Source organism: Leptodactylus fuscus, chromosome 4 (genome assembly GCF_031893055.1).
Source record: "Leptodactylus fuscus isolate aLepFus1 chromosome 4, aLepFus1.hap2, whole genome shotgun sequence".
NCBI lineage: Eukaryota > Metazoa > Chordata > Amphibia > Anura > Leptodactylidae > Leptodactylus > Leptodactylus fuscus.
In genome coordinates, this window is record NC_134268.1 from 112,681 (window position 1) to 173,628 (window position 60,948).

Below are 60,948 nucleotides of genomic sequence, written 5' to 3' on the forward strand. Positions count from 1 at the left end.
AATACAATCTATTACTATCTGTTATCAGCCATGTCAGGAGAGGAGAAGCCGACTGTAGGACAGGGGAATACAATCTATTACTATCTGTTATCAGCCATGTCAGGAGAGGAGAGGCCGACTGTGGGACAGGAGAATACAATCTATTACTATCTGTTATCAGCCATGTCAGGAGGGGAGAAGCCGACTGTAGGACAGGGGAATACAATCTATTACTATCTGTTATCAGCCATGTCAGGAGAGGAGAGGCCGACTGTAGGACAGGGGAATACAATCTATTACTATCTGTTATCAGCCATGTCAGGAGGGGAGAAGCCGACTGTAGGACAGGGGAATACAATCTATTACTATCTGTTATCAGCCATGTCAGGAGAGGAGAGGCCGACTGTAGGACAGGGGAATACAATCTATTACTATCTGTTATCAGCCATGTCAGGAGAGGAGAGGCCGACTGTAGGACAGGAGAATACAATCTATTACTATCTGTTATCAGCCATGTCAGGAGGGGAGAAGCCGACTGTAGGACAGGGGAATACAATCTATTACTATCTGTTATCAGCCATGTCAGGAGGGGAGAGGCCGACTGTAGGACAGGGGAATACAATCTATTACTATCTGTTATCAGCCATGTCAGGAGAGGAGAGGCCGACTGTAGGACAGGGGAATACAATCTATTACTATCTGTTATCAGCCATGTCAGGAGAGGAGAGGCCGACTGTAGGACAGGGGAATACAATCTATTATTATCTGTTATCAGCCATGTCAGGCGAGGCCGACTGTAGGACAGGGGAATACAATCTATTACTATCTGTTATCAGCCATGTCAGGAGGGGAGAGGCTGACTGTAGGACAGGGGAATACAATCTATTACTATCTGTTATCAGCCATGTCAGGAGAGGAGAGGCCGACTGTAGGACAGGAGAATACAATCTATTACTATCTGTTATCAGCCATGTCAGGAGGGGAGAGGCCGACTGTAGGACAGGGGAATACAATCTATTACTATCTGTTATCAGCCATGTCAGGAGAGGCCGACTGTAGGACAGGGGAATACAATCTATTACTATCTGTTATCAGCCATGTCAGGGGAGGAGAGGCCGACTGTAGGACAGGGGAATACAATCTATTACTATCTGTTATCAGCCATGTCAGGAGAGGAGAGGCCGACTGTAGGACAGGAGAATACAATCTATTACTATCTGTTATCAGCCATGTCAGGAGGGGAGAGGCCGACTGTAGGACAGGGGAATACAATCTATTACTATCTGTTATCAGCCATGTCAGGAGAGGAGAGGCCGACTGTAGGACAGGGGAATACAATCTATTACTATCTGTTATCAGCCATGTCAGGACAGGAGAGGCCGACTGTAGGACAGGGGAATACAATCTATTACTATCTGTTATCAGCCATGTCAGGAGAGGAGAGGCCGACTGTAGGACAGGAGAATACAATCTATTACTATCTGTTTTCAGCCATGTCAGGAGAGGAGAGGCCGGCTGTAGGACAGGGGAATACAATCTATTACTATCTGTTATCAGCCATGTCAGGAGAGGAGAGGCCGACTGTAGGACAGGGGAATACAATCTATTACTATCTGTTATCAGCCATGTCAGGAGAGGCCGACTGTAGGACAGGGGAATACAATCTATTACTATCTGTTATCAGCCATGTCAGGAGAGGAGAGGCCGACTGTAGGACAGGGGAATACAATCTATTACTATCTGTTATCAGCCATGTCAGGAGAGGAGAGGCCGGCTGTAGGACAGGGGAATACAATCTATTACTATCTGTTATCAGCCGTGTCAGTAGAGGAGAGGCCGACTGTAGGACAGGAGAATACAATCTATTACTATCTGACCGCAGCGTCCGTTACATTGTGTACATTTACATTCTATTCCGTTCATGTGTTAGATGTCGTGTTCACACTGTGCAGTATTCTGATAGATACTGGACATCACAGTGTAGTAATGCAGCTCTGGTAGTGACTGGAGAATAACTCAGGGACATGAAAGCAAAAGATTTTCTACACTTCTCTGACTTCTCGTTACATTTAGTCATTTTCACCTCCATCTTCTTCTTCTTCCTTCAGGATGAATCTTCTGTCGTCTCTGATTCTCCTGGGATCTCTGACCCTGACTCTTGGTTTTGGGTGTCGTCGCCCTGGACGTGGAGGTGAGATCAGATCTACACACAGTGCGGTAATATATCTGGTATCTCCACCAACCTGCACACACGATCTCTAGCACTATATGGTGCTATTATACAGTTCACTATATTGCCAATATATGGCGGTGTTATGCAGTCACCAGACACAGTATATATAGTGTATGTATACATAAATAATCCATCAATCCATCAGACACCTGATAGAGAGCTCTCAATAAAGAATATTATTCCAGTGTCAGATCATGAATCACAGAGCAGCACAGTGACTCATTGGTTGTTACAGTGGTTTAGAGTATAGTACGATGGCTCAGTGATTACTACAATGGCTTAGTGGATAGTACAGTGGCTCAGTGGTTAATGCGGTAGCTCAGTGTATAGTACGATGGCTCAGTGGTTAATCTGGTGGCTCATTGTATAGTATGGTGGCTCATTGTATAGTATGGTGGCTCAGTGTATAGAACAGTGGCTCAGTGGTGAATGCGGTGGCTCAGTGGTTAATGTAGTGACTCAGTGAATAGTATGATCACTCAATCCTATTAATATTATAAATGTGAAAGTTTGTGAGTTTGTGGGTTTGCATGTTCGGATGTTTGTTCCTCAATCACGGAAAAACCGCTCCACCGATTTGGCTGAAATTTTCCACAAACATAGTTAATACACTCGATTAAACAATAGGCTACTTTTCGTCACAATAGCGCACATACGTTTGTGCCAGGACCCCCACAAAACCCAAACTCACACCACCATCTCTGCAATCTCACACACTTTGGACTATAGCAAGCCACAAAATTCCTATTACCCCCTACAGCCTCGCCCCTAACCCCACACAATCTCATATACAGATACTTTACCACTTTGCCCCTCACCTTAACGATACTCCAGGAGGCGCTCTATAACGCTCCGGAGCAGCCATGTTTGCCGACCCCCACCGCTCTGACAATCCGCGACACCACCCACCCATGTCAATACCCCTAGGAAGTCTAATAAATGCAAAAAAAAAGTTTTAAAAAAGTAAAAAAAATATAAAAAAATAAAATAAAAAGAATTAAAAATTCAAATCACCCCCCCTTTCCCTAGAACACATATAAAAGTAGTTAAAAACTGTGAAACACATACATATTAGGTATCCCCACGTCCGAAATCGCCCGCTCTACAAAGCTATAAAAATATTTTTCCTGTTCGGTAAACGCCGTAGCGGGAAAAATGGTCAAAAGTGCCAAACCGCCGTTTTTTCACTGTTTTGATTCTGCTAAAAATTTGAATAAAAAGTGATCAAAGCAATAACATTTCCCGAAAATGGTAGAACTACAAAGTACACCCGTTCCTGCAAAAAAAGACGCCCTATACATCCCCGTACACGCACGTATAAAAAAGTTACGGCCGTCGGAATATGGCGACTTTTCAAAAAATAATTTTTAACACAGTTTTGGATTTTTTTTAAGGGGACAAAATGTAAATAAAACCATATAAATTTGGTATCCCCGGAATCGTAACGAAACACAGAATACAGGGGACAGGTCATTTTGGTTGCACAGTGAACGCCGTAAAACCAAAGCCCATAAGAAAGTCGCAGAAATGCATTTTTTCTTCAAATCCACCCCATTCTGAATTTTTTCCCTGCTTCCCAGTACATTATATAGAATAATTAATGGCGGCATCCTGAAGAAAAATTTGTCCCAGAAAAATTAAGACCTCATATGGCTCTGGGAGCGGAGAAATAAAAAAGTTATGGGGTTTAGAAGGAGGGGAGTCAAAAACGAAAAGCAAAAAATGCCATCGGCGGGAAAGGGTTAACTTCAAATACTTCTGTCCCAAAGTCACTATGTACAGTATATACCAACACCGTATATATAGCAGCTCAAATACAAAGTAACTGCAACACAAAAGTCTCACGGATTCTCTGAATTACAGAAAAAACAAGATACAAAGTTACATTTCATATCCCAGACCTTATACACAGTACGAAAACCTTACCCCCGCCTGTATATACCCACTGCTACAATCACCGCAGACCAAGTCGCGGGTACCAGCTAGTAGTTAATATGGTAACTCAGTGTATAGTACGTGGCTCAGTGGTTAATGCGGTGTCTCAGTGTATAGTATGGTGGCTCAGTGGTTAATGTAGTGGCTCAGTGAATAGTATGATCACTCAATAGTTAATATGGTGGCTCAGTGTATAGTATGGTGGCTCAGTGGTTAATGTAGTGGGTCAGTGAATAGTACAATGGTTCAACCAAAGACAATATCTGCCTAGAGCTTGTATATTCTCCGAGGTTTTGCATATACTCCGTTTTCCTCATACATGCCAAAAATATACTATGCTAAATTCCTTCCTATAAAAACAGCGGACCCTTGTGTTGAAGTTGAGCGCACACAATGGAGGATTATGTAGATAATCTGTTTTCCCATAGTCCAAACAGCAGCACAACAGATGGGGTATTCCTGCCCCTGCACGCAATCAGGACAGGTGGAACTTTTGCTCAATCAATAACCTCCCCTATAAGAGGTCACCAGACCTCCCCCTCCACGTGTTAATTATAAAGTATAAATTTCAAAAAAACCTTCAGAATGTCAAACCAAATAAATAGGGAGGGAGCTTTGTGCTGCTGTTTGGACTATGGGAAAACAGATTATCTACATAATCCTCCATTCCCCATACGTCCAACACAGCAGCACAACAGATGGGGAGGTAGCAAGAAAAATCCCCCTAGGGTGGGACTTCCTGACATACTGACGTCAAAACTGAGCGACCAAAGGCAGTTGCCTCCTCGCTAAACCTATCTAGTCTATAATGCCTAACAAAGGTTAGGTGAGAGCTCCAGGTTGCCGCCGCACAGATCTGGTCCAGGGAGACAGCATGTCTCTCTGCACAAGAAGCGGCAACCGCACGGGTCGAATGAGCCCTCACAAACCCAGGCGGCGATAGTCCCTGGGTACAGAACGCCAGAGAGATGGCTCCTTTGATCCATCGTGCCAAAGTTGTTTTGGATGCTCTACATCCCTTATATCTGCCTGCAAAATTTATTAGCAGGTTCTCCGCCTTCCTGAAGGACCTGGAACGTTCCAGGTAGATCTGCAAAGCCCTCTTCAGATCTAGGGTATGCCACCTCTCCTCCTCTGGGGAGGAGGGGGATGCAAAGAATGTAGGTAAAGTAATTGTATGGTTAATATTTTGACCTGAAGGGACTTTTGGTATAAACCCCGGAAGGTATCTTAACTGTACCCTGTCTGGAAAGAACAACAGATAGGGCTCCGAGGCTGCCAGCGCCTGCAATTCCCCTGTACGTTTAGCCGAAGTAACGGCTAGCAGAAACGCCACTTTGTATGTAAGAAACTTTAACCCCACCTCTTGTAGGGGTTCAAAGGGGGGCCCACAAAGCCCCTGTAGTACCGTGGCTAAGTCCCATTGTGGTACTGGGAACTGCACCGAAGGTCGGAGCCTAGTGGCCCCTTTCAGGAATTGATTTATCAACGGATTCTGAGACAATCTGACCCCCAGTACGGCTGAGAGGGCAGCTATGTGTACCTTTAGTGTTGCTGGGGTGAGACCCTTCTCCAGCCCATTCTGCATGAACTCCAATATTGACTCTATTGGTGTTAATGGGCGCTGTCTCTCCGCGCACCATTGCTGGTAAATTCTTCCAATTCTCAAATAACTTCGATTTGTGGATTCTGCCCTCGCACAGGCCATAGTTGTTCTCACGGCCTGTGACAATCCGTTATGTCCGTATAGGGTGCGGTCAACCTCCAGGCTGTCAGGTTGAACCTCTTCAGGTTCTGGCATAGCCGCTTGTTTTGGGTTACCAGGTTGTGAAGAAGTGGAAGCCTCCAGTAATTCCCTCGACTCATCTGTATGAGGTGGGTAAACCATGCCCTCTTCGGCCAGAACGGGATGATGGCAATCACCGATACCTGGTCTTGCCTGATCTTGGCCAATACCCTCGCAATCATGGGAAGTGGAGGGAAGATGTACGCCAGCCTGAACCTCCAGGGTATTGATAGGGCATCTACTGCCAAGGGGTTGTCCTCCTGGTAGAGGGAACAGAACCTCTCCACCTTGGCATTGTATTGGGTGGCCATCAGATCCACCTCGGGGAGACCCCACATCTGAGTTAGTTGCGCAAACACTTCTTGGTTGAGGGACCACTCGCCTGACACCGCTTCTCCCCTGCTGAGCTGGTCTGCCAGCACGTTCAGGTGTCCCCTTATATGCACCGCATTGAGGTGGCTTAAGTTTCTCTCTGCCCAAGCGAAGATCTGATCCGTCAGTCTGAGAAGAGAGGTGGACCTTGTCCCACCCTGTTTGTTCAAATAAAGGACTACTGTAATGTTGTCTGACCTGATCTTTACCGCCTTGCCGCGGAGCTCCTGGGCAAAGTGAAGCAGGGCTTGATACACTGCTCGCAACTCGCGCCAATTTGATGACTGGATCTTCTCTGATTGGCCCCATGTTCCTTGTGCTAGGGTCTCCCCCAGATGCGCTCCCCATCCGACCAGGGAGGCATCTGTTGTCAACAGGGTCCAGTCGGGCTGGACCGTGGACATACCGTCTTTCAGCTGGGACCACCATCGTAGTGATCGACGGGTACTGATGGTCAACTGGACTGGCTTCTTCAGCCCTGTGGGGCTGCGGCTCCAGACCTTGAGGATCTCGCTTTGTAGTGGCCTCATATGCCATAGCGCCCATGGCACTGCATCTGCAGTTGCTGACATTAGACCTAGGACCTTCATTGCGGTTCTTATTCGAACCCTCCGTGTGACCGCCAGATGCTGCACCGCCCGACAAATCTTCTCCTTCCGAGTCTGAGGAAGAGATATCTCCATCCTCTGAGAATCCACAATGAATCCCAAAAACTGGATTCTGGTGGTGGGGACAATTCTTGATTTGCTCCAATTGATCATCCAGCCTAATTCCTCTAGGAAGGTAACTGTGGTCCTTAGGTGGGCAGCGAGAACCTCTGCTGAGTGGGCCTTTAACAGCCAATCGTCTAGGTACGGTATAATAAATACCCCCTGGAGCCGAAGTGCTGCAACGACCGGAGCCACCACCTTTGTAAAGGTGTGGGGGGCCGAGGAAATCCCGAACGGGAGAGCCGTGAACTGCAGGTGACACAGCGTCCCGTTCAGCACAACCGCGATTCTCAAGAACCTCCTGTGTGGCGGAAAGATCGGGACGTGCAAATAGGCGTCCCTTAGATCCAGGGTGACAAAGCTGTCTCCCTGCTGCAGAAATGGTATCACAGACCTGATAGTTTCCATCCGGAAACGAGACTTGAGGACATGCTGGTTGAGAGATCTTAGGTCGACCACCATCCTCCATCCCCCTGATGTCTTGGGGACCAGAAACACCGGAGAATATACTCCGGTCGACCATTCTGCCAAAGGAACTGGCTCTAGAGCGCCTTTGTCCAGGTATTCCTGAACGGCGTTCTCTAGAAGGATCTGCTTCTGACCAAATAATACACGGGTACTCACAAATTTGTCGGGTGGAAGAGACACAAACTTTATTTTGTAGCCCGTCTGCACGAGCTGGAGGACCCATGGGTCCTGGATGAGACGACCCCATGCTGCTGCGAAATGGGCCAGCCGACCTCCCACCGGTAAGGGTGCTGTGTCTCCGCGGGAGGGGAGCCCAAAGGGGTTGGCGTCAGAAGGAGGGCTTCTTTTTCTCTTCCCCGCGAAAGGTGCGTTTACCTGCTCCTCTGCCCTGGGTCCCCGGGCGTCTTTGAAAGGAGCCCCTGGCTCCATATACTCTGGAGAATCCTCTCCCTCTATATGATGGACCGGGTCTACCTCTGGCACCTTGGGGGAGACTCTTCCCCTTGCTGTCAGCCATCCCCTCCATAATGACGTCCAGCTCCTTCCCAAAGAGCCTACCTGGTTCGTACGGGAGTGCACATAAATTGTACTTGGACGTATTGTCCGCTCTCCAGGGCTTAAGCCACAATGGTCGTCTTGCGGCCGTCGCCAACGCCATGGACTTTGCTGCAATTTTTACATTATAGAGCGCCGCCTCTGCTAGATAATCAACAGCCATGGATGTGGAGGTCAGAAACGTCAGAAGGTCGTCACGCGGAACGCCTGCATCAATATCTCTGCGAAGAGACGTTATGTTTCCCCGAAGAAACTGGACCACCTCCCCTGTTGAGATTCCTACTGAGGCCTGCGCTGCTGCAGTTGTATATATACGGCGCAGAGAGCCCTCTGCCCGCCTATCCATTGCGTCCTGGAGATTGGATCCGTCATCCGAAGGTAAGACTGTACGTCTTGATAATTTAGACACGGCCATGTCAACTCTCGGGGTTGGCCCCCAACGATTAAATTCCGCGTCTTCCACCGGAAAGAGTGTACGAAATTTCTTAGAAATCTGAAACGATTTCTCCGGTCTCCTCCATTCCGTCTCCATACATCTTGAGACTGAAGGTTCTACCTTAAATGCTCTTGGGGCCCTTGGGTCCCCTTCCTCGCCCCTATCTGGGCGTACCAACTTCAATAATTTCGGCATTTTTTCTAATGAGAAAGATGGACCTGAAACATCCGACTCCTCATCCGAAGAGATCTCATCCAACACCTGGAACTCCTCCCCCCTAGGGGAGGGGACAGAGGGGAGATCCAAGCGCGGTCGTTTAGCTAAGTGGGAGATAGACTCCTTCATCTCCCTCATTGAGTCTTTCGCAAACTCCTTCACCCATGACATCGCCTCCCCAATTTGCGACTCCACTGGCTGTGAAGCCCGGCATTGGCGACAGCGGGAAAAATCATAGTCATCCGGCAAGGGGGTCTTGCAATCCCTGCATGGTAAATGCCGGAGCCTAGGCGCCGACCTTCCCCCACGTCCTTCAGACACCGAGGATGAAGAAGACATCTATAAGGGAAAATAACATTTGTTTCAATATACCTTATATATACCCCCTTGCTGGAAACCATAGGGCGACTACTACCTTCAAACTTATTGCAAGGTCCTTCCAATTTCCCTCAGAATGTGTCAGCAATCACAAACCACTTCTGCACTGCATCAGGTCCCAGTGCAACTGAGTCTTAAATACCTCCCAGAGGGGAGGGAGATCAAGCCCCGCCCCACCACCAGGTGGGGAAGGATTCTGTGCATAATAATAATGATACGTAGTAATATGCCTCTTACCTGCTGCTTTGTATGAGGGGGAAACCTCCCCTCCAACACATACTCACGCTATTTCCCCCCCCCGACCCTGAATGTCAGGGACGGAGGGGACACACGGCCGGAGCAAGGGAGAGTGCACTGCGCATGCGCCTCTCCACTGCCGAACCCAGCTGACCGGAGCGCGCGCGCGCCTAGGAAATCCCCCGGCCGGACGTCCACAGAGAACCAGCGAGCGCACGGAGCGACATCCACAGGCAGAGAGGCTAACAAAGCTAAGTTCTTACTATCACAGGGGGAGAGGACACCGGCCTCCCCCCCCACCACCTGTCCCTGTCCGCAGGACAGAAAAAAACATGTGGAGGGGGAGGTCTGGTGACCTCTTATAGGGGAGGTTATTGATTGAGCAAAAGTTCCACCTGTCCTAATTGCGTGCAGGGGCAGGAATACCCCATCTGTTGTTCTGCTGTGTTGGACGTATGGGGAATGTTTCTTGCTGCTTATAATGTGTTGTAATGTTATGATATTTGAGTAGTGGGTATTGTATACTTTTTTATGGTGGAATGAGTGACACTGCGAGCAATGCCAATCCTTACTAATACAGTAATGGCTCCAAATATACTAAAAGACATTCATATCATATCTATGTGAGACTGAGGATAATAATGGAGGAGGGTAATAATGGAGGAGGGATAATAATGGAGGAGGATAATAATGGAGGAGGGATAATAATGGAGGAGGATAATAAAAGAGGAGGGATAATAATGGAGGAGGATAATAATGGAGGAGGATAATAATGGAGGAGGATAATAATGGAGGAGGATAATAATGGAGGAGGATAATAATGGAGGAGGATAATAATGGAGGAGGATAATAATGGAGGAGGATAATAATGGAGGAGGATAATAAAAGAGGAGGGATAATAATGGAGGAGGGATAATAATGGAGGAGGGATAATAATGGAGGAGGGATAATAATGGAGGAGGATAATAATGGAGGAGGATAATAATGGAGGAGGATAATAATGGAGGAGGGATAATAATGGAGGAGGGATAATAATGGAGGAGGGATAATAATGGAGGAGGGATAATAATGGAGGAGGGATAATAATGGAGGAGGGATAATAATGGAGGAGGATAATAATGGAGGAGGATAATAATGGAGGAGGGATAATAATGGAGGAGGATAATAATGGAGGAGGATAATAATGGAGGAGGGATAATAATGGAGGAGGATAATAATGGAGGAGGATAATAATGGAGGAGGATAATAATGGAGGAGGGATAATAATGGAGGAGGGATAATAATGGAGGAGGGATAATAATGGAGGAGGGATAATAATGGAGGAGGATAATAATGGAGGAGGATAATAATGGAGGAGGATAATAATGGAGGAGGATAATAATGGAGGAGGATAATAATGGAGGAGGGATAATAATGGAGGAGGGATAATAATGGAGGAGGGATAATAATGGAGGAGGATAATAATGGAGGAGGGATAATAATGGAGGAGGGATAATAATGGAGGAGGGATAATAATGGAGGAGGATAATAATGGAGGAGGATAATAATGGAGGAGGGATAATAATGGAGGAGGGTAATAATGGAGGAGGATAATAATGGAGGAGGATAATAATGGAGGAGGATAATAATGGAGGAGGATAATAATGGAGGAGGATAATAATGGAGGAGGGATAATAATGGAGGAGGATAATAATGGAGGAGGGATAATAATGGAGGAGGATAATAATGGAGGAGGATAATAATGGAGGAGGATAATAATGGAGGAGGATAATAATGGAGGAGGATAATAATGGAGGAGGATAATAATGGAGGAGGGATAATAATGGAGGAGGATAATAATGGAGGAGAGATAATAATGGAGGAGGGTAATAATGGAGGAGGGATAATAATGGAGGAGGATAATAATGGAGGAGGATAATAATGGAGGAGGATAATAATGGAGGAGGATAATAATGGAGGAGGGTAATAATGGAGGAGGATAATAATGGAGGAGGATAATAATGGAGGAGGATAATAATGGAGGAGGATAATAATGACCTCACATTTTATCTTCATATAAGTGACAGTTCTTTCTTTTCTTTTCAGCCAATAATGTAGCAAGATACGGAGAAGCCTCCCAGGTATCGAACTTTCATTTGCAACCACACATAGGAATCGCCAAATTGGCCATAGATGGTGTGAGAGTTACAGATCACATGACGGGCCTCTGCACTCACACCAGGGGAGACCTCCCTCCATGGTGGCAGGTGAACCTGAAGCAGATCTACAAGATATTCAATGTTGTTCTAACAAATCGAGGGGACTGTTGTAAGGAGCGACTGATGGGAGCCGAGGTCCGAATTGGGAACTCCCCTGACAACAATAACCCAGTGTAAGTTCTTCAGAGTCTGACATTTGTCTCCTGGGGTCCTCCAGTCCTCAGAGCCCACCCTCCATATAATACCATCAATGGTCACCTTTACCTTCTTACAGTCTGAACTGAGCTCTTGATGCTCCAGAATCGCCGTTTTCCATCTACATTGCGCAGATATGTAATAGACGGACTGTATATACTGGTTATAGCTATTACATAGGAGCTGCTACATGGTCACCTGTATTCAATGTATAAGACGTGCAAAAAGTAACAGGAGACGCGCTGAAGATAATAGTGCAAACAGAATGGGGACAGTTACTGCAAAATACAAAGTGTCATGTAGTGTGTGTAATATATATATATATGGAGAGAGAGAGAGAGAGGACTTTATCTCTCTATATATACATAGACACATTTTTGCATTTTAGAGAAGCGGAGAGTTATAGAACTGCAGAGAACATCTGGGGGCAGAAGACAGGGGAAGAGTTTCTGTGTGCAGAGGAATGGAAAGCAGCAAGAGATGGACAAAGTTCAGAATAGAGTCAAAGAGAGTGGCTTAAGAGATGATATTATTATTAATAATAAGAAGAATATGAGATGAAAAGAGAGGGAAGAGAAACTCTATGGAACAGTCAGAGAGGAAGAGAGGACAGAAGACACTGCTTGAGTGGAGGGAAGAGGACGGGAGAACAGCCGGGGGACAGAGGACAGGAGAACAGCCGGGGGACAGAGGACAGGAGAACAGCCGGGGGACAGAGGACAGGAGAACAGCCGGGGGACAGAGGACAGGAGAACAGCCGGGGGACAGAGGACAGGAGAACAGCCGGGGGACAGAGGATAGGAGAACAGCCGGGGGACAGAGGACAGGAGAACAGCCGGGGGACAGAGGATAGGAGAACAGCCGGGGGACAGAGGACAGGAGAACAGCCAGGGGACAGAGGACAGGAGAACAGCCGGGGGACAGAGGACAGGAGAACAGCCGGGGGACAGAGGACAGGAGAACAGCCGGGGGACAGAGGACAGGAGAACAGCCGGGGGACAGAGGACAGGAGAACAGCCGGGGGACAGAGGACAGGAGAACAGCCGGGGGACAGAGGACAGGAGAACAGCCGGGGGACAGAGGACAGGAGAACAGCCGGGGGACAGAGGACAGGAGAACAGCCGGGGGACAGAGGACAGGAGAACAGCCGGGGGGCAAAGGACAGGAGAACAGCCGGGGGACAGAGGACAGGAGAACAACCGGGGGGCAGAGGACAGTAGAACAGCCGGGGGACAGAGGACAGGAGAACAGCCGGGGGCAGAGGACAGGAGAACAGCCGGGGACGGAGGACAGGAGAACAGCCGGGGGACAGAGGACAGGAGAACAGCCGGGGGACAGAGGACAGGAGAACAGCCGGGGGACAGAGGACAGGAGAACAGCCGGGGGACAGAGGACAGGAGAACAGCCGGGGGCAGAGGACAGGAGAACAGCCGGGGGGGAGAGGACAGGAGAACAGCCGGGGATGGAGGACAGGAGATCAGATGGGGTGCTGACCGCTTGCGCATCTATGCAAATCTCTCTGAATATGGGGGAATGAACCGTTGATCATAATGTTTTTCTGTATTTCTCCTCCAGGTGTGGCAGGGTCACCGATGTTTCATCTCTCACCTTGTCATTCTGCTGTAACGGGATGGTGGGTCAGTACGTCAGTGTGGTCATCCCAGGACGCTGCGAATACCTGTCACTCTGCGAGGTCGAAGTTTACGGAGAACCAGTCCCTGGTGGCTGTGGTTATTATGATCCCTGCCATTACTGAGAAATAAATGGATATTAAACCTCATGTCCTAGATTATGTAACTCCATTGTTGTCTTTTCTATTTTTTCAGTTTCTGGTAAAGCTGGGTGATGACCAAAACATTTCCAGGTCCCATAGGGGTTGTCTAATGCCTTTTATCAGAGGAGGAGATCTTGAGACATTTGCTGTATGGGGGGTAAGAGGCTCCATGAGTTCTGCCCCCGCAGGGCACTTGTGTGACCCGTCTCCTCAGACATCTGCCCCGATACATCATTATAGCAGAGGATATATTAGAGACGTATAGAAGGACTACAACCCCCAACCTCCATGTCACTAGTAGTACTCCTGTATCATGGCTGACACTGACACAGAATACACAAAAAAAGAAGTTCATCCCCATAAATGTTACACTGAATCTAAGAGAGGTCACGTATAAGTTTCCTGTATATCGGAATATAATATAATATAAGGTCTGCAGCATGTTATTCTACCCAAATGCAACTCCCCATAGGCCACCTAGCAGTAGCATTCAGACAGCACAGCAGCTGGAAAGTGAGATGTGTGTCCTCTGCTGGCCTCTAGTGGTCACTGTGAGAACTACAATAAATGCTCCATCACTGCACATTAGGATAAACACTTAGAGACATCGGGGTGATGGCCGCCATATTTCTTGTCACCGCTGCCTCGCCGCACTATTAACCTTTTGTGGACAATATTACACCCCCGATACGTTTCCAGGGTCACAGTCTCCCCTAGATTTCTAATAATGATTCAGGTAATTCGGTGTATCCTGAACTCATCTTATTCCATTCTCAGCCTCAGGAATACAAGAGATGAGAGGAAAACAGCTCAGGTGAGAAGCAATGTGTCCAAAGCAAAGGGCAAAAATCTGACCCTCTGAGGGCTCCTAGGACTGTATCTAACCCCTGTCACATCTGACCCTGTAGCATACCTCCCAACTTTTGAAGAACTGAAAGAGGGACAAATTTAGCCCCGCCCACTTTTGTGTTGACTCCTCCCACTCGTTAATTTTTCATGTGCCCGCACACAGTATAATCCTCCGACAGTCACCTGTAAATTATATGTCTCCCCTCTATCTCTCCCCTAGTTTCATATACACCCTTCATCTGCCCCAGTTTCATGTCCCCCTTCCATCTCTGCCCCCAGATTCATGTTCCCACATCTCTGCCCCCAGATTCATGTCCCCCTCCATCTCTGCCCCCAGTTTCATGTCCCCCTTCCATCTCTGCCCCCAGATTCATGTTCCCACATCTCTGCCCCCAGATTCATGTCCCCCTCCATCTCTGCCCCCAGATTCATGTTCCCCCTCCATCTCTGCCTCCAGATTCATGTCCCCCATCTCTGCCCCCAGATTCATGTCCCCCCATCTCTGCCCCCAGATTCATGTCCCCTCCATCTCTGCCCCCAGATTCATGCCCCCCATCTCTGCCCCAGATTCATGTCCCCCATCTCTGCCCCAGATTCATGTCCCCCCATCTCTGCCCCCAGATTCATGTCTCCCATCTCTGCCCCCAGATTCATGTCCCCCATCTCTGCCCCCAGATTCATGTCCCCCATCTCTGCCCCCAGATTCATGTCCCCCCATCTCTGCCCTCAGATTCATGTCCCCCCATCTCTGCCCTCAGATTCATGTCCCCCCATCTCTGCCCCAGATTCATGTCCCTCCATCTCTGCCCTCAGATTCATGTCCCCCATCTCTGCCCCCAGATTCATGTCCCCCATCTCTGCCCCCAGATTCATGTCTCCACATCTCTGCCCCCAGATTCATGCCCCCCATCTCTGCCCCAGATTCATGTCCCCCCATCTCTGCCCCCAGATTCATGTCTCCCATCTCTGCCCCCAGATTCATGTCCCCCATCTCTGCCCCCAGATTCATGTCCCCCATCTCTGCCCCCAGATTCATGTCCCCCCATCTCTGCCCTCAGATTCATGTCCCCCCATCTCTGCCCCCAGATTCATGTCCCCCATCTCTGCCCCCAGATTCATGTCCCCCATCTCTGCCCCCAGATTCATGTCCCCCCATCTCTGCCCCCAGATTCATGTCCCCTCCATCTCTGCCCCCAGATTCATGTCCCCCATCTCTGCCCCCAGATTCATGTCCCCCATCTCTGCCCCCAGATTCATGTCTCCACATCACTGCCCCCAGATTCATGTCCCCCATCTCTGCCCCCAGATTCATGTCCCCCATCTCTGCCCCCAGATTCATGTCCCCCATCTCTGCCCCCAGATTCATGTCCCCCCATCTCTGCCCCCAGATTAATGTCCCCTCCATCTCTGCCCCCAGATTCATGTCCCTCCATCTCTGCCCCCCAGATTCATGTCCTCTCCATCTCTGCCCCCAGATTCATGTCCCCCATCTCTGCCCCCAGATTCATGTCCCCCCATCTCTGCCCCCAGATTCATGTCCCCCCATCTCTGCCCCCAGATTAATGTCCCCACATCTCTGCTCCCAGTGTCATGTCTCCACATCTCTGCCCCCAGTGTCATGCCATCCTCTCCTTCATCTGCCCTCAGATTCACGTTCCACCTCCACATTAAACTTACCTTCTCCTCCGCTCCCTCGCTGCTCTCTGCGCGCCTCTCTCGCTGACACGGCTGAAGGAAGGAGCTCACACAGGTCAGCTCCTCGCTTCAGCCGCATATGTGTCAGCGAGAGAGACACGCAGCGGCGAAGCGAGGAGCTGACCTGTGTCAGCTCCTTGCTTCAGCCGCATATGTGTTCAACTCAGATCTGCGTCCTCTGGACGCAGATCTGAGTTGAAATCGGGACATACCTCCCTCCAACCGGGACCGTGGGACATGTCACCCAAATCGTGACTGTCCCGCGGAAATCGGGACGGTTGGGAGGTATGCTGTAGGGGATCCTAGGACTGTATCTAACCCCTGTCAGGTCTAACCCTGTAGGGGGTCCTAGGACTGTATCTAACCACTGTCACGTCTGACCCTGTAGGGGCTCCTAGGACTGTATCTAACCCCTGTCACGTCTGACCCTGTAGGGGCTTCTAGGACTGTATCTAACCCCTGTCATGTCTGACCCTGTAGGGGCTCCTAGGACTGTATCTAACCCCTGTAGGGGCTCCTAGGTCTGTATCTAACCCCTGTCATGTCTGACCCTGCAGGGGCTCCTAGGACTGTATCTAACCCCTGTCATGTCTGACCCTGCAGGGGCTCCTAGGACTGTATCTAACCCCTGTCATGTCTGACCCTCTGAGGGCTCCTAGGACTGTATCTAACCCCTGTCATGTCTGACCCTGTAGTGGCTCCTAGGACTGTATCTAACCCCTGTCATGTCTGACCCTGTAGGGGCTCCTAGGACTGTATCTAACCCCTGTAGGGGCTCCTAGGTCTGTATCTAACCCCTGTCATGTCTGACCCTGCAGGGGCTCCTAGGACTGTATCTAACCCCTGTAGGGGCTCCTAGGACTGTATCTAACCCCTGTCATGTCTGACCCTGCAGGGGCTCCTAGGACTGTATCTAACCCCTGTCATGTCTGACCCTGCAGGGGCTCCTAGGACTGTATCTAACCCCTGTCATGTCTGACCCTGCAGGGGCTCCTAGGACTGTATCTAACCCCTGTCATGTCTCACCCTGCAGGGGCTCCTAGGACTGTATCTAACCCCTGTCATGTCTGACCCTGTAGGGGCTCCTAGGACTGTATCTAACCCCTGTCAGGTCTAACCCTGTAGGGGGTCCTAGGACTGTATCTAACCCCTGTCGTGTCTGACCCTGCAGGGGCTCCTAGGACTGTATCTAACCCCTGTCATGTCTGACCCTGTAGTGGCTCCTAGGACTGTATCTAACCCCTGTCATGTCTCACCCTGCAGGGGCTCCTAGGACTGTATCTAACCCCTGTCATGTCTGACCCTGTAGGGGCTCCTAGGACTGTATCTAACCCCTGTAGGGGCTCCTAGGACTGTATCTAACCCCTGTCATGTCTGACCCTGCAGGGGCTCCTAGGACTGTATCTAACCCCTGTCATGTCTGACCCTGTAGGGGGTCCTAGGACTGTATCTAACCCCTGTCATGTCTGACTCTCTGAGGGCTCCTAGGACTGTATCTAACCCCTGTCATGTCTGACCCTGTAGTGGCTCCTAGGACTGTATCTAACCCCTGTCATGTCTGACCCTGTAGGGGCTCCTAGGACTGTATCTAACCCCTGTCATGTCTGACCCTGTAGGGGGTCCTAGGACTGTATCTAACCCCTGTCAGGTCTAACCCTGTAGGGGGTCCTAGGACTGTATCTAACCACTGTCACGTCTGACCCTGTAGGGGCTCCTAGGACTGTATCTAACCCCTGTCATGTCTGACCCTGTAGGGGGTCCTAGGACTGTATCTAACCCCTGTCATGTCTGACCCTGTAGTGGCTCCTAGGACTGTATCTAACCCCTGTCATGTCTGACCCTGTAGTGGCTCCTAGGACTGTATCTAACCCCTGTCAGGTCTGACCCTGTAGGGGCTCCTTAGATTATACCCAGCTCCTTGGGTCTAAGGGGCCAGTTTGGTTTTTGATCCTGCATCATGGTTGACCTTATCTAGCACCATTACCATCTTCATCTTCACAATAAACATCCTCCTCTACATCCTCCAGCTCTTCCTCAAGTCCAGCATCCAGACCCCGCTCCTCATACACCATGTCACATCACCCATGCTGGTCCACAACAGCCCCAGTGTAGTGTGCAAGATGTAGAATCTATTGTTGTTCCTTCTTCCCATGTATAATGACATCACTAATGCTGGATCTGTCCCTACTGACAAATTTGGTGGCCTCCGTAAAGGGCTTGTGGAGGAAACACACATCCTGATAATCTTCCTCTGCCTGATCCCATAATAATATCACATTGTCCCCAACAGTTTCCTCCTCTAGCTGCCCCCATAGTATAAAGCGCCTCTCCAGTTACCCCACAATATAATGGATTATAATAAACAATAACACCCTAATCCCTGGGCAGATTCCTCGTGTGTTCTCTTCTGAGGACTCCAGTGAGCAGCGGACACAATGTAAGTGATGTCACCACATCTCACCTACTGGTCCTGACAGGCCGGGCTGGAGGGTGAAGCATCTGGTGGTCATACATCCTGCGCACCAGCATAGCAGGACAGTACTCGGACTGCAGGGTAGTTAGGAGGTATGCAACAGTTCTGATTTTTGAGGTTTTATCCTATCCTTCCTACTTAATATTATATATACTTAATATATATAAAAAAAATAAAAAAAATCACACAAAAACGGCTGGATTTGAATGAAATTCGGCACACAGATAGATTATAACCTCGATCAAAATATAGGCTACTTTGTATCCCAGTAAATGACATGGCTTCACTACTGTTCTGCACTGCTCCTGCAGCCGCTTATCTCAGGTCCCAGGTCTGTTATCTCTCTATGTAACACTCAGCTAACCCTCAGTCCATTATGTACAAGCATCTGCATATTATCTGCCACATTGGCAGTTTGCTAATATTAAACATAGCGGGAAAAAGAAAATCTAATTTGTTGCAAAATTCTAAAACAATGAGTGCTATGAAGGAGCCAGAAGTCACAGAGTTCTCCTCAAGCGGAGCTCAGGGGATCATCGGCGCCAACAACACTCTCATTATATGGCGTCCCAGCGAGCTGCTGAGATACTGGAACAATCACAGGTACAGTGCAAGGAACAAGCTCAGCAGCAGGAAAGCTTGAGAGCTGCCAAAATGGCGGAGCAGGCAAACCATTGACGGCAGCAATTTGCTGAACATAGGCGGATCATTGACACCAACAACATGCAGATGAAGTCACAGGCAGGGACTAGTCCTTCATATCTTTAACCCCTTAACACTCTGGTCAGTAATAGTATGTCCTGGCAAGTAGCACGTTCGCGCTCAGGTCAGTACTATTACTGACCAGTAATGGCGCGGGCACAGAAGCTGTGCCTGCGCCATTATACCCGGCACTCGGCTGCATTACAGAGCCGAGGGCCAGGACGATCGGCGGTATTAACCCTCCCGATGCCACGGACACATGTCCGCGACATCGAGAGAGTTGCGATACATGTGGACCCCCATGGGCACCCCCCGCGGCGAGATCGGGGGGTGCTCTGATGAATTTTATGTAGCCCGGGGTCTGGTTAGTGACCCCGGGCTGCTAGGACCCCTCTTACCTGCTTGGATCCGTGCTGCGGGAAGTGAATCTATGCGTCTGCATAGATTCACTTCCTCTATAGCCTGCAATACACGTGTATTGCAGGCTATAGTACTGGACCAGCAATCAGAGTATTGCTGGCCCAAGTACACTAATAGGACAAATAAAAAATGCGAAAAAAAGTGTAAAAATAAATAAATTCATAAAGCCCCAAAATTCCCTTTTTCTATAGCAAATGAGTTAAATTAAAAAAAACCTAAAAAATAATAAAAACATTGCATATTTGGTATCGCCGCATCTGTAACAACCTGTACCATAAAACTAAAACATTATTTCACCTATAATAGATAACCTATATAATCTATAACAATAGAAGAGACCCCCAAAGTGACACCCCCCCCCCCCCCCAATCATAGGAGCTACTGGGACATAATAGGGAATTTGGTGCTCCCAATGTCCTCCGCACCGCTTATATATTACCTCTTCACCATCCCCTTTGCAGTCACGTCCGGGATACTATTACTCACTACACCCCCTGATAAATTCTTTGAGGGGTGCAGTTTTCAAAATGGGGTCACTTTTGGAGGTTTCCCACTATTGTGGTCCTTCTAGGGCTCTGTAAGTGTAACATGGTATCTAAAAGCCATCCTAATGAAATTGCTGCCCGAAATCCCTAAAGGTGCTCTTTGATTTTGAGGACACGTATTGAGTCACGTTGCACAGAAGGGCCACATATGGGATATTTCTACAAACTGCAGAATCACAGAAATAAATATTATGGTAGGTTTTGCTGTTAACCCCTTCTTTGTTACACAAAAATGTGGTTTGAAATGGGAAAATGTGCATAAAAAAGTGACATTTGGAAATTTCACCTTCATTTTGAATTAATTCCTGTGGAACACCTAAAGGGTTAATAAAGTTCCTATATACAATCTTGAATAGTTTGAAGACTACCGTTTCAAAAATGGGGTCATTTATGGGAGTTTTCTATTATATAGGCCCCTCAAAGTCACTTCACAACTAAATAGGTCCCTAGAATACAAAATCTTGAAATTTTCTTGAAAATCTGACAATTTGCTACTAAAGTTATAATAAGCCTTCTAACTTCCTAGAAAAGTAAAAAGACATTGAAGAAACAATGCCAATATAAAGTAGACATATGGGAAATGTTCATTAGGAAGAATTTTGTGTGTTATGACTGTCTGTGTTTTCACAAGAATAACAGAAACTATCAAAATTGATAATTTTATGTGATTTTCAGTACATTGTCCTTTTTTTAACAAACAAACGCAAAATATAATTTACCAAAATTTACCACCAACATAAAGTACAAAGTGTCACGAAAAAACAATCTTGGAATCACCAAGCTCTCTAAACAAGCAGACCTAAAGGATAGGTAGGGGAAGAGCTGCAAGAGGCTAGGGACTGGGACGCTAAAGGTGGTCACCCCTACAGAAACAAGGGTGCAGCTGCAAAACAGAAAACTAGGACGGGATGTGCTGGGAACAAACAAGCAGCACAACATACACACAACAGGAGAATGAGGAGAGGAACAGGGAGGAAAGGGTTAACAGGACAGGGGCAACATGAACCTGAACCCTAAACAAAACCTCACTAATACCCCGACAGTGTCAGGCAAACAGACTATGGAGGACAGGGGTTGAGCAGAAGAATAGAGGGGAAAAGAGACTCTCACTCCAGGTAAGACTCACACCACTTCCAAGTCAGTTCCTTCACTGGGCAACTTCCAAGTAACTCCTAACTGGGCCACAAATTCTGGTTGGTAACAATGAAAATCGGTAAAGACTGAAGCCAGCCCTCTGACTTATACAGGCCGCAGAACAATCCAATAGCTTGGTCAAGCTCAAATCAAAGAAACCTCAAGTGTAAACTCAAGGCAGATACTCAACACCGAAACACATAGCTCAATGGCAAGAAAACCACCAGAGAGCCCCAGAACACCGGCCCAAATCCCCAGCCACACACCACCAGAAAACACACAAGTTTTACAAAGTACTCAGGTCTTGACAGTACCCCCCCCCTCAGCGGGAATCCCCCGGATTCCTGGGCCGAGCCCTATCTGGATATCTCCGGTGGAAGGCAGCCACCCGTCTGGGTGCAGCCACCTCAGAAGCCCGAACCCACGAGTTGTCCTCCACACCATATCCTTTCCTGGCGACCAAATACTGGAGAGATCCCCTCAAGTACCGTGAGTCGATGATCCGGGAGATCTCATCCTCCCCATCAATATCCAGGGGTGGTGCCACCAAAGATGTATCACCTGAAGAGCTCACCCTCTTAAGAAGGGACATATGAAACACAGAATTGATCTTCCATGAGGGGGGAATGTCCAGTCTGACTGAAACCTCATTGATGACCTCCGTCACCGAAAAAGGACCAATAAATTTAGGCCCCAATTTCTTTGAAGGAATCTTTAGCTTCAGATTCTTAGACAGTAACCACACTCGGTCACCCACCACAAAGTTCACCTTTCTCCTTTTCCTGTCCACAACCATCTTAGTTCTACATGAACAGGCTACCAGATTTCTCCTCACCCTGACCCAGACATCCTCCATCTTATTCAAGAAGGACTCCTCCTCTGGTACCAAGGACTTTACTCCAGAAAAGGGGCCAAATATAGGGTGCTTACCACTGCAACAAAAGATCGGAGAGCAGCCCACCGCTGAAGAATCGTGATTATTGAGAGCAAATTCAGCCAAAGGTAAGAAATCTACACAATCATCTTGGTTGTCCGACACAAAACAGCAAAGGAACTGCTCAATATCCTGATTCTTTCTTTCTGTTTGCCCGTTGGACTTGGGATGGTCCCCGGAGGAGAAGGATAGATTTATACCCAGCCTGCGACAAAACGCTCTCCAGAACCGAGCCACAAACTGAGAACCCCTGTCGGAAACAATGTCTACTGGAACCCCATGCAAACGGACAATATTCTTAACAAATTCCTTTGCCAGAGTCTTAGCTGTGGGTAGCTTTTGAAAAGGAATGAGATGGCACATCTTACTGAATCTATCCACCACCACCCAAATCACCGTGTAACCTTCCGAGCGCGGCAGATCAGTGATAAAGTTCATAGTCAAATGTGTCCAAGGACTACCGGGAACAGGTAACGGGTGTAATAGGCCTGCCGTCTGAGCATGTGAAGCCTTAGACCTAGCACAGACTGCACATTTGGCCACTTCTGCCCTGCACCCTGGCCACCAAAAATTCCCTGTGATTAACCTTTTAGTCTCGGCGACCCCAGGATGACCGGCTAGCCTGGAATCATGACACTCCAACAACAACTGACCCCGTAAATCTGGAGGAACAAATAATTTACCCCGTGGGGTACCCCTAGGAGCTTTGTCTTGGCCCGTTAGGATCTGAGCTTCTAATTGAGTGTCTAAGGCTGCTAGCACAACTCCCCTCTTAAGTACAAGCTCAGGTTTATCAGCTTCATGGTTAGGGGTCGGACTCCTTGAGGGAGCATCTGCTCTGACATTCTTAGTACCGGGGACATCGGTGACTGAAAAGCTAAACCTGGCAAAGAAAAGCGCCCACCGAGCCTGTCTAGCATTTAGGCGTTTAGCCGCATCTAAATAGACAAGATTTTTGTGATCCGTAAGGATCTTAATAGGGTGTCTCGCACCCTCCAAAAAATGTCGCCAGTGCTGCAATGACCACTTAATTGCCAATAAGTCACGGTCCCCAATGTCATAATTCAACTCCGCAGGACAAAACTTTTTAGAAAAGAAGGCACATGGATGAAGATGCCCCTCTTTCTCCTGAGACAGTACCACTCCAACACCCACGGACGAAGCATCAACCTCAACTATAAAAGGTTTATTTTCGTCTGGTTGGATAAGCACAGGAGCTGAGCTAAATCTACAAGGCCTCAAAAGCATCCACTGCCTCCACTGGCCACTGCGAGAGATCTGACCCTTTCTTTGTCAGATTGGTTATAGGTTTAGCAATCACAGAAATAATTTTTGATAAATTTCCTGTAATAATTGGCGAAGCCCAGAAACCGCTGTAGTGCTGTCAAGGTCTCAGGCCTTGGCCAATCTAACACAGCTTTAACCTTTTCTGGGTCCACAACTTGGTTAAACAGGTCTGGTATCAAGGGCAGGGGATAAGAGTCCTTACCGTAATCTTATTTATCTCCTGGAAGTCTAAACATGGACGTAGACCTTCGTCCTTTATCTTCACAAAGACAAACCCCACCGCCAGGGGAGACTTTGAGGGTCTAATGTGACCGGCTTCAAGACTCTTGGCTATATACTCCTTTACTGCCTCGCGTTCAGGTATAGACAAGTTAAAGAGGCGACTCTTAGGCATAGACGCCCCAGGAATAAGTTCTATGGCACAGTCATACTCCCGGTGAGGCGGTAAGGTCTTAGACTCAGATTTACTAAAGACATCATGACAATCTGATATTTCAGCAGGTAAGGTACAATCCGTTATTGTGGCAATCATGGCGTCACCACACTCTATAACACATTCATTGCCCCAGGACAAGATAACATTATTGGGCCAATCAATTATAGGATTATGTGTCCTCAGCCAGGGAAGCCCCAAAACAATACTGGCAGGGAAATTAGGTAACACAAACAGGTCAATCTTTTCTTGGTGATCAGGCTTTAAGCATAAATAAAAATCAGCCACAGACTGGGTAATGGCAGTAAGACCCGATGAAGAATTGTCACTGGCAGACACTGGGATAGGGAGAGACAATTCTATTAACTCCAAAGAGTTGTCTTGTGCAAACTTAGCGTCAATAAGGTTCAGCGCTGAACCAGAATCTATAAGGACATCGATCTCCTCCCTGTTACTGCACAGAGAAGATTTGCCACTAAACAGAACTCCAGAAGATTTTATGAACGCCAATCTAACCGGACTAGATACAGACGTGTCATTGGGAGAGGGAGATTCTCTCTGTGTAACATCCGCACCAGGTCTGCCATTAGGACGTCTCCCACAATGATCAATAAAGTGGCCTAATTCTCCACAATAGAAACACTGACCAGTCTGACGGCGCCATTCTCGCTCTTCGTTGCGATTGACCACCCCGATGCATGGGCTCATCAGTAGATTCAGCTGGGCGAGAAGGTTCAGCCGATCTGAAGCACCAATCCGTATCCTCAGTCTGCCTCTCCCTGAGACGCCTGTCAGCCCTTATCGCCGACAGCATGGCGTCCTCCAGAGATTTAGGCTTTGGGAAAGCGACCAGAAGATCCTTAATCTTAGCATTTAACCCAGTCAGGAAAAAACTTTTTAGTGCTGAAGAGTTCCAAGTGGTGTCTGCTGCCCACCGACAGAACTCCGCACAATAGGTCTCAGCGTCCATCTATCCCTGACACAAGGACCACAGCATAGATTCAGCAGTAGACTCCCGATCAGGGTCCTCATATAAAAGGCTGAGAGTCCTGAAAAATTCCTCCACAGACTGTAGGCAAGGAGCGGAGGCTGGCAACGAGAATGCCCACGTCTGTAGAGAACCCCTAAGCAGAGACATGATAATGCCAACCTGTTGTGATGCATCACCAGAGGATTGAGCCCTGAAATACAATATACATGCATGCTCAAAACGAAAAAATCCTGCCGGTCCCCGGTTAAAGGTCCATTAAGGGTCCATTGTTCGTGGAATGACTACTGGCCTGGCTTCCATACGCTTGTCCATTTCGATGACCTTCATAGTTAGTCTCTGCATCTGTAATGTCCCGGTACTGCTCGTCCCATTCGCTTTAATAGTCCTTGCAGACCGAGATGGTATGGACATTTGCATATAAGGTAAAGAGTTTCCTCCCCCTTCATTCCTTCTATATATTACCAGAGCCAGCACACAGGGGGTCTATTAATGTGCCATCTTGTGGATGTTTTTTGTGAACTACAACTGCCTATACTTGCCATTGTAATTTGAGTTGCCAATGTGAAGGTGTGTCCATTATGATCAGGTGACCTTCAGGACCAATCAAACTCCCTTGACTGGCCTGGAGGAGGAGGAGTTACAGCCCCTTCTAGGGGGGTTGGGGACCTTTTGTCTGGGTCTTTTGTGTGGAGCTAGCAGCAGTAGAGCAACACATGGAGAGCTGAAAATGGCAGTCAAGCCTCAGAGCACTCCAAACAGAGATGTCTTCTCCTCTGTACTCAAGATTCTCCTCAGAGAGCGTTTTCCTCTGAAACTCCAAGCCTACAAGCACTAAAGTTTATGGAACTGTTTTATCCATACATCTGGGACTTCACACGTATCTCTCTATTCAAGTAAGTCTTTGGGACAAATCTATATTTAAGAAGCCCAGAGCTAGTCTGGCAGAATTTGAGGGTCTTCCGCTGCTGGCACTTCTAGTCGCTCCCCTACATATGTGTACCCAGTTTGTTGAGGACTAACCCCCTGGATACAGGCCATCTTTACAAGTATATACAAGTTTAACTACCCAAGCAACTATTAATTAAACTATTCAAAGCATTCCTGCTCCAAGCTCTATCACCTGCTCAATTGGACACTGCCTACAAAGATCGCTGTATTGTATGTGAAGAATTACTCCATATGTACATTTGTATTACCTTGTCCTGCTAGTAAAAGAGCAACGACTACCCCCGAGACCTGGTTGTCTGTTGTCATTGTCAGATATCACGTGGGGGTGGGTAGTCGGGGACACCAAAAAGGAGATTTTGTGCACATTTGGGACCCAGGGACCCCCTGAAAGCCGGCCACATCTGATATATTACCCGTGATACCAGCCCTGGCCCTCCTGAGTGTTACACATCTGTCTCACCACATCTTCCAGGGACGCCATGATACAATGGACAGATGGATTTTTTGGGCCGGTTTTACTGTTACGTTCGTGTCTATGCCCAGACCAAGAATCCGGACTGCAGACTGCACTGCTAAGGCAACAGGGGTGGGAGACTTTCCCTGACACTATGGCGGCTAGCTAGGCCCTGCCTGCGGGTGGTGGTCGGCTGTACCCAAGCTAGCATTGGCCCCGACAACTCCTGGCTCTCTAACACGAAGGCCTAGCCGACAGATAGGGTGAGAGCTACAAGAGAGCGAGGGACTGGGGGTACTAAGGTGGTCACCCCTACAGAAATAAAGGTGCAGCTGCAGACAAAACAGGATGGGATGTGCTGGACAACAGACACACAACACAACACAATACACAACAAGAGAATGAGGAGAGGGACAGGGGAGAGGAAAGGGTTACACAGGACCGGGGCAAAACAAACTGGAACCCAAACCTCACAAATACCAAGATAGTGCCGGGGAACCAGAACTGAGGACAGGGGAGAGGAGAAGTGTGGAGGGGGAAACCAGACTCACACACAAGGCGATGCTCACACACAAGGCCACACTCACACACAAGGCAATGCTCACACATAAGGTGACGCTCACACACAAGGCGATGCTCACACACAAGGCGATGCTCACACACAAGGCCACACTCACACACAAGGCAATGCTCACACATAAGGTGACGCTCACACACAAGGCAATGCTCACACATAAGGTGACGCTCACACACAAGGCGATGCTCACACACAAGGCAACGCTCACACACAAGGCCACACTCACACACAAGGCAATGCTCACACATAAGGTGACGCTCACACACAAGGCGATGCTCACACACAAGGCAACGCTCACACACAAGGCCACACTCACACACAAGGCAATGCTCACACATAAGGTGACGCTCACACACAAGGCGACGCTCACACACAAGGCAACGCTCACACACAAGGCCACGATCACAACCAAGGCGACGCTCACGCACAAGGCCACGATCACACACAAGGCGACGCTCACACACAAGGCAACGCTCACACACAAGGCCACGATCACAACCAAGGCGACGCTCACGCACAAGGCCACGATCACACACAAGGCAACTCTCACACACAAGGCCACGCTCACACACAAGGCAACGCTCACACACAAGGCGACGCTCACACACAAGGCCACGATCACACACAAGGCAACTCTCACACACAAGGCAACGCTCACACACAAGGCGACGCTCACACACAAGGCCACGATCACACACAAGGCCACGCTCACACAAGGCGACGCTCACACACAAGGCAACGCTCACACCACTGCCTAGTCAGCTGTAATACCACAGACCAATCCTCCTCCCTGAGCCATGAATTCTAGGTTGGTAACAATGAAAACCAGCAAAAATTGAAGCCAGCCCTCCGCCTTATACAGGCCCCAGAACCGTCTGATAGGATGAGGAGAACGACCAACACCTGAGGCTCAAACCAAAGAAACCTCAAGTATATTCTGAAGGCCGATACTCAACACAAACCAATGGCCTAATGGCAAGGAAACCACCAGAGGACCACAGAACACAAATCCCCAACCAAACCCCTCCACAATTTTTATTAAAGTATTCAGGTCGTGACAGATAGTCCTGAGAGGGGTCTGATAACCTTATTGAAGGCTCCAAGATAACACCTGCTGTCAATGGCCTCCACTACTCCTCCTGGCACAAAGTCCAGACTGCAGACCGATGAATTCCTAGATTCAGGGCTGTCTTGAGATGAGCCTTGAGATGTATCTTCCTCCTCATGGGCTGTGTAAGGAACCGCTAGGCCTCAGTGTGCAGCAGAGCCCGTCACTAGACAACTCTTCAGCACAGAACTGAGGCAGCATCGGCGCCCGGGAGACCTGAACAGAAGACAGGAGAGACAAACACAAGAGACAAACAGTATACACAGGAGCCCTCTGGGATGCGGCATAAGCTCCAGACCCCATGTGTAATCGGACCACCCAAATCCATCAATGACAGACGCCGATCACATCAGCCTATTCCAGCACACAAGGCTTCTCTGGGCCCTGTGCCTGAGCAAAATCAAGGAAGATGGCCGTCGTATCAGGTAGAAAGACAAGACCTTTATTGTTCCACGTGTGTGACTGTTTACCCTGACAGGTGAGGCGGCTCATTAATGGGTGTAAGCCTGACAAATCCCACGTGTATTCACACATCAAAGTACATGAGGATTACACGAGACATCGGCTTATTATTCTGCAGAAAGAAATGTGGACGCTGAAACCTCCATCAATGTCATCTGGTAAAAGGAGAAGACGTAGAAAAATGTCTCTGTAGTAGGAAAGTGATGGACAGCGGACTCTGTAATACTCAGCTAGCGCTTGTCTACTGGGGAAGGAAATACATACTAACATATCACATACTACATACTAATATACTACCTACTACCTACTACATAAACCGTGGTCATATTCTGGAGAGGGCAATACTAAATGTTATCCTACCTTCCCTAACCATGTCAAAGAACTAAAACCAGACACTCAGAAAGTAACGGGAGAGGTGATCCATAAACCCACAAATTCTAATAATGGGTAACATGGACGGTACAAGGGCACAGCCAGGAGGGACAAGAAACTAACAGTGCAGTAATGGACAGCACCCGGAACGTACAAGAAGCTGCACAGTGCGGTATAGTAATGGACAGCACCGGGAACGTACAAGAAGCTGCACAGTGCAGTATAGTAATGGACAGCACCCGTCCCGTACAAGAAGCTGCGCAGTGCAGTATAGTAATGGACAACACCCGGACCGTACAAGAAGCTGCACAGTGCAGTATAGTAATGGACAGGACCCGGACCGTACAAGAAGCTGCACAGTGCAATATAGTAATGGACAGCACCCGGAACGTACAAGAAGCTGCACAGTGCAGTATAGTAATGGAGAGCACCCGGACCATACAAGAAGCTGCACAGTGCAGTATAGTAATGGACAGGACCCGGACCGTACAAGAAGCTGCACAGTGCAGTATAGTAATGGACAGGACCTGGACCGTACAAGAAGCTGCACAGTGCAGTATAGTAATGGACAGCACCCGGACCGTACAAGAAGCTGCACAGTGCAGTATAGTAATGGACAGCACCCGGACCGTACAAGAAGCTGCGCAGTGCAGTATAGTAATGGACAGCACCCGGACCGTACAAGAAGCTGCACAGTGCAGTATAGTAATGGACAGCACCCGGAACGTACAAGAAGCTGCACAGTGCAGTATAGCAATGGACAGCACCCGGACCGTACAAGAAGCTGCACAGTGCAGTATAGTAATGGACAGCACCCGGACCGTACAAGAAGCTGCACAGTGCAGTATAGTAATGGACAGGACCCGGACCGTACAAGAAGCTGCACAGTGCAGTATAGTAATGGACAGCACCCGGACCGTACAAGAAGCTGCACAGTGCAGTATAGTAATGGACAGGACTCAGACCGTACAAGAAGCTGCACAGTGCAGTATTGTAATGGACAGGACCCGGACCGTACAAGAAGCTGCACAGTGCAGTATAGTAATGGACAGCACCCGGACCGTACAAGAAGCTGCACAGTGCAGTATTGTAATGGACAGGACCCGGACCGTACAAGAAGCTGCACAGTGCAATATAGTAATGGACAGCACCCGGAACGTACAAGAAGCTGCACAATGCAGTATAGTAATGGACAGCACCCGGACCGTACAAGAAGCTGCGCAGTGCAGTATAGTAATGGACAACACCCGGACTGTACAAGAAGCTGCACAGTGCAGTATAGTAATGGACAGGACCCGGACCGTACAAGAAGCTGCACAGTGCAGTATAGTAATGGACAGGACCCGGACTGTACAAGAAGCTGCACAGTGCAGTATAGTAATGGACAGCACCCGGACCGTACAAGAAGCTGCACAGTGCAGTATAGTAATGGACAGCACCCGGACCGTACAAGAAGCTGCACAGTGCAGTATAGTAATGGACAGCACCCGGAACGTACAAGAAGCTGCACAGTGCAGTATAGCAATGGACAGCACCCGGACCGTACAAGAAGCTGCACAGTGCAGTATAGTAATGGACAGCACCCGGACCGTACAAGAAGCTGCGCAGTGCAGTATAGTAATGGACAGCACCCGGACCGTACAAGAAGCTGCACAGTGCAGTATTGAAATGGACAGGACCCGGACTGTACAAGAAGCTGCACAGTGCAGTATAGTAATGGACAGCACCCGGAACGTACAAGAAGCTGCACAGTGCAGTATAGCAATGGACAGCACCCGGACCGTACAAGAAGCTGCACAGTGCAGTATAGTAATGGACAGCACCCGGACCGTACAAGAAGCTGCACAGTGCAGTATAGTAATGGACAGCACCCGGACCGTACAAGAAGCTGCACAGTGCAGTATTGTAATGGACAGGACCCGGACCGTACAAGAAGCTGCACAGTGCAGTATAGTAATGGACAGCACTGGGAACGTACAAGAAGCTGCACAGTGCAGTATAGTAATGGACAGGACCCGGACCGTACAAGAAGCTGCACAGTGCAGTATAGTAATGGACAGCACCCGGAACGTACAAGAAGCTGCACAGTGCAGTATAGTAATGCACAGCACCCGGACCGTACAAGAAGCTGCACAGTGCAGTATAGTAATGGACAGGACCCGGACCGTACAAGAAGCTGCGCAGTGCAGTATAGTAATGGACAGGACCCGGACCGTACAAGAAGCTGCACAGTGCAGTATAGTAATGGACAGCACCCGGACCGTACAAGAAGCTGCACAGTGCAGTATTGTAATGGACAGGACCCGGACCGTACAAGAAGCTGCACAGTGCAGTATAGTAATGGACAGCACCCGGACCGTACAAGAAGCTGCACAGTGCAGTATTGTAATGGACAGCACCCGGACCGTACAAGAAGCTGCACAGTGCAGTATAGTAATGGACAGCACCCGGAACGTACAAGAAGCTGCACAGTGCAGTATAGTAATGGACAGCACCCGGACCGTACAAGAAGCTGCACAGTGCAGTATAGTAATGGACAGGACCCGGAACGTACAAGAAGCTGCACAGTGCAGTATAGTAATGGACAGCACCCGGACCGTACAAGAAGCTGCACAGTGCAGTATAGTAATGGACAGCACCCGGACCGTACAAGAAGCTACACAGTGCAGTATTGTAATGGACAGCACCCGGACCGTACAAGAAGCTGCACAGTGCAGTATTGTAATGGACAGCACCCGGACCGTACAAGAAGCTGCACAGTGCAGTATAGTAATGGACAGCACCCGGACCGTACAGGAAGCTGCACAGTGCAGTATAGTAATGGACAACACCCGGACCGTACAGGAAGCTGCACAGTGCAGTATAGTAATGGACAGCACCCGGACCGTACAAGAAGCTGCACAGTGCAGTATAGTAATGGAGAGCACCCGGACTGTACAGGAAGCTGCACAGTGCAGTATAGTAATGGACAGCACCCGGACCGTACAAGAAGCTGCCCAGTGCAGTATAGTAATGGACAGCACCCGGACTGTACAGGAAGCTGCACAGTGCAGTATAGTAATGGACAGCACCCGGACCGTACAAGAAGCTGCGCAGTGCAGTATAGTAATGGACAGCACCCAGACCGTACAAGAAGCTGCACAGTGCAGTATAGTAATGGAGAGCACCCGGACCGTACAAGAAGCTGCACAGTGCAGTATAGTAATGGACAGCACCCGGACCGTACAAGAAGCTGCACAGTGCAGTATAGTAATGGACAGCACCCGGACCGTACAAGAAGCTGCGCAGTGCAGTATTGTAATGGACAGCACCCGGACCGTACAAGAAGCTGCGCAGTGCAGTATAGTAATGGACAGCACCCGGACCGTACAAGAAGCTGCACAGTGCAGTATAGTAATGGACAGGACCCGGACCGTACAAGAAGCTGCACAGTATAGTATAGTAATGGAGAGCACCCGGACCGTACAAGAAGCTGCACAGTGCAGTATAGTAATGGACAGCACCCGGAACGTACACTTACCGGCCACTTTATTAGGTACACCATGCTAGTAACGGGTTGGACCCCCTTTTGCCTTCAGAACTGCCTCAATTCTTCCTGGCATAGATACAACAAGGTGCTGGAAGCATTCCTCAGAGATTTTGCTCCATATTGACATGATGACATCACACAGTTGCAGTCGCAGATTTGTCGGCTGCACATCCATGATGCGAATCTCCCGTTCCACCACATCCCAAAGATGCTCCTCTATTGGATTGAGATCTGGTGACTGTGGAGGCCATTGGAGTACAGTGAACTCATTGTCATGTTCAAGAAACCAGTCTGAGATGATTCCAGCTTTATGACATGGCATTGCATTATCCTGCTGAAAGTAGCCATCAGATGTTGGGTACATTGTGGTCATAAAGGGATGGACATGGTCAGCAACAATACTCAGGTAGGCTTTGGCGTTGCAACGATGCTCAATTGGTACCAAGGGGCCCAAAGAGTGCCAAGAAAATATTCCCCACACCATGACACCACCACCACCAGCCTGAACCGTTACCGATACAAGGCAGGATGGATCCATGCTTTCATGTTGTTGACGCCAAATTCTGACCCTACCATCCGAATGTCGCAGCAGAAATCGAGACTCATCAGACCAGGCAACGTTTTTCCAATCTTCAATTGTCCAATTTCGATGAGCTTGTGCAAATTGTAGCCTCAGTTTCCTGTTCTTAGCTGAAAGGAGTGGCCCCCGGTGTGGTCTTCTGCTGCTGTAGCCCATCTGTAGCCTCAAAGTTGGACGTACTGTGCGGCGTTCAGAGATGCTCTTCTGGCTACCTTGGTTGTAACGGGTGGCTATTTGAGTCACTGTTGCCTTTCTATCAGCTGGAACCAGTCTGGCCATTCTCCTCTGACCTCTGGCATCAACAACGCATTTCCGCCCCCCACAGAACTGCCGCTCACTGGATGTTTTTTCTTTTTCGGACCATTCTCTGTAAACCCTAGAGATGGTTGTGCGTGAAAATCCCAGTAGATCAGCAGTTTCTGAAATACTCAGACCAGCCCTTCTGGCACCAACAACCATGCCACGTTCAAAGGCACTCAAATCACCTTTCTTCCCCCCCATACTGATGCTCGGTTTGAACTGCAGGAGATTGTCTTGACCATGTCTACATGCCGAAATGCACTGAGTTGCCGCCATGTGATTGGCTGATTAGAAATTAAGTGTTAACGAGCAGTTGGACAGGTGTACCTAATAAAATGGCCGGTGAGTGTACAAGAAGCTGCACAGTGCAGTATAGTAATGGACAACACTCGGGAGGTTGCAGTTAAGGTTGCATCATCCTCTGACATGACAAGGACAGGAATTTCCATGAACGACTCTTTTCCTTACTTCATGTCAGTAGCACAAGTGAAGACCTTAATAAAAAAACTGAAGGAGGAAATAGAGAGAAATCTTCTAAGTGTCACAAACATTATACATCCTTGTTCAATTGTGCAGAAAATAAAAGTGACGGCGGCAACGGAGTCCAAGCCGCAGCAAACAATTCCAAATATACCTGGTGCTGTATACCTAGTGCTATATACCAGGTGCTGTATGCCTGTGATGTATACCTGGTGTTACTGTACAGTGTTGGCCAAAAGTATTGCCCCCCCCCCTGCAATTCTGTCAGATAATCCTCGTGTTCTTCCAGATAATGATTGCAGTCACAAATTCTTTGGTATTTTCTTCATTTATTTTGTCTTCAATGGAAAACCACAAAAAGAGTTGTCAAAAAGCCAAATTGGATATAATTCCACAGCAAACATAAACAAGGGGGTGGACAAAAGTATTGGCACTGTTTGAAAAATCATGTGATGCTTCTGTAATTTGTGTAATTAACAGCACCTGTTACTTACCTGAGGCACCTAACAGGTGGTGGCAATAACTAAATCACACTTGCAGCCAGTTGAAATGGATTAAAGTTGACTCCACCTCTGTCCTGTGTCCTTGTGTGACCACATTGAGCATGGAGAAAAGAAAGAAGACCAAAGAACTGTCTGAGGACTTGAGAAGCAAAATTGTGAGGAAGCCTGAGCAATCTCAAGGCTACAAGTCCATCTCCAAAGCCCTGAATGTTACTGTGTCTACCGTGCGCAGTGTCAGTAAGAAGTGTAAAGCCCATGGCCCTGTGGCTAACCTCCCGAGATGTGGACGCAAAAGAAACATTGACCAGAGATTTCACCGCAAGATAGTGCGGATGGCGGATAAAGAACCTCGTCTAACATCCAAACAAGTCCAAGCTGCCCTGCAGTGCGAGGGTACAACAGTGTCACCCCGTACTATCCAGCGTCAGCGTCTGAATGAGAAGGGACAGTATGGTAGGAGACCCAGGAAGACCCCACTTCTTACCCACAGACAGAAGCCAGGCTGGAGTTTGCCAAAACTTACCTGAGAAAGCCAAAACCGTTCTGGAAGAATGTTCTCTGGTCAGAGGAGACAAAAGTAGGAGAAGGCCTCAACATAGAGATTACAGGGAAAAAGAGAGGCCTTCAAAGAGAAAAAGACGCCCCCTACAGTCAGACATGGCGGAGGTCCCTGATGGTTTGGGGTTGCTTTGCTGCCTCTGGCACTGGACTGCTTGACCGTGTGCATGGCATTATGAAGTCTGAAGACGACCAACACATTGTGCAGCATCATGTAGGGCCCAGTGTGAGAAAGCGGGGTCTCCCTCAGAGGTCAGGGCTCTTCCAGCAGGACAAGGACCCAAAACACACTTCAGGTCAGCACTAGAAAATGGTGGTGAGAGAAAGCCCTGGAGACTTGTAAAGTGGCAGCAATGAGTCCAGCCCTGAATCCCATAGAACACCTGTGGGGGAGGGGGAGGAGAGATCTCTTGCCAAGAAACGGCGCGTCCTAATCCCCGCTGACCGTCATGTGCTCCGGCAGGTTCCTGCTGTGATGTTTGGCACTTTGGACTTCTTTCTGCAGAATTTTGCCTGTAATGTTTGTCTCTGATGGAGCAGAAAGAAATGTGTCACTTATATCATTGATGTATCGGAGTGTTAGTGATTCGGTTGTGCAATAACATTATTATCAATAAAAATGTTGAAATGAAAAACAAAGTTGCTCACATCAATGTTACGACAAATTAGTAAAATGCCAAAATAATAAAAATTTTAAGTGGAAAAAACGATTTCCTGTAGTTCTGAGAAAATGTTACTTTACCATAACCAACAATTTAAAGGGATCCCATCATTCAAACGTATTTTTTTTCTGACTAACACGTCGGAATAACCTTAAGGAAGCCTTTTCTTCTCCTACCTTTCGTTGTCTTCTCTGTCTTCTCCTGTTTTTTTTCAGTATGCAAATGAGTTCTCTCGCAGCACTGGGGGCGTCCCCAATGCTGCAAGAGATCTCTCTCCAGCGCTGCCTCCATCTTAGTCAACAACAACAATGGCCTCTTCATTGTCTTCTTCTGGCACGTGGTGGGTCAAAATTCAGCACATACCAAGTCGGCTCTGCCAGCGGGCCTCGGGCAGAGCCGACCGCACATGTGGGCAGCCATTTTTTTGTGACCGCTTACATGTGCAGGTGCAATACGCTCTGTACACCATAGAAATACAGGAGCGTACTGCGCCTGCTCGCGTAAGCGGTCACAAAAAAATGGCTGCCCACATGTGCAGTCAGCTCTGAAGATGGAGGCGGCGCTGGAGAGAGTTCATTCGCAGCATTGGGGACGCCCCCAGTGATGCAAGAGAACTCATTTGCATACCGACAAAAAACGGGATTTCAGGCAAATGGCGGGGCGGAGAAGACAACGAAAGTTAGGAGAAGAAGAGGCTTAAGGTTATTCCGACGTGTTAGTAAGAAAAAAATGTGTTTGAATGATAGGATCTAGAGATGAGCGAACAGTAAAATATTCGATACTCGTTCTGAATATGTGACTATTGGAAGGAATATGGAACCCCATTATAGTCTATGGGAGAAAATGCTTCGTTTCAGGGGATCCCACCATTCACCTCAGGAGAGTCACCAAGTCCACTATGACACCCCAGGAAATGATGCAACACCTCTGCAATGTAACTGGGACAGCAGGGGGCGCATGTCTGGGGGCATCAATTACCTGTATTATGTCGGGATCCCTGTCAGCTTGTGATATGCCGGAGCGGACTTTTTCCCATAGGAATGCATTGACCAGCGTTGATTGGCCGAATGCCATACAGAGTACAGCATTCAGCCAATCAACGCTGGTTCTGCTGGAGGAGGCGGAGTTTTATATCGGACCAGAATGGAGACCGCTGTGGACTGATCTTAGACTCCGCCTCCACCGGCAGAAGCGGCGTTGATTGGCCGAATGCTGTACACTGGCCAATCAACGCTGGTCAATGCATTCCTATGGGAAAAAGTAATCTCCTGACAGGGATCCCAACCAGATAGAGCCCCAAAGAGCTGGTGAGTGACATTCCCCCCCTAAATAAAGGTAATCCCTAGCTAACCCTCCTGTACATCTGTCCCTGTCTCACAGTCACATGGGTCACAGTTCCAAATTAACCGGATGTTAAATCCATTGTTTGTCTAAATTGGCGGCTGGAAGCAGATCATCTCCAATTCCTTTTTCCGATCTTTTTTCACTGCCTCCATTGTTGTAGTTCCTGTCCCACCTCCTCTGCACAGTTATTGGTGCAAAAAACGCGCCAGGAAAGGTGGGAGGGGACACGAATTTTTACTGCGTTTGCCTCGTGGTATTTGAATGTAATGGAACACCTCGAATGGCCTGATATCTGATTGAATATGTATTTGATGAAGGGAACGGTGTTCGCTCATCTCTAATAGGATCCTTTAACATATTTTCCGCGAGGGAAGCCGCGGGTATTCTACAAGTATATCTATTATACATAGTGTATATATCACAATACCGTAATTGTATTATGTATAACACGTATAAGATAATATTGGTATAATGTGCACTCCTGAATGTGCTGACAAGTTCTTTATCCCCTGATATTACAATAACACTCAATGTTTATTCTTATAAATGGTGAGAAATAACAAAACAAGAAAGAATTCCCTGTAAAATGACAGTGTGTACAGAGGCAGAGTGGGAGGAGAGAGCGCAGTGTAATAAGGTATAAAGAGACAGCTCTGAGAGCGCAGCAGGCACCGAGACTGCAGGGAACTCCTCATGTGAGTACAGGACAGATATCACTGCAAGGACTGGTCACTGACTATAGGGGGGAGGAGAGGTGATACAGTCTATTACTATCTGTTATCAGCCATGTCAGGAGAGGAGAGGCCGACTGTAGGACAGGGGAATACAATCTATTACTATCTGTTATCAGCCATGTCAGGAGGGGAGAGGCCGACTGTAGGACAGGGGAATACAATCTATTACTATCTGTTATCAGTCATGTCAGGAGAGGCCGACTGTAGGACAGGGGAATACAATCTATTACTATCTGTTATCAGCCATGTCAGGAGAGGCCGACTGTAGGACAGGGGAATACAATCTATTACTATCTGTTATCAGCCATGTCAGGAGAGGAGAGGCCGACTGTAGGACAGGGGAATACAATCTATTACTATCTGTTATCAGCCATGTCAGGAGAGGAGAGGCCGACTGTAGGACAGGGGAATACAATCTATTACTATCTGTTATCAGCCATGTCAGGAGAGGAGAGGCCGACTGTAGGACAGGGGAATACAATCTATTACTATCTGTTATCAGCCATGTCAGGAGAGGAGAGGCCGACTGTAGGACAGGGGAATACAATCTATTACTATCTGTTATCAGCCATGTCAGGAGGGGAGAGGCCGACTGTAGGACAGGAGAATACAATCTATTACTATCTGTTATCAGCCATGTCAGGAGAGGAGAGGCCGACTGTAGGACAGGGGAATACAATCTATTACTATCTGTTATCAGCCATGTCAGGAGAGGAGAGGCCGACTGTAGGACAGGAGAATACAATCTATTACTATCTGTTATCAGCCATGTCAGGAGAGGCCGACTGTAGGACAGGAGAATACAATCTATTAATATCTGTTATCAGCCATGTCAGGAGAGGCCGACTGTAGGACAGGAGAATACAATCTATTACTATCTGCTATCAGCCATGTCAGGAGAGGAGAGGCCGACTGTAGGACAGGGGAATACAATCTATTACTATCTGTTATCAGCCATGTCAGGAGAGGAGAGGCCGACTGTAGGACAGGGGAATACAATCTATTACTATCTGTTATCAGCCATGTCAGGAGAGGAGAGGCCGACTGTAGGACAGGAGAATACAATCTATTACTATCTGTTATCAGCCATGTCAGGAGAGGAGAGGCCGACTGTAGGACAGAGGAATACAATCTATTACTATCTGTTATCAGCCATGTCAGGAGAGGCCGACTGTAGGACAGGGGAATACAATCTATTACTATCTGTTATCAGCCATGTCAAGGAGAGGAGAGGCCGACTGTAGGACAGGGGAATACAATCTATTACTATCTATTATCAGCCATGTCAGGAGAGAAGAGGCCGACTGTAGGACAGGAGAATACAATCTATTACTATCTGTTATCAGCCATGTCAGGAGAGGAGAGGCCGACTGTAGGACAGGAGAATACAATCTATTACTATCTGTTATCAGCCATGTCAGGAGAGGAGAGGCCGACTGTAGGACAGGGGAATACGATCTATTACTATCTGTTATCAGCCATGTCAGGAGAGGAGAGGCCGACTGTAGGACAGGGGAATACAATCTATTACTATCTATTATCAGCCATGTCAGGAGGGGAGAGGCCGACTGTAGGACAGGGGAATACAATCTATTACTATCTGTTATCAGTCATGTCAGGAGAGGAGAGGCCGACTGTAGGACAGGGGAATACAATCTATTACTATCTGTTATCAGTCATGTCGGGAGAGGAGAGGCCGACTGTAGGACAGGGGAATACAATCTATTACTATCTGTTATCAGCCATGTCAGGAGAGGAGAGGCCCACTGTAGGACAGGGGAATACAATCTATTACTATCTGTTATCAGCCATGTCAGGAGAGGAGAGGCCGACTGTAGGACAGGAGAATACAATCTATTACTATCTGTTATCAGCCATGTCAGGAGAGGAGAGGCCGACTGTAGGACAGTGGAATACAATCTATTACTATCTGTTATCAGCCATGTCAGGAGAGGCCGACTGTAGGACAGGGGAATACAATCTATTACTATCTGTTATCATCCAGGAGAGGAGAGGAGAGGCCGACTGTAGGACAGGGGAATACAATCTATTACTATCTGTTATCAGCCATGTCAGGAGAGGCCGACTGTAGGACAGGAGAATACAATCTATTACTATCTGTTATCAGCCATGTCAGGAGAGGAGAGGCCGACTGTAGGACAGGAGAATACAATCTATTACTATCTGTTATCAGCCATGTCAGGAGGGGAGAGGCCGACTGTAGGACAGGAGAATACAATCTATTACTATCTGTTATCAGCCATGTCAGGAGAGGCCGACTGTAGGACAGGGGAATACAATCTATTACTATCTGTTATCAGCCATGTCAGGAGAGGAGAGGCCGACTGTAGGACAGGAGAATACAATCTATTACTATCTGTTATCAGCCATGTCAGGAGAGGAGAGGCCGACTGTAGGACAGGGGAATACAATCTATTACTATCTGTTATCAGCCATGTCAGGAGAGGAGAGGCCGACTGTAGGACAGGGGAATACAATCTATTACTATCTGTTATCAGCCATGTCAGGAGAGGAGAGGCCGACTGTAGGACAGGAGAATACAATCTATTACTATCTGTTATCAGCCATGTCAGGAGAGGAGAGGCCGACTGTAGGACAGAGGAATACAATCTATTACTATCTGTTATCAGCCATGTCAGGAGAGGCCGACTGTAGGACAGGGGAATACAATCTATTACTATCTGTTATCAGCCATGTCAAGGAGAGGAGAGGCCGACTGTAGGACAGGGGAATACAATCTATTACTATCTATTATCAGCCATGTCAGGAGAGAAGAGGCCGACTGTAGGACAGGAGAATGCAATCTATTACTATCTGTTATCAGCCATGTCAGGAGAGGAGAGGCCGACTGTAGGACAGGGGAATACGATCTATTACTATCTGTTATCAGCCATGTCAGGAGAGGAGAGGCCGACTGTAGGACAGGGGAATACAATCTATTACTATCTGTTATCAGCCATGTCAGGAGGGGAGAGGCCGACTGTAGGACAGGAGAATACAATCTATTACTATCTGTTATCAGCCATGTCAGGAGAGGCCGACTGTAGGACAGGGGAATACAATCTATTACTATCTGTTATCAGTCATGTCGGGAGAGGAGAGGCCGACTGTAGGACAGGGGAATACAATCTATTACTATCTGTTATCAGCCATGTCAGGAGGGGAGAGGCCGACTGTAGGACAGGAGAATACAATCTATTACTATCTGTTATCAGCCATGTCAGGAGAGGCCGACTGTAGGACAGGGGAATACAATCTATTACTATCTGTTATCAGTCATGTCGGGAGAGGAGAGGCCGACTGTAGGACAGGGGAATACAATCTATTACTATCTGTTATCAGCCATGTCAGGAGGGGAGAGGCCGACTGTAGGACAGGAGAATACAATCTATTACTATCTGTTATCAGCCATGTCAGGAGGGGAGAGGCCGACTGTAGGACAGGAGAATACAATCTATTACTATCTGTTATCAGCCATGTCAGGAGAGGCCGACTGTAGGACAGGGGAATACAATCTATTACTAACTGTTATCAGCCATGTCAGGAGAGGAGAGGCCGACTGTAGGACAGGAGAATACAATCTATTACTATCTGTTATCAGCCATGTCAGGAGGGGAGAGGCCGACTGTAGGACAGGAGAATACAATCTATTACTATCTGTTATCAGCCATGTCAGGAGAGGCCGACTGTAGGACAGGGGAATACAATCTATTACTAACTGTTATCAGCCATGTCAGGAGAGGAGAGGCCGACTGTAGGACAGGAGAATACAATCTATTACTATCTGTTATCAGCCATGTCAGGAGAGGCCGACTGTAGGACAGGAGAATACAATCTATTACTATCTGTTATCAGCCATGTCAGGAGAGGCCGACTGTAGGACAGGGGAATACAATCTATTACTATCTGTTATCAGCCATGTCAGGAGAGGAGAGGCCGACTGTAGGACAGGGGAATACAATCTATTACTATCTGTTATCAGCCACGTCAGGAGAGGAGAGGCCGACTGTAGGACAGGGGAATACAATCTATTACTATCTGTTATCATCCAGGAGAGGAGAGGAGAGGCCGACTGTAGGACAGGGGAATACAATCTATTACTATCTGTTATCAGCCATGTCAGGAGAGGAGAGGCCGACTGTAGGACAGGAGAATACAATCTATTACTATCTGTTATCAGCCATGTCAGGAGAGGAGAGGCCGACTGTAGGACAGGAGAATACAATCTATTACTATCTGTTATCAGCCATGTCAGGAGAGGAGAGGCCGACTGTAGGACAGGAGAATACAATCTATTACTATCTGTTATCAGCCATGTCAGGAGAGGCCGACTGTAGGACAGGGGAATACAATCTATTACTATCTGTTATCAGCCATGTCAGGAGGGGAGAGGCCGACTGTAGGACAGGAGAATACAATCTATTACTATCTGTTATCAGCCATGTCAGGAGAGGCCGACTGTAGGACAGGGGAATACAATCTATTACTATCTGTTATCAGCCATGTCAGGAGAGGAGAGGCCGACTGTAGGACAGGAGAATACAATCTATTACTATCTGTTATCAGCCATGTCAGGAGAGGCCGACTGTAGGACAGGAGAATACAATCTATTAATATCTGTTATCAGCCATGTCAGGAGAGGCCGACTGTAGGACAGGAGAATACAATCTATTACTATCTGTTATCAGCCATGTCAGGAGAGGAGAGGCCGACTGTAGGACAGGGGAATACGATCTATTACTATCTGTTATCAGCCATGTCAGGAGAGGAGAGGCCGACTGTAGGACAGGGGAATACAATCTATTACTATCTGTTATCAGCCATGTCAGGAGGGGAGAGGCCGACTGTAGGACAGGAGAATACAATCTATTACTATCTGTTATCAGCCATGTCAGGAGAGGCCGACTGTAGGACAGGGGAATACAATCTATTACTATCTGTTATCAGTCATGTCGGGAGAGGAGAGGCCGACTGTAGGACAGGGGAATACAATCTATTACTATCTGTTATCAGCCATGTCAGGAGGGGAGAGGCCGACTGTAGGACAGGAGAATACAATCTATTACTATCTGTTATCAGCCATGTCAGGAGAGGCCGACTGTAGGACAGGGGAATACAATCTATTACTATCTGTTATCAGTCATGTCGGGAGAGGAGAGGCCGACTGTAGGACAGGGGAATACAATCTATTACTATCTGTTATCAGCCATGTCAGGAGGGGAGAGGCCGACTGTAGGACAGGAGAATACAATCTATTACTATCTGTTATCAGCCATGTCAGGAGGGGAGAGGCCGACTGTAGGACAGGAGAATACAATCTATTACTATCTGTTATCAGCCATGTCAGGAGAGGCCGACTGTAGGACAGGGGAATACAATCTATTACTAACTGTTATCAGCCATGTCAGGAGAGGAGAGGCCGACTGTAGGACAGGAGAATACAATCTATTACTATCTGTTATCAGCCATGTCAGGAGGGGAGAGGCCGACTGTAGGACAGGAGAATACAATCTATTACTATCTGTTATCAGCCATGTCAGGAGAGGCCGACTGTAGGACAGGGGAATACAATCTATTACTAACTGTTATCAGCCATGTCAGGAGAGGAGAGGCCGACTGTAGGACAGGAGAATACAATCTATTACTATCTGTTATCAGCCATGTCAGGAGAGGCCGACTGTAGGACAGGAGAATACAATCTATTACTATCTGTTATCAGCCATGTCAGGAGAGGCCGACTGTAGGACAGGGGAATACAATCTATTACTATCTGTTATCAGCCATGTCAGGAGAGGAGAGGCCGACTGTAGGACAGGAGAATACAATCTATTACTATCTGTTATCAGCCATGTCAGGAGAGGCCGACTGTAGGACAGGAGAATACAATCTATTAATATCTGTTATCAGCCATGTCAGGAGAGGCCGACTGTAGGACAGGAGAATACAATCTATTACTATCTGTTATCAGCCATGTCAGGAGAGGAGAGGCCGACTGTAGGACAGGAGAATACAATCTATTACTATCTTTTATCAGCCATGTCAGGAGAGGCCGACTGTAGGACAGGAGAATACAATCTATTACTATCTGTTATCAGCCATGTCAGGAGACGAGAGGCCGACTGTAGGACAGAGGAATACAATCTATTACTATCTGTTATCAGCCATGTCAGGAGAGGCCGACTGTAGGACAGGAGAATACAATCTATTACTATCTGTTATCAGCCATGTCAGGAGAGGAGAGGCCGACTGTAGGACAGGAGAATACAATCTATTAATATCTGTTATCAGCCATGTCAGGAGAGGCCGACTGTAGGACAGGAGAATACAATCTATTACTATCTGTTATCAGCCATGTCAGGAGACGAGAGGCCGACTGTAGGACAGAGGAATACAATCTATTACTATCTGTTATCAGCCATGTCAGGAGAGGCCGACTGTAGGACAGGGGAATACAATCTATTACTATCTGTTATCAGCCATGTCAAGGAGAGGAGAGGCCGACTGTAGGACAGGGGAATACAATCTATTACTATCTATTATCAGCCATGTCAGGAGAGAAGAGGCCGACTGTAGGACAGGAGAATACAATCTATTACTATCTGTTATCAGCCATGTCAGGAGAGGAGAGGCCGACTGTAGGACAGGGGAATACGATCTATTACTATCTGTTATCAGCCATGTCAGGAGAGGAGAGGCCGACTGTAGGACAGGGGAATACAATCTATTACTATCTATTATCAGCCATGTCAGGAGGGGAGAGGCCGACTGTAGGACAGGGGAATACAATCTATTACTATCTGTTATCAGTCATGTCGGGAGAGGAGAGGCCGACTGTAGGACAGGGGAATACAATCTATTACTATCTGTTATCAGCCATGTCAGGAGGGGAGAGGCCGACTGTAGGACAGGGGAATACAATCTATTACTATCTGTTATCAGCCATGTCAGGAGAGGAGAGGCCGACTGTAGGACAGGAGAATACAATCTATTACTATCTGTTATCAGCCATGTCAGGAGAGGAGAGGCCGACTGTAGGACAGGAGAATACAATCTATTACTATCTGTTATCAGCCATGTCAGGAGGGGAGAGGCCGACTGTAGGACAGGAGAATACAATCTATTACTATCTGTTATCAGCCATGTCAGGAGAGGCCGACTGTAGGACAGGGGAATACAATCTATTACTATCTGTTATCAGTCATGTCGGGAGAGGAGAGGCCGACTGTAGGACAGGGGAATACAATCTATTACTATCTGTTATCAGCCATGTCAGGAGAGGAGAGGCCGACTGTAGGACAGGGGAATACGATCTATTACTATCTGTTATCAGCCATGTCAGGAGAGGAGAGGCCGACTGTAGGACAGGGGAATACAATCTATTACTATCTATTATCAGCCATGTCAGGAGGGGAGAGGCCGACTGTAGGACAGGGGAATACAATCTATTTCTATCTGTTATCAGTCATGTCGGGAGAGGAGAGGCCGACTGTAGGACAGGGGAATACAATCTATTACTATCTGTTATCAGCCATGTCAGGAGGGGAGAGGCCGACTGTAGGACAGGGGAATACAATCTATTACTATCTGTTATCAGCCATGTCAGGAGAGGCCGACTGTAGGACAGGAGAATACAATCTATTACTATCTGTTATCAGCCATGTCAGGAGAGGAGAGGCCGACTGTAGGACAGGAGAATACAATCTATTAATATCTGTTATCAGCCATGTCAGGAGAGGCCGACTGTAGGACAGGAGAATACAATCTATTACTATCTGTTATCAGCCATGTCAGGAGACGAGAGGCCGACTGTAGGACAGAGGAATACAATCTATTACTATCTGTTATCAGCCATGTCAGGAGAGGCCGACTGTAGGACAGGGGAATACAATCTATTACTATCTGTTATCAGCCATGTCAAGGAGAGGAGAGGCCGACTGTAGGACAGGGGAATACAATCTATTACTATCTATTATCAGCCATGTCAGGAGAGAAGAGGCCGACTGTAGGACAGGAGAATACAATCTATTACTATCTGTTATCAGCCATGTCAGGAGAGGAGAGGCCGACTGTAGGACAGGGGAATACGATCTATTACTATCTGTTATCAGCCATGTCAGGAGAGGAGAGGCCGACTGTAGGACAGGGGAATACAATCTATTACTATCTATTATCAGCCATGTCAGGAGGGGAGAGGCCGACTGTAGGACAGGGGAATACAATCTATTACTATCTGTTATCAGTCATGTCGGGAGAGGAGAGGCCGACTGTAGGACAGGGGAATACAATCTATTACTATCTGTTATCAGCCATGTCAGGAGGGGAGAGGCCGACTGTAGGACAGGGGAATACAATCTATTACTATCTGTTATCAGCCATGTCAGGAGAGGAGAGGCCGACTGTAGGACAGGAGAATACAATCTATTACTATCTGTTATCAGCCATGTCAGGAGAGGAGAGGCCGACTGTAGGACAGGAGAATACAATCTATTACTATCTGTTATCAGCCATGTCAGGAGGGGAGAGGCCGACTGTAGGACAGGAGAATACAATCTATTACTATCTGTTATCAGCCATGTCAGGAGAGGCCGACTGTAGGACAGGGGAATACAATCTATTACTATCTGTTATCAGTCATGTCGGGAGAGGAGAGGCCGACTGTAGGACAGGGGAATACAATCTATTACTATCTGTTATCAGCCATGTCAGGAGAGGAGAGGCCGACTGTAGGACAGGGGAATACGATCTATTACTATCTGTTATCAGCCATGTCAGGAGAGGAGAGGCCGACTGTAGGACAGGGGAATACAATCTATTACTATCTATTATCAGCCATGTCAGGAGGGGAGAGGCCGACTGTAGGACAGGGGAATACAATCTATTACTATCTGTTATCAGTCATGTCGGGAGAGGAGAGGCCGACTGTAGGACAGGGGAATACAATCTATTACTATCTGTTATCAGCCATGTCAGGAGGGGAGAGGCCGACTGTAGGACAGGGGAATACAATCTATTACTATCTGTTATCAGCCATGTCAGGAGAGGAGAGGCCGACTGTAGGACAGGAGAATACAATCTATTACTATCTGTTATCAGCCATGTCAGGAGAGGAGAGGCCGACTGTAGGACAGGAGAATACAATCTATTACTATCTGTTATCAGCCATGTCAGGAGGGGAGAGGCCGACTGTAGGACAGGAGAATACAATCTATTACTATCTGTTATCAGCCATGTCAGGAGAGGCCGACTGTAGGACAGGGGAATACAATCTATTACTATCTGTTATCAGTCATGTCGGGAGAGGAGAGGCCGACTGTAGGACAGGGGAATACAATCTATTACTATCTGTTATCAGCCATGTCAGGAGGGGAGAGGCCGACTGTAGGACAGGGGAATACAATCTATTACTATCTGTTATCAGCCATGTCAGGAGAGGAGAGGCCGACTGTAGGACAGGAGAATACAATCTATTACTATCTGTTATCAGCCATGTCAGGAGAGGAGAGGCCGACTGTAGGACAGGAGAATACAATCTATTACTATCTGTTATCAGCCATGTCAGGAGGGGAGAGGCCGACTGTAGGACAGGAGAATACAATCTATTACTATCTGTTATCAGCCATGTCAGGAGAGGCCGACTGTAGGACAGGGGAATACAATCTTTTACTAACTGTTATCAGCCATGTCAGGAGAGGAGAGGCCGACTGTAGGACAGGAGAATACAATCTATTACTATCTGTTATCAGCCATGTCAGGAGAGGAGAGGCTGACTGTAGGACAGGAGAATACAATCTATTACTATCTGTTATCAGCCATGTCAGGAGGGGAGAGGCCGACTGTAGGACAGGAGAATACAATCTATTACTATCTGTTATCAGCCATGTCAGGAGAGGCCGACTGTAGGACAGGGGAATACAATCTATTACTAACTGTTATCAGCCATGTCAGGAGAGGAGAGGCCGACTGTAGGACAGGAGAATACAATCTATTACTATCTGTTATCAGCCATGTCAGGAGAGGCCGACTGTAGGACAGGAGAATACAATCTATTACTATCTGTTATCAGCCATGTCAGGAGAGGCCGACTGTAGGACTGGAGAATACAATCTATTACTATCTGTTATCAGCCATGTCAGGAGAGGCCGACTGTACGACAGGGGAATACAATCTATTACTATCTGTTATCAGCCATGTCAGGAGAGGAGAGGCCGACTGTAGGACAGGGGAATACAATCTATTACTATCTGTTATCAGCCACGTCAGGAGAGGAGAGGCCGACTGTAGGACAGGGGAATACAATCTATTACTATCTGTTATCAGCCATGTCAGGAGAGGAGAGGCCGACTGTAGGACAGGGGAATACAATCTATTACTATCTGTTATCAGCCATGTCAGGAGAGGAGAGGCCGACTGTAGGACAGGGGAATACAATCTATTACTATCTGTTATCAGCCATGTCAGGAGAGGAGAGGCCGACTGTAGGACAGGTGAATACAATCTATTACTATCTGATATCAACCATGTCAGGAAAGGAGAGGCCGACTGTAGGACAGGGGAATACAATCTATTACTATCTGTTATCAGCCATGTCAGGAGAGGAGAGGCCGACTGTAGGACAGGGGAATACAATCTATTACTATCTGCTATCAGCCATGTCAGGAGAGGAGAGGCCGACTGTAGGACAGGGGAATACAATCTATTACTATCTGTTATCAGCCATGTCAGGAGAGGAGAGGCCGACTGTAGGACAGGGGAATACAATCTATTACTATCTGTTATCAGCCACGTCAGGAGAGGAGAGGCCGACTGTAGGACAGGGGAATACAATCTATTACTATCTGTTATCAGCCACGTCAGGAGAGGAGAGGCCGACTGTAGGACAGGGGAATACAATCTATTACTATCTGTTATCAGCCATGTCAGGAGAGGAGAGGCCGACTGTAGGACAGGGGAATACAATCTATTACTATCTGTTATCAGCCATGTCAGGAGAGGAGAGGCCGACTGTAGGACAGGTGAATACAATCTATTACTATCTGATATCAACCATGTCAGGAAAGGAGAGGCCGACTGTAGGACAGGGGAATACAATCTATTACTATCTGTTATCAGCCATGTCAGGAGAGGAGAGGCCGACTGTAGGACAGGGGAATACAATCTATTACTATCTGCTATCAGCCATGTCAGGAGAGGAGAGGCCGACTGTAGGACAGGGGAATACAATCTATTACTATCTGTTATCAGCCATGTCAGGAGAGGAGAGGCCGACTGTAGGACAGGGGAATACAATCTATTACTATCTGTTATCAGCCATGTCAGGAGAGGCCGACTGTAGGACAGGAGAATACAATCTATTACTATCTGTTATCAGCCATGTCAGGAGAGGAGAGGCCGACTGTAGGACAGGGGAATACAATCTATTACTATCTGTTATCAGCCATGTCAGGAGAGGAGAGGAGAGGCCGACTGTAGGACAGGGGAATACAATCTATTACTATCTGTTATCAGCCATGTCAGGAGAGGAGAGGAGAGGAGAGGCCGGCTGTAGGACAGGGGAATACAATCTATTACTATCTGTTATCAGCCATGTCAGGAGAGGAGAGGAGAGGCCGACTGTAGGACAGGGGAATACAATCTATTACTATCTGTTATCAGCCATGTCAGGAGAGGAGAGGAGAGGCCGGCTGTAGGACAGGGGAATACAATCTATTACTATCTGTTATCAGCCATGTCAGGAGAGGAGAGGAGAGGAGAGGCCGGCTGTAGGACAGGGGAATACAATCTATTACTATCTGACCGCAGCGTCCGTTACATTGTGTACATTTACATTCTATTCCGTTCATGTGTTAGATGTCGTGTTCACACTGTGCAGTATTCTGATAGATACTGGACATCACAGTGTAGTAATGCAGCTCTGGTAGTGACTGGAGAATAACTCAGGGACATGAAAGCAAATGATTTCCTACATTTCTCCTCATTTTCTGACTTCTCGTTACATTTAGTCATTTTCTCTGCATCTTCTTCATCTTCCTCCAGGATGAATCTTCTGTCGTCTCTGATTCTTCTGGGATCTCTGGCCCTGACTCTGGGGTATAGTCGCCCTAGACATGGAGGTGAGATCAGATCATTTGCCATAAAGATATATTTTCCATTTTCTATTCCTTTCATATTTGAATAAATTGTTGAAGTGGCTCCAACATGAAGTGTGAATTGCCAATGGTGGACGCAGCGCGGTAATATATAAGGTTGAGTGGATCTTGAGATTTCAGGATCGTTTTTAAAATCTGATTTCCGATCATTTTCCATTCGATCCGATCCCAATTCCGACCCTAATGCAAGTCAATGGGATTTTTTAATGATCGAAAATCAGATTTTAAAAACGATCCTATTCACTACTCAGCGTGGAGTCCAAAAATTGAAGGCTTCAATTTTTGCACTCCATGCTGTATAGTGATTAAATAATCCACTGGCTACTTACTCTCCCCTGCTGTACACTTACCTGCACAGATCGCTGCCGTTCCCCATTGTTCTCGGTCCTTTCCTCTCTCATTCACATACTTTCAGAACGCTGTGCGCGCCCCCACCTCGCTAGGCTAGTGTTAGAGATGCTGGGAGTAGGCGGGGCTTGTTGTGGCTTGGAGAGTGTGGGCGGGTACAGGGAGGGGAGACGTGATTGCATCACTTACATCTCCCCGCTCTGTACCCGCCCACAGTCTCCTAAGCCACAAGCCCCGCCTTCTCTCAGCATCTCTAACACTAGCCTAGAGAAGTGGGGGCACGCACGGCGCTCTGAAGGTATGTAAATGAGAGAAGATAGGACCAAGAATGACGGGGAGCGGCAGCGGTTCTGTGCAGGTATGTTGAGCGATTGGAATTGGAATTTCGTTCCTGATGTTTTTTAAGGCAAGATCGAAAACTGATCGCAAAATTTACTGGATCGACGATCGGTATCCGATCATTTCCGATCCTGATCGCTCAACGCTAGTCATATATCTGTATCACACAGGGTGGGATTATAACTTGGGCAGAGAGGTGAGATAACCTGGAGCCTCCTCTACTGGGGTCTCCACCAACCTGCACACAACAAGATTTCTAGACCTGTGTGGTGCACTGAGCAGCACAGTGTTTTAGTGGTTAGTATGGTGGCTCAGTGGTTAATACATAGGCTCAGTGGAAAGTCCAGTGGGTCAGTGTTTTATTATTATCACTCAATGATTAAGTGGACAATATAATGGCTTAGTGGTCAGTACGGTCAATCGGTGGTTACTAGAGATGAGCGAGTACTCGATCGAGTAGGTGTTTGATTGAATACTATGGTATTCGAGATACTCGTACTCGATCGAACACTACTAGCTGTTCAAAGTTTAAGGTTCGATGCAGAACCAGCGTTGATTAGCAGAAGATAATAATGGAGGAGGATAATAATGGAGGAGGGATAATAATGGAGGAGGGATAATAATGGAGGAGGATAATAATGGAGGAGGATAATAATGGAGGAGGGATAATAATGGAGGAGGGATAATAATGGAGGAGGATAATAATGGAGGAGGATAATAATGGAGGAGGGATAATAATGGAGAGGATAATAATGGAGGAGGATAATAATGGAGGAGGATAATAATGGAGGAGGATAATAATGGAGGAGGATAATAATGGAGGAGGGTAATAATGGAGGAGGGATAATAATGGAGGAGGATAATAATGGAGGAGGGTAATAATGGAGGAGGGATAATAATGGAGGAGGATAATAATGGAGGAGGGATAATAATGGAGGAGGATAATAATGGAGAAGGGATAATAATGGAGGAGGGATAATAATGGAGGAGGATAATAATGGAGGAGGATAATACTGGAGGAGGGATAATAATGGAGGAGGATAATAATGGAGGAGGATAATACTGGAGGAGGGATAATAATGGAGGAGGGATAATAATGGAGAGGATAATAATGGAGGAGGGATAATAATGGAGGAGGGATAATAATGGAGGAGGGATAATAATGGAGGAGGATAATAATGGAGGAGGATAATAATGGAGGAGGATAATAATGGAGGAGGATAATAATGGAGGAGGATAATAATGGAGGAGGGATAATAATGGAGGAGGGATAATAATGGAGGAGGATAATAATGGAGGAGGGATAATAATGGAGGAGGATAATAATGGAGGAGGGATAATAATGGAGGAGGATAATAATGGAGAAGGGATAATAATGGAGGAGGGATAATAATGGAGGAGGATAATAATGGAGGAGGATAATACTGGAGGAGGGATAATAATGGAGGAGGATAATAATGGAGGAGGGATAATAATGGAGAGGATAATAATGGAGGAGGGATAATAATGGAGAGGATAATAATGGAGGAGGATAATAATGGAGGAGGATAATAATGGAGGAGGGATAATAATGGAGGAGGATAATAATGGAGAAGGGATAATAATGGAGGAGGGATAATAATGGAGGAGGGATAATAATGGAGGAGGATAATAATGGAGGAGGATAATAATGGAGGAGGGATAATAATGGAGGAGGGATAATAATGGAGGAGGATAATAATGGAGGAGGGATAATAATGGAGGAGGATAATAATGGAGGAGGGATAATAATGGAGGAGGATAATAATGGAGGAGGGATAATAATGGAGGAGGGATAATAATGGAGGAGGATAATAATGGAGGAGGATAATAATGGAGGAGGGATAATAATGGAGGAGGGATAATAATGGAGGAGGATAATAATGGAGGAGGATAATAATGGAGGAGGGATAATAATGGAGGAGGGATAATAATGGAGGAGGATAATAATGGAGGAGGATAATAATGGAGAAGGGATAATAATGGAGGAGGATAATAATGGAGGAGGATAATAATGGAGGAGGGATAATAATGGAGGAGGATAATAATGGAGGAGGGATAATGGAGGAGGGATAATAATGGAGGAGGATAATAATGGAGGAGGGATAATAATGGAGGAGGGATAATAATGGAGGAGGATAATAATGGAGGAGGGATAATAATGGAGGAGGGATAATGGAAGAGGGATAATAATGGAGGAGGATAATAATGGAGGAGGGATAATAATGGAGGAGGATAATAATGGAGGAGGGATAATGGAGGAGGGATAATAATGGAGAAGGATAATAATGGAGGAGGGATAATAATGGAGGAGGATAATAATGGAGGAGGATAATAATGGAGGAGGGATAATAATGGAGGAGGATAATAATGGAGGAGGGATAATAATGGAGGAGGGATAATAATGGAGGAGGATAATAATGGAGGAGGGATAATAATGGAGGAGGATAATAATGGAGGAGGGATAATAATGGAGGAGGGATAATAATAGAGGAGGATAATAATGGAGGAGGGATAATAATGGAGGAGGATAATAATGGAGGAGGGATAATAATGGAGGATGGATAATAATGGAGGAGGATAATAATGGAGGAGGGATAATAATGGAGGAGGATAATAATGGAGGAGGATAATAATGGAGGAGGGATAATAATGGAGGAGGATAATAATGGAGGAGGATAATAATGGAGGAGGGATAATAATGGAGGAGGGAAAATGGAGGAGGATAATAATGGAGGAGGGATAATAATGGAGGAGGGAAAATAATGGAGGAGGGATAATAATGGAGGAGGGATAATGGAGGAGGATAATAATGGAGGAGGGATAATAATGGAGAGGATAATAATGGAGGAGGATAATAATGGAGGAGGGATAATGGAGGAGGGATAATAATGGAGGAGGATAATAATGGAGGAGGGTAATAATGGAGGAGGATAATAATGGAGGAGGGATAATAATGGAGGAGGGATAATAATGGAGGAGGATAATAATGGAGGAGGGAAAATGGAGGAGGATAATAATGGAGGAGGGATAATAATGGAGGAGGGATAATAATGGAGGAGGATAATAATGGAGGAGGGATAATGGAGGAGGGATAATAATGGAGAAGGATAATAATGGAGGAGGGATAATAATGGAGGAGGATAATAATGGAGGAGGGATAATAATGGAGGAGGGATAATAATGGAGGAGGATAATAATGGAGGAGGGAAAATGGAGGAGGATAATAATGGAGGAGGGATAATAATGGAGGAGGGAAAATAATGGAGGAGGGATAATAATGGAGGAGGGATAATGGAGGAGGATAATAATGGAGGAGGGATAATAATGGAGAGGATAATAATGGAGGAGGATAATAATGGAGGAGGGATAATAATGGAGGAGGGATAATGGAGGAGGATAATAATGGAGGAGGGATAATAATGGAGAGGATAATAATGGAGGAGGATAATAATGGAGGAGGATAATAATGGAGGAGTATAATAATGGAGGAGGGATAATAATGGAGGAGGATAATAATGGAGGAGGGATAATAATGGAGGAGGGATAATAATGGAGGAGGATAATAATGGAGGAGGGATAATAATGGAGGAGGGATAATAATGGAGGAGGGATAATAATGGAGAGGATAATAATGGAGGAGGATAATAATGGAGGAGGGTAATAATGGAGGAGGATAATAATAGAGGAGGATAATAATGGAGGAGGATAATAATAGAGGAGGATAATAATGGAGGAGGATAATAATGGAGGAGGGATAATAATGGAGGAGGATAATAATGGAGGAGGATAATAATGGAGGAGGATAATAATGGAGGAGGGATAATAATGGAGGAGGATAATAATGGAGGAGGGATAATAATGGAGGAGGGATAATAATGGAGGAGGGATAATAATGGAGGAGGATAATAATGGAGGAGGATAATAATGGAGGAGGATAATAATGGAGGAGGATAATAATGGAGGAGGGATAATAATGGAGGAGGGATAATAATGGAGGAGGGATAATAATGGAGGAGGGAAAATAATGGAGGAGGGATAATAATGGAGGAGGGATAATGGAGGAGGGATAATAATGGAGGAGGATAATAATGGAGGAGGATAATAATGGAGGAGGGAAAATGGAGGAGGATAATAATGGAGGAGGGATAATAATGGAGGAGGGAAAATAATGGAGGAGGGATAATAATGGAGGAGGGATAATGGAGGAGGATAATAATGGAGGAGGGATAATAATGGAGAGGATAATAATGGAGGAGGATAATAATGGAGGAGGATAATAATGGAGGAGGATAATAATGGAGGAGGATAATAATGGAGGAGGATAATAATGGAGGAGGGATAATAATGGAGGAGGGATAATAATGGAGGAGGGAAAATAATGGAGGAGGGATAATAATGGAGGAGGGATAATGGAGGAGGGATAATAATGGAGGAGGGATAATAATGGAGGAGGATAATAATGGAGGAGGGATAATAATGGAGGAGGGATAATAATGGAGGAGGGATAATAATGGAGGAGGATAATAATGGAGGAGGATAATAATGGAGGAGGATAATAATGGAGGAGGGATAATAATGGAGGAGGGATAATAATGGAGGAGGAATAATAATGGAGGAGGATAATAATGGAGGAGGATAATAATGGAGGAGGGATAATAATGGAGGAGGGAAAATAATGGAGGAGGGATAATAATGGAGGAGGGATAATGGAGGAGGGATAATAATGGAGGAGGATAATAATGGAGGAGGGATAATAATGGAGGAGGATAATAATGGAGGAGGATAATAATGGAGGAGGGATAATAATGGAGGAGGATAATAATGGAGGAGGATAATAATGGAGGAGGATAATAATGGAGGAGGATAATAATGGAGGAGGGATAATAATGGAGGAGGATAATAATGGAGGAGGGATAATAATGACGTCCCATTTCATGTATTTACAAGTGACAGTGCTTTCTTTCATATTTTTTCAGCCATAAACATAGCAAGAAATTGTAAAGCCTCCCAGATATCGGATTTTCATTTGGGTCAAAACATCGGAAACGCCAATTTGGCCATAGATGGTGTGAAAATCTCCAATTACATGAAGGGCTCCTGCTCCCACACCAGAGGAGACCTCCCTCCATGGTGGCAGGTGAACCTGAAGCAGATCTACAAGATATATAAAATTGTCATAACAAACCGGGCGGACTGTTGTAAGGAGCGACTGATGGGAGCCGAGGTCCGAGTTGGGAACTCCCCTGACAACAATAACCCAGTGTAAGTTCTATAGACTCTGACATTTGTCTCCTGGGGTCCTCCAGTCCTCAGAGCCCACCCTCCATATAATACCATCAATGGTCACCTTTACCTTCTTACAGTCTGAACTGAGCTCTTGATGCTCCAGAATCGCCGTTTTCCATCTACATCGCACAGATACGTAATAGACGGACTGTATATACTGGTTATAGCTATTACATAGGAGCTGCTACATGGTCACCTGTATTCAATATATAAGACGTGCAAAAAGTAACAGGACACGCGCTGAAGATAATAGTGCAAACAGAATGGGGACTTTTACTGCAAAATACAAAGTGTCATGTAGTGTGTCACAATGTAATGCTCTCTCTCTCTCTCTCTCTCTCTCTCTCTCTCTATGTACACATACACACATCATTGTTTTGATTATCTGGACAGCCAAGAAGGGATACAGATATATATATAGATTACACATGTATAGCCAGAGGATAGGAGAGACGCTGGAACAGAAAAAAGGAGAGCAGCTAATGGAGCAAAGGGTTGTAGAGAAGCTGAGTTAGAGGACTGAAGAGAACAGCTGGGACAGAGGAAAGGAGAGCAACTAAGCAAAGGAACCGGGAAGAGCAGCTGGGGCAGAAGAGAGAAGCTGGGGCAGAAGAGAGAAGCTGGGGCAGAAGAGAGAAGCTGGGGCAGAAGAGAGAAGCTGGGGCAGAAGACAGAAGCTGGAGCAGAAGACAGAAGCTGGGGCAGAAGAGAGAAGCTGGGGCAGAAGAGAGAAGCTGGGGCAGAAGAGAGAAGCTGGGGCAGAAGACAGAAGCTGGAGCAGAAGACAGAAGCTGGGGCAGAAGAGAAAAGCTGGGGCAGAAGAGAGAAGCTGGGGCAGAAGAGAGAAGCTGGGGCAGAAGACAGAAGCTGGAGCAGAAGACAGAAGCTGGGGCAGAAGAGAGAAGCTGGGGCAGAAGAGAGAAGCTGGGGCAGAAGACAGAAGCTGGAGCAGAAGACAGAAGCTGGAGCAGAAGACAGAAGCTGGGGCAGAAGAGAGAAGCTGGGGCAGAAGAGAGAAGCTGGGGCAGAAGAGAGAAGCTGGGGCAGAAGACAGAAGTTGGGGCAGAAGACAGAAGCTGGGGCAGAAGACAGAAGCTGGGGCAGAAGACAGGAGCTGGGGCAGAAGACAGGTGAAGACTTACTGTGTGCAGAAAACAGGAGAACAGCTGGGACAGAGAAATAGAGAGAACAGCAAAAGGTGGACAAAGTTCAGAATAGAGTCGAAGAGAGTGGCTTAAGAGAAGATAATAATAATGAGAATCTGAGATGTAAAAAGAGGTAAGAGGACACTAGACCAGCTGGAGGACAGGAGAGCAGGTGGAGGGGCAGAGGACAGAAGCCCATCAGGGGAAAGGTGAACCACTTGGGGCAGAGGGCAGGAGAACAGCTGGATGGTAGTGAATAAGCAAATAGCTGAGGGACAGGAGAACTGGTGAGGGCAGAAAACACGAGACCAGCAGGGGGAATGTTGATCTGCATGGAGCACAGGACCAGAGAAAAGCTGGATACAGAGGGCAGTAAAATAGCTGGGGGCAGAAGATTGGTGAACAGCTTGGTGCATATGACAGGAGACCAGCTGGGTGGAAGAGGAGAAGAGAATAGCTTAGTGCAGAGGACAGAAGCCCAGCTGGGGACAGGTGAAGCACTTGGGGCAGAGGACAGGAAAACAGCGGCGGGGCAGACAACAGGAGACCAGATGGGATGGTTCCTGACTGCTTGCTCAACTATGCAGATCTGAGTACAGAGGAACGAGCCGTCAATCATACGTTTTTTCTGGATTTCTCCTCCAGGTGCGGCAGGGTCACCGATGTTTCATCTCTCACCTTAACATTCTGCTGTCGCGGGATGGTGGGTCAGTACGTCAGTGTGGTCATCCCAGGACGCTGCGAGTACCTGACACTGTGCGAGGTCGAGGTTTATGGAGAACCGGCTCATAAAGTCTGCCATTAGCTGAAAAATAAAGGGATATTAAACCTCATGTCCTAGATTATGTAACTCCATTGTTGTCTGTTCTATTTTTTCTGTTTGTGGTAAAGCTGGGTGATGACCAAAACATTTCCAGGTCCCACAGGGGTTGTACAATGCCTTTTATCAGAGGAGGAGATCTTGTGACATTTGCTGTATGGGGGGTAAGAAGTATGGTTTAATAGTCCTTGCAGACCGAGATGGTATGGACATTTGCATATAAGGTAAAGAGGTTCCTCTCCCTTCATTCCTTCAATATATTTACCAGTGTTTCTATTTTACCAGAGCCAGCACACATAGGGGTCTATTAATGCGCCATCTTGTGGATGTTTTGTGAACTACACTTGCCTATACTTGCCATTGTAATTTATGTTGCCAATGTAAAGGAGTGTCCAGTATGATCAGGTGACCTTCAGGACCAATCAAGCTCCCTTGACTGGCCTGGAGGAGGAAGAGTTACAGCCTCTCTAGAGGGGGTTGGGAACCCTTTGTCTTGTTCTTTTGTGTGAAGAGTTCAAGACATGGGGAGCTAAAAATGGCAGCCAAGCATCAGGGGACTTCAAACAGAGATGTCTTTTCCTCTGTCCTCAAGATTCTCCTCAGAGAGTGTTTTCCTCTGAATTTCCAAGTCTACAAGTACTAAAGGATATGGACCTGGTTATCCATACATCTGGGACCTCACACGTATCTCTCTGTTCAAGTAAGTCTTTGGGACAAATCTATATTTAAGAAGCCCATAGCTAGTCTGGCAGAATTTGAGGGTCTCCCGCTGTCGACACCCCTATTTCCTCTCCTACATACGTGTACCCAGTTGTTGAGGACTAACCCCCTGGATACAGGCCATCTTTACAAGTATATACAAGCTTAACTACCCAAGCAACTACTAATTAACCTATCCAAAGCATTCCTGTTCCAAGCTCCATCACCTGCTAACTGGACACTACCTACAAAGATCAGTGTTGTATGTGAAGAGTTACTCCATATGTACATTTGTATTACCTTGTCCTGCTAGTAAAAGAGCAACGACTACCCCCGACTACCCCCTGGTTGTCTGTTGTCATTGTCGGGTACCACGTGGGGGTGGGTAGTCGGGGACATCAAAAAGGAGATTTGGTGCACATTTTGGGACCCAGGGACTACGTACAAGCCGGCCACATCTGATATATTACCCGTGATACCAGCCCTGGCCCTCCTGAGTGTTACATCGCCTTCATCCTCCTTTTTTGTGGCGTCACGAACAGGTTGTTGTCTTTTCTATTTTTTCTGTTTCTGGTAAAGCTGGGTGATGACCAAAACATTTCCAGGTCCCATAGGGGTTGTCCAATGCCTTTTATCAGAGGAGGAGATCTTGAGACATTTGCTGTATGGGGGGTAAGAGGCTCCATGAGTTCTGCCCCCGCAGGGCACTTGTGTGACCTGTCTCCTCAGACATCTGCCCCGATACATCATTATAGCAGAGGATATATTAGAGACGTATAGAAGCCCCCAACCTCCATGTCACTAGTAGTACTCCTGTATCATGGCTGACACTGACACAGAATACACAAGAAGTTCATCCCCATAAATGTTACACTGAATCTAAGAGAGGTCACGTATAAGTTTCCTGTAGATCGGAATATAATATAATATAAGGTCTGCAGCATGTTATTCTACCCAAATGCAACACCCCATAGGCCACCTAGCAGTAGCATTCAGACAGCACAGCAGCTGGAAAGTGAGATGTGTGTCCTCTGCTGGCCTCTAGTGGTCACTGTGAGAACTACAATAAATGCTCCATCACTGCACATTAGGATCAGCACTTAGAGACATCGGGGTGATGGCCACCATATTTCTTGTCACCGCTGCCTCGCCGCACTATTAACCTTTAGTAGATAATATTACACCCCTGATACGTCTCCAGGGTCACAGTCTCCCCTAGATTTCTAATAATGATTCAGGTAATTCGGTGTATCCTGAACTCATCTTATTCCATTCTCAGCCTCAGGAATACAAGAGATGAGTGAGAAACATATTTTGGGGTTCTCCTGTTCATACCAAAAGATCAGCTCAGGTTAGAAGGGGATGTGTCCAACCCAAAAGGGCAAAAGGCTTTAGAAAGTCCTGAGGAGAAATAGAAGAAACATCTGCATCACCCGAATCTTCTAGAATATACAGTATATGTTTTCACTCATCTTCGTTATAATAAAGATTCCAAACAAAATGGGATTAGTAGGAAAAACAAACATAAAAGAAGTGAAGATTGAAAAGTTCGCTGACGTCTTTTGGGGGGATTGCGCCCCTTAATCATAGCGTACTGAACACTGCAAACCTTCCCGATTTTCTGACAACGTGTGGCGCCTTCCAATCCCGTCTGTTCCTCGTTAGCCAAATGATCCTCTGTTTAGCCATGTCTGCAACCATTACAATAAAGTTGTTTTTGATTCCACGTCGAGTCTCTAGTAAACTTGGCGAGTATAATATATATTAGACACGCGTTCTTACACGTATTTATATGCACAGAATTATTATTCGGAGTTCATTTTAACAAGTATAATCGAGAAATAAATCTCCCAAAATCTATCACAACTTTATTTAAAGGGATCCTATCATTGAAAGTCATTTTTTTCTGAGTACCACATCAGAATAGCCTTAAACATTAAGCTATTCATCTCCTACCTTTCGTCGTCTCCTCCGCGCCCCCGTTTGCTTACAATCCCGGTTCTTGTCGGTATGCAAATTAGCTATCTCGCAACATTGGGGGCGGTCCTCCGAGCTCAGACAACATTGGAGGCGGCCCCAATGCTGTGAGAGAACTCGCGCCTGCGCGGCCTCCATCTTCGTCAGGAACGACTTCTTCACCATCTTCTTCCGGCTGGGTGAGAGTGAAATGCATGCGCAATTCGTCTCTGCCTACGGGCCACGAGCAGAGTTGACTTCACATGCGGGCGGTAATTTTTTTGGTGGCCGGCCGCCTATGCGTGCATGCACAGTACACTCCTATAGGTCTGTACTCAAGACCTACATATGTACTGCGCAAGATAGGAGATGAAAAACCGGACTGCAAGTATGTGCAGATATGATGCAGCTAAAAATATCCCTTACATAGCAAACGAGTCATCTATGCAATCTAAGCTGCTTACTGTCTGTGAATAATATCCCATCTGTAGCCACACAAGAAGCCAGAAGTACATAGAAGGCTTTTCTTACATTGCAGGCCTTGAGACGTGCAGAATGTTCAATCCTTTTCCCAGAGAAAGCAGTTTGCAGATGTGTGTGCAGGCTGTGAGGAGAATCAGC

The 60,948-nt window shown here is 47.0% G+C and overlaps 1 protein-coding gene across 1 annotated transcript; it reads left to right on the top strand.

The window, feature by feature from the left end:
* The first annotated feature begins 2,088 nt into the window (after positions 1–2,088).
* On the top strand, positions 2,089–57,657 carry LOC142201103 (uncharacterized). The gene is made up of 6 exons (XM_075271931.1): positions 2,089–2,140; positions 5,898–5,918; positions 11,391–11,676; positions 13,274–13,425; positions 55,398–55,683; positions 57,498–57,657. The coding sequence occupies exons 1-6, from the start codon at positions 2,089–2,091 to the stop codon at positions 57,655–57,657; spliced, it is 957 nt and encodes a 318-aa protein (XP_075128032.1).
* Positions 57,658–60,948: the final 3,291 nt, after the last annotated feature.

Excerpts from the sequence above, each read along its gene's own strand:
- LOC142201103 (XM_075271931.1), top strand. The coding sequence starts at position 2,089 with ATGAATCTTCTGTCGTCTCTGATTCTCCTGGGATCTCTGACCCTGACT. Across the intron at positions 11,677-13,273 it reads CCTGACAACAATAACCCAGT|GTGTGGCAGGGTCACCGATG; the intron begins GTAAGTTCTTCA and ends TTTCTCCTCCAG. Across the intron at positions 13,426-55,397 it reads AGAACCAGTCCCTGGTGGCT|CCATAAACATAGCAAGAAAT; the intron begins GTGGTTATTATG and ends ATATTTTTTCAG.